This window comes from Rutidosis leptorrhynchoides, chromosome 1 (genome assembly GCF_046630445.1).
Source record: "Rutidosis leptorrhynchoides isolate AG116_Rl617_1_P2 chromosome 1, CSIRO_AGI_Rlap_v1, whole genome shotgun sequence".
Taxonomy (NCBI): Eukaryota; Viridiplantae; Streptophyta; class Magnoliopsida; order Asterales; family Asteraceae; genus Rutidosis; species Rutidosis leptorrhynchoides.
The window spans coordinates 217,451,903-217,523,991 of record NC_092333.1 but is presented as its reverse complement, the minus strand read 5'-3'; the positions used below and the strand labels follow the sequence as shown (position 1 = coordinate 217,523,991).

General features: G+C 33.4%; 2 protein-coding genes and 1 non-coding gene across 3 annotated transcripts; 1 reads left to right on the top strand and 2 right to left on the bottom strand.

Annotated features, from left to right (window-relative positions):
- The first annotated feature begins 26,690 nt into the window (after positions 1–26,690).
- Positions 26,691–26,845, top strand: LOC139887486 (U4 spliceosomal RNA). The gene has a single exon (XR_011773310.1). It is a non-coding gene; the product is annotated as a U4 spliceosomal RNA (small nuclear RNA).
- Positions 26,846–46,831: 19,986 nt separating this feature from the next.
- LOC139868273 (uncharacterized) lies at positions 46,832–51,706 on the bottom strand. The gene is made up of 4 exons (XM_071856602.1): positions 50,947–51,706; positions 50,274–50,490; positions 47,726–49,577; positions 46,832–47,349 (listed from the first exon to the last, which is right to left on the bottom strand). The coding sequence occupies exons 1-3, from the start codon at positions 51,302–51,304 to the stop codon at positions 49,505–49,507; spliced, it is 648 nt and encodes a 215-aa protein (XP_071712703.1). The 5' UTR covers positions 51,305–51,706; the 3' UTR covers positions 46,832–47,349; positions 47,726–49,504.
- Positions 46,888–47,824, bottom strand: LOC139894571 (uncharacterized). Its single transcript, XM_071877929.1, has 2 exons — positions 47,726–47,824; positions 46,888–47,349 (listed from the first exon to the last, which is right to left on the bottom strand). Exons 1-2 carry the CDS (start codon positions 47,822–47,824, stop codon positions 46,888–46,890), a joined length of 561 nt encoding a protein of 186 aa, XP_071734030.1.
- Positions 51,707–72,089: the final 20,383 nt, after the last annotated feature.

Genomic DNA, 72,089 nt, shown 5'->3' with positions numbered 1-72,089 from the left:
GAGACTTAACATTATAGACTTTGCTTATCGTGTCGAATTCATATGAAGATAAGGTTAAAATTTGGTCGAAAATTTCCGGGTCGTCACAGTACCTACCCGTTAAAGAAATTTCGTCCCGAAATTTGATTGGGATGGTCATGGATAACAATAAGAATGTTTTTATGACAAATTTTGGTTGAAAAATAGAATTTTATCATCATTGTGTAATATAGATAGAACAATTTGTTTAATCGAAGAGTACGAGTGAAGCTGTCACAAAAATTTCAAATAAAGAAATAGAGATTCGTCCTAACTTTTGACGTAGACATGGTTGATTTTCGGAATTCAAGGAATTAAAGAAAATCTTTAAAATCTATAAGATCTGATTCTTCGAGATTTAAGGGAATTATGATCTCTATAATTAAATACGGTGATCTGCCTCGATTACTCTGTCTGATATTTCCATTATAAATTAAGCTCTTCCGTTCCATTATTCTCACCATTCCTATACTTTCTTTCTTAGTTCATTCATCCAAAAGATTGTGAAAATGCTTAATCCAGTTCTGATTCTTGTCCTTATTCTTACTATCGCAATAATCATTCTCCTTTTCCAACTCCCACCGGAGGAATCTGTTTTCTTCTACTTAGCCCTTGGGGTTATAATGTTTTTAATTCTTCCGTGTCTTTCTGTTGCGATAAACATTGATATACTTTGGAGTTTCATACTTTTGTTTTTATCTTCCCGACTTTAAGTCAAGCGAATAATGGTCCAGAATTAGTAGATATAGAGTTTCGAATGATTATAATGTTCTAAGCAGGAAGGAACGTGATAGCACGATTTGATTTTCAAATTTATCAACATCACGGAAGATAGAACCATCAAGAATACATTTTCTTGATATGTTCAGAAGTTAAGTAGAATAAAAGAGTTATGTAACATGGCACATGATAATGGTATGATCTACTGTGAACCATCATCACGTTTCATTAGAAACTCAGCATGACTTACTATAATATAATCACGTTGGCCGGGCGTCATTATATTATACTAACCCATGCTTCAATTCCCAATACTTCTGCACAATTCATTCATAATTTATACTTAGATTTTAAAGAAGTTTCCAACATAATGGAATACAGAAAACAAGAAGAGGTAGATAATTTCGAACAAGAATATTTATGAAAATATCCTCAGAAATATCGAAGATATTTATGATGATATTTTTGGAATTTCTAAGATCGAAGGTTGATGAAGAAAAATTTTCCGCAAGATTTTAACATGACCTCGGAGCACGATATTCTCTAAAGATTTTATTGGATCCAGAATTACCTGGATCTTTTGAATATAGGGTTTGGTCCTTGTATTTGTCCTTAGTCTCCTTCATGATTAGCTCAATCTGTTTTTCAGTATCAAATTTTCTATCGAACGTTCCTAACACTCCTTTCTTTATCATCAACTTTTGGCCATTTAGACCATCTACCATTTTTCTGTTTCCTCTGCATTTAATGCTACGATATCTGAATCGTCGGTTATCAATCCGAGGTGGTTTCAGGAGAATTATGTTTTTAGATGATTAAACGCTAATGGTAATATGGTGGAATATGAAAGGTTCTCCGGTAACTAAGGCAAAAAGACAACGTATATATCAAGGTTATAATAAGGCTAGTCCAACTGAAAAGTCGAAGTTGACTTGCTGGAGCTGTGACAAAATTTGCTACTTTGCAAGGGATTACCAAGTTATTTTGGGTAATAATAACACTAAAGGATTTAACACAGCTACATGTTAAACGTTTACTCAGTTTTCGAGAGTTTTTCAGGTGCATAACTATATGCATCAATCTTTTCTTTCGTAGATGAAGTGCGGTTAGTTCATCCTCTCGATTGAGGTGTTTTCAAGAATCATAAAAGGTTTGAACGCAGATTATAATTGTCAAGATACAATGAGATTTAAGATGAAATCAAGTGGCAAACTTGAAGAAATGTTTAGTTTCATATGTTATAATCAATATTTTAATTCATTTTAATTGTCCAATGTTATTAGTCCACAGTCGATAGTCTACAGTTAACAGTCCAATAATTCGTATATAGTTTAATATATAATATTCGGAATAATTAATACGTATCGTGACCCGTGTACATGTCTCAGACTCGATCACAACTCAAAGTATATATATCATTATAGAATCAACCTCAACCCTGTATAGCTAACTCGGTCATTACTGCATATTGAGTGTCTATGGTGATTCCAAATAATATATATAGATGTGTCGATATGATATGTCAAAACCTTGTATACGTGTCCCGATATTTAAAGTGCGTAAAATAAATAACAGAAATTAAATGACAATAAATAAAATTGCGAGAATATAATTTGCGATAATTAAGTTGCGATAAATAAAATGTAATCAGTTAGCTAGGAACAGTTAGCGTGGATTCTTAACAAAATTTCAATTAGTTAATTAGTTTGTTTCTAACAAATTTTATTTGTCCAATGTTTTCTTCATTGTGCCACTTGTTGGATTATGATAAGTCAAAATCCAAATATGAAATTGAATAAAAATGGTTATTCTACGGTGAACGGATTCGTATCTCTGTAGATGTAAGTAGGATAGTAAATGAATGTTGAATCAGATTCGAAGAATGTACAGTATAACTTATTAAAGTGAAATCTAAATATTCCTTGGGTATTACCTACCCGTTAAAATATTTTCACCATTAACAGTTTGTACAAAAGAATTTTTAATTACAATCTTTATGAAAACATATATACATATATATTTTCTTCAGATGTAACCATGGATTTAATGAGTCAATATAATATTAAACTCATTTGCTTTTCGGTTTGAGCTAGAATAAATAATCTCTAAGACTTTAGAGATTACATAATCGCCGCCTAATAGTTCTCCAATGAAGTTATGAATCAATATTTCATCGTTGATTTTTATTAGTACTCCTTGGTATCAATGGTGCGTAAGACGTTGATGCTCGTGGGACAGATTGTGAAGTTGAGGTTTGAGGTGCGGATGTGGTTGTTGATGGTACTGGTGCTGATGCTAGTGGTACTGTTGGTGCCGGTGATGTTGCCGAAGCAGGTAAGTTTTGCACTGTATTCTCCAAATTGATTACTCGAGCGCGAAGTTCGTTGACTTCTTCTATTATTCTGGGATGATTGGCGGTTCGGACGAGCGGATAAATAAGATCTAGAATTTGGTATAGTATATAGTCGTGACGAGATACTTTGGAAATGAGAGAGAAAATGGTGTTTCGGACAAGTTTACCGGTAAGTGCTTCAGGTTCTTCGCCAAGAGGGAAATGTGGTGGATGGAAAGGATCGTCTTCTCCTTGTCTCCAATGATTAAGTAGACTACGAACCCATCAGATGAATTGGGGATGGCTGATTGGTTGATTCATTCTGGTGACACTGCTTTCGGAGCTCGGGTGAAACTCCATATCGGAATCCGAGGGACTTGAACTAGTGGCGAGTTCCATTTCGTACGAGTGAATAAAGGATTTTTCGATATGAAATGATTTCCAGTTATCGGATGGTATTCTAATTACTAGGATATCTATATATATAGCATAAAGATTTCGCAGATTACGGAGAAAATTTCGAAAGCTGTCAGGCAAAGGTAACAGTAACAGATACGCTAAGATATAGATTAGCAGATACGCTAAGATATGAATTTGTCTATACATGCAATCAATGCAGTAAGATGTGTCTAGACTAAGAATGATAAGCAGATAATTTTTGATACGAAATGATAAGCAAAACTTTTGACTTGCAGACACGGTCGAAGTTCAGACTCACTAATGCATCTAATCAACTATCAGTTAGACACACTAATGTAAGACCTGGTTCGCTAAGACCACCGCTCTGATACCAAATTTAATGACCCGTCCTAATCCATCTGGATGAATACATTACATTTGGTTACATCACGAGGTACTTGACCTCTATATGATACATTTTACAAACATTACATTCGTTTTTAAAAGACATACTTTCATTACATCGAAAGTTGACGGCATGCATACCATTTCATAATATATCCAACTATAATTGACTTAATAATAATCTTGATGAACTCAGCGACTCGAATGCAACGTCTTTTGAAATATGTCATGAATGACTCCAAGTAATATCTCTAAATGAGCAAATGCACAGCGAAATATTTCTTTCATACCTGAGAATAAACATGCTTTCAAGTGTCAACCAAAAGATTGGTGAGTTCATTAGTTTATCATAAACAATCATTTCCATTATTTTAATAGACTACAAGATTTTCATTTCACATAAATATACGTCCCATGCATAGAGACAAAAATAATCATTCATATGGTGAACACCTGTAACCGACATTAACAAGATGCATATAAGAATATCCCCTATCATTCCGGGAAATCCTTCGGACATGATAAAAACAACATCGAAGTACTAAAGCATCTGGTACTTTGGATGGGGTTCGTTAGGCCCAATAGATCTATCTTTAGGATTTGCGTCAATTAGTAGATCGGTTTACTAATTCTTAGGTTACCAAGCAAAAGGGGCATATTCAGCTTCGATCATTCACCCATATAATGCAGTTTCAATTACTTGTGTCTATTTCGTAAAACATTTATAAAAATTACGCATGTATTCTCAGCCCAAAAATATAAAGGGTAAAAAGGCAAATGAAACTCACCTAATGTATTTTGTAGTAAAAATACATATGACAATATTGAACAACTGAACAATGCAGGGTTGGCCTCAGATTCACGAACCTATATCATTTATATGTATATTAATACATATAATCGTAATTGAATAAATTTATATATTATATCTTAAATTACATATTTTATATATTTAACTTGCATATATATTTAATATAGTTAATGTTTATATAGTTTTATTTATACATATGATTAATATTATATCAAAAATTAACAATTTGTTATATAGATGTATTGAGGTAGTTGTAAATAATATACTCTTATATAGAAAATATTTATTTGTGACAATAATATTGTTAATATGAAAGTAATAATGATAATATAATAATACTGATACTAATAATAATCTAAATGATAATTTTAATAATAATAAAAATTTTGATAAAAATAGTAATAATAATAATAATGTTAAAAATAATAATTTTAATGTTAAAAGTAATAATGATGATAATAATAATAATAATAATGTTAGTTATACTAATAATAATATTTTTACTAATAATAATACTAAGAATGATAATAATAATAATAATAATAATAATAATAATAATAATAATAATAATAATAATAATAATAATAATAATAATAATAATAATAATAATAATAATAATAATAATAATAATAATAATAATAATAATAATAATAAGTAATATATTAACTACCTCAAAGAAAAAGTTCCAAAAATAATGCTTTTGCCCGGGCTCGAACCCGAGACCTCTCGATAACCCAACACTACAAACCATTCCTCTATGCGCCACTTTCTGTTTCGATTTGTTCCGTAAATACTTTCACCCATTTCCTAATCATTATTACCATATTTATAGATCATCATTCTATCAACTCATCATCATCGATTACTTAATCGTCACCCGCCACCTTTATCATATGTTACCATATATCATCACCATAATCATATTCGTAGTCATCATAATCAATATCGTGATCGAGAAAAAAAAATATAAAACAAACCGTAGCAGCAGAAAGAGTAGCTGAAGCATGCTTTGTTCAAAACAGAAATTAATTGGGCTTTTGTTATGGCCCAACAGAACAGAAAAATTGGAACAGGCCTTGGAGAAATCAGAAGCCCAACCACGTTTTGATTTAAATCGATCCAGTAATTTGTTAGTGGGATTAATTCTGTAAACGCACCACATAATCATCAAATATTTTCCCCATTCGATTACTTTATCATCATCATCATACAGCCCCACTTCATCATGATTATAAATCATCATCGTGAAAAAAAAATTAAAAGAAATCGCTAGTAACTGATTTGTTCCAACCCAAAAAATATCAACATGCAATATATCGGTATGTTTAAAAATTCAAGTGGGGTTCATAAATTTGTAAGCTTCTTTAATAAAAATTTTGGCACGTCCTAAAAGCTAATCCATTATCGGCCATGAATACCCTTTTTGTTCCACTAGTGTATTTTTTGGTGAAACTTTATTTATATATATATCTTATATCCAAGATAATTGTGAACCCATACTATCCTCTACAACCACTCACGTTCCCTCTTTATTCCCTTCATTATTTCACATAACAGGAAAAAAAATGCAGCAAAATATGGGTGACTTTTGGTGGCGGGTTTGGACAGAAATTAGTCGCAGAACTTGCTGTCAGGCCAGGAAATAGAATAGAACGCAATAGCAACAATATGTAGCTGAAACAGAAGGTGTAAGCGTAGCAGGTGCAGTTCTTGGTGATGGTTTCACGAAAACAGTAGTAGGAGTTGTTGTTATTCAAGGTGTTGGTGGGTTGGATTTGTTTAAGTAATTCACAAAGTGGTGATTGAATTTAGGATGGGTTGTGCATGATCATATGTACATGTATATATAAACATTTTAAAAAGAGGTGGTGTATGGTTCATCATGGTGGTGGATTTCGTGGTCAAATGAAGATGGGTTGATGCTAATGTTTGATCGTAAGAAAAGAAACAAGATGGTGAGGTTGATGATATTGTATCTCGTACAGATTAGAATAAAGTAGTAGTGCAAGTGGGTCGATCTTTTATCACAGCCAAGCAGAAGAAAATAAGAATGTAAAAAGATGATGTAGATCTTTAATAAACTAGTACGATTGATTTGAAAGGGGGAAACGTTTGTAAAGATATGAACAAAATTAGATACAGTTATGATAGCTATATGAGATTGATTTGATTCCAAAGGAGATCGTGAGAGTGTTTTTATATAATTAATATTAATAGATATAATTATATTAGTAATAATCTAAATACAAATAATAATAATATAATGTTAATAATAATCATAATAATAAAAGTAATAATAATAATGATGACATAAATAACAATGATAATAATAATAAATATCAATAGTAACCTTAATAATAATTAATAATCTTTATAATATCAATAACATTAATGAAAGTAATAATTTATATAAAAATAACACTACTTATAATAATTTTTATTACTAGTTATAATAATAGTGATATTAACATTGATAATTACAATGTTAATAATAATAATAATAACATAATAAATCAAATATGTCAATATTAATATAACAATTATATTTAACTTGTAATTACATTTGATATTACAATTTATTAATTTTGTAATATCTAATAATTATATCATATATTATATGAATACATCTATGGAATATTTAACATTTATATGTTATATATATATTTTTCAACATAATAATTGCTAATAGAATCATTTATATATTTATTTTATATAGGTTCATAATATTTTATATATATATATATATATATATATATATATATATATATATATATATATTCATTTTAATAATAATCTAATTACTCTGTTCATTATTTTAACATTTTAATTTCAAATTGATTAAGGTACATTTTATTGATTCAAAATATTATATATTTTCTTATATTTATAAATATATATATATATTTACATATTTATTTACACACAATTGTTCGTGAATCGTTGAGGATGGTCAAAAGTTAAATGAATACATGAACATAGTTTCAAAATTTTCGAGACTTAACATTATAGACTTTGCTTATCGTGTCGAATTCATATGAAGATAAGGTTTAAATTTGGTCGAAAATTTCCGGGTCGTCACAACTTTTCCCGTAGGCGCACGAATTTATCTTGGCGACCAAACACGACGAACACTTTCCCAGGAGGTCACCCATCCTGGTAGTGCTCTCGCCTGAGCACACTTAACTGTAGAGTTCTCATGGGATCTGCTGCGCTTGTGGTCCCAAAACGCGTCATGCTAGGAAAGGTCTCCACACCCATATAAGGCATGCTTCGTTCCCTCTCCAACCGATGTGGGACGGATGTAACATGGATGTTACAATCCTCCCCCCTAATGGGACACAACGTCCTCGCTGTGCACGTTTGGTCCGGGTCCTGGTTCTGATACCATCTGTAACATCCCAGGTGACACGTTCCCCGTAGCATGATATTGTCCGCTTTGCCCGTAGGCGCACGGATTTATCTTGGCGACCAAACACGACGAGCACTTTCCCAGGAGGTCACCCATCCTGGTAGTGCTCTCGCCTGAGCACGCTTAATTGCAGAGTTCTCATGGGATCTGCTGCGCTTGTGGTCCCAAAACGCGTCATGCTAGGAAAGGTCTCCACACCCATATAAGGCATGCTTCGTTCCCTCTCCAATCGATGTGGGACGGATGTAACATGGATGTTACAGGAAATATTTTTGCAACACATGAGAGTCGAACCTCTGACCTCCCTTATGAAAAGTCAAGTCACCACCAATGCACTTATCCATTTCTTCTATCGCAAACTTCGTTTCTTTTAACAATTTTACTTGTCAAAAGTCTTTAAATTAGTTGTCCATCTCAAGCTTTCCAGCAAAAGAAATAAGTTTCCTATCTCTACATAATTGTAGAGAAATTAGAGATCATGTTTTTTTTTTAGTTTCTTTTCGGGCTCGCGTTTTCGACTTGCTTTGCAAACCGACTATCTAGAGGTGACAACATGCTTCGCAAGCTGTCCGGAGTCGTGCATGGTGAACCGACTAATCTCGGTACGACAGCGTACATGTTCATTTTTGACTATGGCAATCTGGTGTTGAGAGAACACTTGAACACGTCAAGAAATTTTGAAATTTCGCTAGTAAGAATTGTATGCAAGATTGTAATAACAACTTTAGAATTGTTCTAGGTCTCTAATGCTATGCAGCACGGATATCAAATAAGAAACATATCAATACAATATCTAATTTTGCAGAGTAGATGTCAAATTGATTTATTCCAATATGAACTAGAACTAGAATACGAAGCAAAGTAGAAACATAACAGATTTAGATAAGATATCAGGACTAACTAACTTGTGCTATACAGTAATTAACTAATTATATGTGTGTGACTCTGAGAGAAGACCCTATCAAGAAGTTGCCATAATAATTTGCGGTCTCTTGCAATCCACAAGTGGTTCATGCATCTAATTTGTGGATACAAAAATGATAACATTTCTTCCATCAAGGAGCTTGCAAAAACATAATATGTAATGACCAATTAGCACTATAAACATGTCTAACAAACCAAAGTCTCATTGGCGTAGCGGTATCATAGATTATTTTTATATTTACGGATGTGTGAGGTGCCTTTTAAAAAAAACAATCTAACAAGTAACCATAATATCCACCACTGGTGATGTATGCGGGGTACGTAGGAAAACTCCTATAATCTGAAACTCATCATCCTTATCAGAATCTACTTGAGACGTATCCTCACCTTCTTTAGCACGGGTGACTTATCCAAGATAAGTTTCACAAAATCTAATGCATTCCTCAATGGTTCTCACAACCTTAGTTTCTCTCTTTTGTTAGTTGCAATCTTTGCAATTAGCTTAGGGCGGTGTAATTTGTTTTCTCTATTTCTTTCGTGATGTATTGTGTTGTTAAGGTTGCCTAGTCAACCATGTACTATTCGTGATTGTTTAATATAAGTCCTTCTTGCTTTTCAAAAAAAAAAAAAAAAAATGCTCCAACCAAACGTTTGAATAATCTTCAAGTGTGACAGAGCCAACCTCAATTTCATCATCAGATGAATCCTCATTTTCATCATCATCTGAATTTTCTTCAAGCTGCATGTAACATAGCCATTTCTTGTATGAGTGTAACTAGGCATAATAATAGAAACACGATATACGAATTATATTATGTCACTTACATCTAGCTTAAGTTTCTTCAGGTTTGGGGAGCTTTTAATCAAAAGAAGAAGAAGAGGTAACCTATATCTGTGAACAAAAGATGGACCCTCTATACACAAGTATTTGAGGTGAACTAATGCAGTTGGAAGCTTTTTAGGCATACTGTCCGGACAAAAACACTAGAACCAAAGCCACCACAAAGATCAGTAATAAATAAGAGAAAGTTTTTGCACCGCAAAAGTGAGTAAGTTATTGACAAAGTGAGTAATATTACATGAATGACGTGAAAACCAATATACAAATCTTCAATCATCGGTAAACACTTGAATAGGTCAGTAATAGAGAAATCGTCACTATAGTCCATAGTCGCTACTCTGCAACAACTTATATGGTTCAGATAAACATATTTGAAAGCCTATGAAGTTAATATCATGTTTTAATTAAAAACTTACCGGGTATAATCTCTTGAGTGTTTTCTCAGTTGTCCATACTTCTACCAGAGATAAGCTTGTAAGGTTAACAAATCCGTTGAATGTTGGTTGGTGGTCAAGGGAACAACTTGATGGGAAAATAGGTCACAACGGGCAATCTACAAAGCGGAAACGAACCCGTTTGACAAGCATTTCCCGACCCGTATGAACCCGTGAGAAAACTAACAAACAAACTATATCAAATCCAACCCAAATCAGTCACCAAATCTGTTCCGAATCAGTAGCTAAATAATAATCAAGCACACACTAAATACATGAGACTTTTTACGTGAAAAACCCCTCAAAATCGAGAGTAAACACCACGGGACTCGTAAGCCACTTAAATTTCACTATCATCAACAAAGAGAGCAATACAATAATCCTTCTCTAGATCAACTAGAGGCATAAAACATCATCATACTCTTGAACAACAATAATGAACAAGTATATGAAACAATTAAAGACAAAAGAAGAATTTCATCACCCAAAATTCTGCTACTGTTTGACCTGCTGTAACTCGAGCTACAGACTACTTGAGATGAATTCAACGGTTGAAAATGTTGGCACTGATGTCAGGAAGACACAGCCCAAAAATGAAGAAGATTCAACGGTCGGATCTCCGGGGATCGAAGATTTTCTGGCCTGCTGTCACTGTAGACGGGAATTGGGGTTTCACTCTATTTCTTGATCTATCTCTCTGCACTCTTATGATGAAAAATAGCTGAAAACATGAGATAAAAGATACCCTCAGATGTTGACTAGGTCAAACAACAACGTGGGCCTTAAATTGTTGTGCTTGGGCTTCCTTACATAATTGGAAACCAAAAAATAAAACCAAACAAATCTCCCCCTTTCTAATTATGAGGAAGGAATCGCCATCCTGGCGATCGAGCAACATATCTTGAGCTTCTCACTTGTTAAAGCCTTTGTGAACATGTCGGAACCATTATCATCGGTATGAACTTTCTCAAGTTCAAACAAACCATCTTCAAGACGTTCTCTAATCTAATGATACCGCACATCAATATGTTTTGTCCGCTTATGATACATAGAATTTCTAGCCAAATGAACCGTACTCTCATTATCACAAAGAACCACATATCGTGATTGCTTAAACCCAAGGTCTTGTAGAAACCTTTTCATCCACAATAGTTCTTTGCACGCTTCTGTTGCTGCCATATACTCAGCCTCGGTCGTAGACAATGCAACACACTTTTGTAACCTTGATTTCCATGAAACCGCTCCCCCTGCGAAAGTCATCAAATATCCAGAAGTGGACTTCATGTTATCTTTGTTTCCTGCCATATCTGAGTTTGTATAACCAACAAGCATCGGCTCTCCATTTCCAAACGTGATACCCAATTTTGAAGTACCTCGTAAGTATCTCATAATCCATTTAACTGCTTCCCAATGCTTCTTACCCGAATTTGACATAAACCGACTAACAACACCTATCGCATGAGCTATATCAGGCCTAGTACACACCATAGCATACATCAAGCTACCAACCGCTGAAGCATATGGAACTTTATCCATCTCCTCAACATCCTCCTTTGAAGAAGGGCAATCTCTATCAGTTAGCTTAAAGTTGTTAGTAAGATGGGAACTAACCACTTTAGCATTCTCCATATTGAATCTACTAAGCACCTTTTCAATGTATTGCTATAGTGATATATGTAACGTCTTAGCACCTCTATCGCTAGAAATTCGAATGCCAAGAATCTGTTTTGATGGTCCCAAGTCTTTCATAGCAAAAGACTTGCTCAATTCTCGCTTCAACTGCGCAATTCTTTTAATATTTTTACCAACAATCAACATATCATCAACGTATAACAACAATATGATGAAATCATCATCACCAAACCTCTGAAAGAAAACACAATGATCTGAAGTTGTCTTTCGGTAGCCTTGCTTTCCTATAACCGACTCAAACTTCTTATACCACTGTCTCGGTGCTTGCTTCAACCCATATAGACTTTTCTGAAGTCTACAAACATAATTTTCTTTACCCTTAACCCAAAAACCTTCAGGTTGCATCATGTAGATTTCCTTATCCAAATCACCGTGAAGAAAAGCAGTCTTGACATCCATCTGTTCAACCTCAAGATCAAGACTAGCAGCTAACCCAAGAACCACTCGAATAGATCCCATCTTCACAACCGGAGAGAAAATCTCATCAAAATCAATACCCTTTTTCTGGCTGAATCCTTTAACAACTAACCTAGCTTTGTACCTTGGTTGTGAAGTAAGCTCATCTGTCTTCACTTTGAACACCCATTTGTTTCTCAAAGATCTCTTGCCTTTAGGTAACTTCACTAACTCATAAGTATTGTTCTCATGTAAGGAATTCATCTCATCTTGCATGGCTTCACCCCACTCTTTCTTATGCTCATCTTTCATAGCTTCTACATAACACTCTGGTTCTCCCCCATCAGTGAGTAATACATACTCATTAGCAGAATATCTAACAGAAGGATGACGGTCTCGAGTAGACCGTCTAAGTGGGACAAATGAAGGAATATCTGGTACTGGAATCTCTATCTGCTCCGGAGCATCACCAACATCAGTACCATGTTCATCATTCTGAACATCATCTCCAACATGTTGTGGAGTAGCTGGATCCAAATCAACAAGATCAGTACTAGGTTAAGGAACTGAATCTGTAACGACCCGTCAAAATCGCTATTGACGCGGCACGTTAATCATTGATTCCACAGTGAGGTTTTGACCTCTATATGATACGTTTTGATAAAATATTGCATTCATTAAAATAAGTGACTTTCTAAACATAGAAAGTTATAAACATGTGGGCGAGTGCTTAGGTATAAGCAAAACCCCGAAATACATAAGTCTTTAATTTACAGGTTGACATCACAGTCCAATTATTTATTACACAACGCAGTTTTATTTTGAATGCAATAAACTTTGTACAAAGCATGAGAGACTCCATGCAGGCAACAAGCACATCACAGCGGAAGCATTCTAAGGACCTGAGAATAAAACATGCTAAAAAAAATCAACACGAATGTTGGTGAGTTATAGGTTTAATTGCTCGAGTCATAAACATGTATAAAGATAGACCACAAGATTTCATCAAAAGTTTATCAATAGATTCTACGTAACAGAGCACCCTGGTAACTAAACTTAACACTATAGTGATAATTACCCCATTCGTTTTAATACACGCAAACCAACGTGTCTTAAACTCAAATAACATACGTCCGTTAAAGGGCTAGCGCTCTAGCTCGGACGGGGATGTCAAGCCCTATGGATCCATATACAATTATTCGCGCCCACCAGTCCATATCCTATGTACTGGCAGCTACTAGTTACCAAAGCTAAGGGATTTCCGGTTTAACTCAGTGTAGAATTTAGTATGTACTTGTGTCTTATCGCGTTTAAAATAAATTGCATGCATTCTCAGCCCAAAAATATTTAAAGTATTTAAAAAGGGAGACTATAAACTCACAGTTCAATATTGAGACTCAATATTGTAGGCAAATTGCGTAGACGTAATGACGGTAGATGACTGTATGGTTGGCCTTGGATTCAAGAACAATACCCCAAACAATACCCAATATTTCCTTAGCTTAAAGCGGTTTGAAACCCGAATTAAAACACCCTCGAATATACTTTATTATTATTAACTTAAATTAAAATTATAATTATAATTATAAATTAAAATTTATATTACATAAGAAAATATATTGTGAAGTATTTCATCGAACAAACTGGCCTTTTTATAGTACTTTTCGATTTACTGTAGCTCATGCGATCGCATGAGTTTTCAGTGTTTTTGCCATGCGATCGCATGGCCGCCTTTCCCGTTTTGTTTGCTAGTTCGTCGACATCAAATAGTATTTACTGTAGCAAATAGTGTTTACTGTAGCAAATAGTGTTTACTGTAGCAAATAGTGTTTTACTGTAGCAAATCACTGTAGCAAGTCGTTTTCACTGTAGCACTGTAGCAAAATACGGTTTCACTGTAGCAAATAGTGTTTTACTGTAGCAAATAATGTTTTACTGTAGGAAAGTCGTTTTTACTTGTACATATATATATACATACATATAATTGTTCATGAATCGTCGAGAGTAGTCAAAGGTAATTGTATATATGAAACAGTTCTAAAATTTTTGAGACTCAATCTAACAGACTTTGTTTAACGTGTCAAAATAATAAATCGTATAGAGAATTGGTTTAAATTAGTCGAAATTTTTCGGGTCATCACAGTACCTCCCCGTTAAAGAAAATTTCGTCCCGAAATTTTGAGTAGTACCTGTTTCATGAGCGATATCAGTGAACAAATGTGGATACTTTTGCTTCATTTGATCTTCACGTTCCCAAGTAAACTCGGGTCCTCGTCTTGCGTTCCAACGAACCCTAACTATCGGTATTTTGCTTTGTTTTAATTGTTTGACCTCACGGTCCATGATTTCAACAGGTTCTTCGACAAAATGGAGTTTATCATTGATTCGTATTTCGTCAAGAGGAATTACGACATCCTCTTCAGCTAAACATTTCTTCAAATTTGACACGTGAAATGTGTCGTGAACACTACTAAGTTCTTGCGGTAGCTTTAATCGATAAGCAACTGCTCCAATTCTTTCGGTGATTTCAAAGGGTCCTACGTACCTAGGACTTAGCTTTCCTCGTTTACCGAATCGTACAACGCCTTTCCAGGGTGACACTTTCAACATGACTTTGTCGCCCACTTGAAATTCTAGCGGTTTTCTTCTTACATCAGCATAACTCTTTTGGCGACTCATGGCCATTTTCAATCGCTGTTGTATTTGAATGATCTTTTCGGTGGTTTCGTGAATAATTTCTGGTCCAGTAAGTTGTCTTTCTCCTACTTCACTCCAACATATAGGAGATCTGCACTTTCTACCGTAAAGTGCTTCAAATGGCGTTGCGTTGATGCTCGTATGATAGCTGTTATTGTATGAAAATTCTGCCAACGGTAAGTGTCGATCCCAACTGGTTCCAAAGTCAATCACGCATGCCCGTAACATGTCTTCTAATGTTTGTATTGTTCTTTCACTTTGACCATCTGTCTGTGGGTGATAAGCGGTGCTCATATCTAATCGAGTTCCCAATGCTTTTTGTAATGACTGCCAGAAACGTGATGTGAATCGGGTGTCACGATCAAATATGATAGAGATGGGTACACCATGCCTGGAAACTACTTCCTTCAAATATAGGCGTGCTAATTTCTCCATACTGTCTGTCTCCTTTATTGGTAGAAAGTGAGCTGATTTAGTTAGACGATCAACTATCACCCAAATAGTATCATGACTACTTGCAGTCCTTGGCAATTTCGTAATGAAATCCATAGTTATTCTTTCCCATTTCCACTGCGGAATTTCTGGTTGTTGCAGTAATCCTGACGGCTTTTGGTGCTCAGCTTTGACCTTTGCACACGTCAAACATTTGCTTACATAAGTAGCAATTTCTGTCTTCATATTAGGCCACCAATAAAACTTCTTGAGATCGTGGTACATTTTCCCGTTTCCTGGGTGAATTGAGTACCTCGTTTTGTGTGCTTCATCTAGTACTAGTTGCCTTAGATTACCATGTTTTGGTACCCATATCCTATCAGCAAAATACAGGGTTCCATCGGCTTTTACTTCAAGCTGTTTTTCTAACCCTCTGCTCATTTCGCCTTTTTCATTTTCTTCTTTTAAAGCCTCTAACTGTGTTGCTTGAATTTGCTTTGTGAGATCAGTACAAATTGTAATATTCAAAGCTCGGACCCTAAGAGGTTTTACTCTTTCTTTTCGACTTAGGGCATCAGCTACAACATTAGCCTTTCCGGGGTGGTAATGGATTTCACAATCGTAATCGTTTAACAACTCTACCCAGCGACGTTGCCTCATATTGAGTTGTTTTTGATCAAAAATATGCTGAAGACTTTTATGGTCGGTGTACACTGTACACTTGGTGCCATATAGATAGTGTCTCCATATTTTGAGTGCAAAAACTACTGCTCCAAGTTCCAAATCGTGCGTCGTATAGTTCTTTTCATGAATTTTTAGTTGTCGTGAGGCGTATGCGATGACTTTTGTGCATTGCATTAATACACATCCTAAACCTTGGCGTGAAGCATCACAATAGATCACGAAATCATCATTTCCTTCCGGTAATGACAAAATAGGTGCAGACGTTAACTTCTTCTTTAATAACTGGAATGAGGATTCCTGTTCTGTGGACCAATCATACTTCTTTCCCTTTTGAGTCAATGCAGTTAAGGGTTTGGCGATTCTAGAGAAATCTTGAATGAATCTTCGGTAGTAACCAGCAAGACCTAAGAATTGGCGGATTTGTGTTGGAGTCTTCGGTGTTTCCCATTTACTAATGGCTTCGATCTTGGCGGGGTCAACTTTAATTCCATGTTTACTGACAACATGGCCCAAAAATTGTACTTCTTGTAACCAGAAATCACACTTCGAAAATTTTGCGTACAATTCTTCTTTCTTGAGTATCTCTAGTACCAGTCTTAAGTGTTGCTCATGTTCTTCCTTGTTCTTCGAGTAAATCAATATGTCGTCGATAAAAACAATGACAAATTTGTCTAAATACGGTCTACAGATGCGATTCATTAGATCCATGAATACTGCTGGAGCATTAGTCAATCCAAAAGGCATGACTAAAAATTCATAGTGACCGTAACGGGTTCTGAACGCTGTTTTAGGAACATCTTCTTCCTTCACTCTCAACTGATGATATCCGGAGCGTAGATCAATCTTAGAATAAACACTTGATCCTTGAAATTGATCAAACAAATCATCAATCCTCGGTAATGGGTACCGATTCTTGATCGTTAATTTGTTTAATTCTCGGTAATCTATGCACATTCTCATAGATCCATCCTTCTTCTTGACGAACAGAATAGGAGCACCCCAAGGTGAAAAACTAGGACGAATAAATCCACGGTCCGATAATTCTTGCAACTGGTCTTGTAATTCTTGCATTTCTGAAGGTGCAAGTCTATATGGAGATCGGGCTACAGGTGCAGCTCCTGGTATGAGATCAATCTGGAATTCTACACATCTGAGTGGAGGTAGCCCTGGTAATTCTTTTGGAAATACTCCGGGATATTCTCTTACAACCGGCATGTCATCAATGCTTCTTTCTTCAGTATCGATCTTCTTTACGTGTGCCAGAATAGCATAACAACCTTTTCTTATAAGTTTCTGGGCCTTCATACAGCTGATAAAGTTCAGTTTTGAGTTGTTCTTCTCCCCATAAATCATTAATGATGTTTCATCCTTACGAGGGATGCGGATTGCTTTCTCAGCGCAAACAACTTCCGCTCTTGTTTTGGACATCCAGTCCATGCCAACGATTACATCAAAACTTCCTAATTCTACGGGTATCAAATCAATTTTGAAGGTTTCACCAGCGAGATTCATTTCGCAACCATGGCAAATTTTATCGGCTTTTATCAGTTTACCATTAGCTAATTCAATAGTATATTTATCGTCTAGAGGTAATGATGCACATTTTAGTTTAAAACTAAAGTCTTTACACATATAACTTCTATCAGCACCCGTATCAAACATAATAGAAGCTAGTTGATTATTAACAGTAAACGTACCCGTGACAAGATTAGGATCCTCACGTGCTTTACTGGCACTAACATTAAATGCCCTCCCACGTGCGGGTTCTTTGTTCTTCTCCTTATCAGGGCATTGATTTATAAAGTGACCAGACTTCCCGCATCCATAACATTTCTTGACATCGGTCGATTTTGTCTTTACTTCAGAAATGGTGGCATAACAATCTTTCGCCACATGTCCTTTCTTGTTGCACTTATCACAGACCACTTGGCAATAGCCTGCATGATGTGTGTAACATCTTTTGCAGAACGGATGAGGTCCCTTATAGTTTGGACTTGCAGTTGCCCCATCTTGTTTACCTTTAAAAGTTTCTTGTTTCTTCAGATGAGTACTTTTGCCCTTATAGTCTTCCCATTTCCTCTTTCCTTCAGTTGTCTTGACTTCGGTAATTGGTGCCTTAATCGAACTCTCTGTGATCTGGTCCATGAGTTGGTGTGCCATTGTCATGGCTTCCTGCATCGTATTTGGTTTGGACGATGTAACATTTCCTTTGATATTGATCGATAAACCGTCAATATACATTTCTATCTTTCGTTTCTCGTTTGGCACCAATTCGGGACACAACAAGGCTAGTTCCATGAAACGCTTTTCATAGTTATTGAGATTCGCGCCGATAACCTTCAGATTACGTAACTCAGATTCCATTTTTCTGATCTCGTTTCGAGGACAGTACTCCTCGATTAGCATCTTTTTCAGTTCTTCCCAAGAGATATCATATGCCGTATCTATTCCTTCTGCTTTAGCATAATTGTTCCACCAAGTAAGTGCACCATCTTGCAACGTGCACGAAGCATACTTTGACTTGTCTCCGTTCGCACAATTACTGATTTTGAAAACGGACTCCATCTTTTCAAACCATCGGGTTAGACCGACTGGTCCCTCGGTTCCACTAAACGTCTGTGGTTTGCATCCTTGAAAAGTTTTGTATGAGCATCCGTTTCGTGAGTTTGTGTTTACGGCTGCTGCTTTGGCTGCTGCTTCGGCTGTTGCTTTTGCTGCCTCGGCTGCAGCAATTCTTTCATTCACACGTTTCTCGACTAGTTGCTCAAACTCAGCATCCGACATTTGAGACATGTTTCTTCAATAAACACAACAGATATAATTTAATCATATAGAATATTATAGGTAAAATGAGTTGTCAATAGTTAATCGTAGCATATTAATAATATGAACCGATTATTATAAAAGCCTTTTCTTCTTATTAGCATTTTATAATTATTTCTAGGGTATTACCTACCCGTTAAGTTCATACATAATAGCTAGTACAAGGAATTAACTACTAAAATCCTAATAATATTCCACTATGAAAAATTATAGCGAGTTACTACATTATTATGTAATAATAATAATAAGAAGTAGTAATAATACAAATAATCATTCCATGCATTTATTATTAATAAACCAAAATAATACAATACCATACAATACTGATATTTTACATATGCTTATTTTACATAACAAGATAGAGTAGCACACATAAGCAATAAAATAGCGCATGGAAGATTTATGGTTGCGAGGTCGTTTATTCAGAACTATCAGAAACTTCTTCCCATTTGGTTCTCTCTGCCAATTGTTTGTGTGCACATGGTCCGACAGACATTCTGGCAGTGTATTTTATTTTTAGTTGGGGTTTTGAGGTACCCGTTGCCTCAGTGGGTTTAATACAATAAGGGTGGTTACGGATCGAATGGTCCTGTTCTTTTTTAATAATTAAGGACATTTTATTATTGTGGTTGTTTTTATTATCTATTGCAAGTTGGAATTTCTCCTTAGTGATCTCTTTTATTTCATTAGCGAAATCCTCCTCCTTACTGATCTCGTCTGATGACGAACTGTCTGAGTCATGTGTAGGAGAATATGATGACGAACTGCAAGAATATGTACCGGTGGTCATGAACCGAAATCTGCCAGGCGTAATCGGCACAACCCGCCCGTCGGCGGTATATCTGGACCAATGTCCATATTTGTTTAGAAATGGACGATCCTCGTTTACTCCAGGGATCATGGGTCCATGCCAACGATACTGTGGCTCTGGAAAACTAAAGCTGGGTGGAGCTGGAACCTCCTCTGGGTTTACCGGGAGTTGAGATTCCCCGGCTAACACAATTTCTTCTTTAATAGGTATTGGAATGCCCTTTTCAGTTGTGGATAGAATAGATTCAGTGTCCGATTCCGAGTCGTACAAAATGATAGGATTAGAGGAAGTCATCTATCACATAATTGAAACAACAATTACGTTAGCATATAAATATATCACATATAATGTTTTTGACCAAATAATAAGCAAAAATCAGTAACAACAGATATGGTCATAGTCCAGACTCACTAATGCATCCTAACAATTACCAGTTAAACACACTAATGTAATTTCTGGTTCCCTATGACCTCAAGCTCGGATACCAACTGTAACGACCCGTCAAAATCGCTATTGACGCGGCACGTTAATCATTGATTCCACAGTGAGGTTTTGACCTCTATATGATACGTTTTGATAAAATATTGCATTCATTAAAATAAGTGACTTTCTAAACATAGAAAGTTATAAACATGTGGGCGAGTGCTTAGGTATAAGCAAAACCCCGAAATACATAAGTCTTTAATTTACAGGTTGACATCACAGTCCAATTATTTATTACACAACGCAGTTTTATTTTGAATGCAATAAACTTTGTACAAAGCATGAGAGACTCCATGCAGGCAACAAGCACATCACAGCGGAAGCATTCTAAGGACCTGAGAATAAAACATGCTAAAAAAAATCAACACGAATGTTGGTGAGTTATAGGTTTAATTGCTCGAGTCATAAACATGTATAAAGATAGACCACAAGATTTCATCAAAAGTTTATCAATAGATTCTACGTAACAGAGCACCCTGGTAACTAAACTTAACGCTATAGTGATAATTACCCCATTCGTTTTAATACACGCAAACCAACGTGTCTTAAACTCAAATAACATACGTCCGTTAAAAGGCTAGCGCTCTAGCTCGGACGGGGATGTCAAGCCCTATGGATCCATATACAATTATTCGCGCCCACCAGTCCATATCCTATGTACTGGCAGCTACTAGTTACCAAAGCTAAGGGATTTCCGGTTTAACTCAGTGTAGAATTTAGTATGTACTTGTGTCTTATCGCGTTTAAAATAAATTGCATGCATTCTCAGCCCAAAAATATTTAAAGTATTTAAAAAGGGAGACTATAAACTCACAGTTCAATATTGAGACTCAATATTGTAGGCAAATTGCGTAGACGTAATGATGGTAGATGACTGTATGGTTGGCCTTGGATTCAAGAACAATACCCCAAACAATACCCAATATTTCCTTAGCTTAAAGCGGTTTGAAACCCGAATTAAAACACCCTCGAATATACTTTATTATTATTAACTTAAATTAAAATTATAATTATAATTATAAATTAAAATTTATATTACATAAGAAAATATATTGTGAAGTATTTCGTCGAACAAACTGGCCTTTTTATAGTACTTTTCGATTTACTGTAGCTCATGCGATCGCATGAGTTTTCAGTGTTTTTGCCATGCGATCGCATGGCCGCCTTTCCCGTTTTGTTTGCTAGTTCGTCGACATCAAATAGTATTTACTGTAGCAAATAGTGTTTACTGTAGCAAATAGTGTTTACTGTAGCAAATAGTGTTTACTGTAGCAAATAGTGTTTTACTGTAGCACTGCACTGTAGCAAAGTCGTTTTCACTGTAGCACTGTAGCAAAATACGGTTTCACTGTAGCAAATAGTGTTTTACTGTAGCAAATAGTGTTTTACTGTAGGAAAGTCGTTTTTACTTGTACATATATATATACATACATATAATTGTTCATGAATCGTCGAGAGTAGTCAAAGGTAATTGTATATATGAAACAGTTCTAAAATTTTTGAGACTCAATCTAACAGACTTTGTTTAACGTGTCAAAATAATAAATCGTATAAAGAATTGGTTTAAATTAGTCGAAATTTTTCGGGTCATCACAGAATCTGTCTTCTCAACATCTTTTAACATCTGATCTTCTGTAAAAAACAACATCTCGGCTTCGTACAAGTTTCTTCTGAACTGGATCATATAACCTGTACCCAAAATCATCTTCACCATAGCTGAGGAATACACATGGCTTAGTCTTCATATCAAGCTTTGACCTCTCATCTTTGGGAACATGAACAAAAGCTTTACATCCAAAAACTCGTAAATGACGGTAAGAAACATATTTGCCGCTCCTAACCCTGTTAGGAACATCAAAACGCAAAGGAACACAAGGGGTTAGATTAATAATATGAACTGCCGTATTTAAAGCCTCACCCCAAAAGGAATCGGACAACTCTGCATGTGAAAGCAAACATCTAACTCTCTCAATCAAAGTTCTGTTCATCCTCTCTGCTAAGCCATTCAACTGAGGTGTCTTTGGTGGAGTCTTTTGATGCCGAATACCATTCTCCTTACAATAAGCATCAAATCTGCCAATGTATTCACCTCCATTATCAGTCCGAATACACTTGAGTTTCTTCCCCGTTTGCCTTTCAACTAGTGCATGAAATTTCTTAAACTTCTCATATACTTGATCCTTTGACTTTAAGGTATAAACCCACACCTTCCTGGAATGATCATCGATGAATGTAACAAAGTAGAAACATCCACCAAGTGTCCTAGTCTTCATAGGCCCACAAACATCCGAATGCACTAGATCAAGTATGTTCTCCATTCGAAAAGGAGAATGACTCTTAAACGCAACTCTGGTCTGTTTACCTGCCAAACATTGAGAACACTTACTCAAATTAATATCACTAACACCCGACAACACATTCTTCTTAAACAAGATAGACATCCCCTTTTCACTCATGTGGCCAAGTTTTTTATGCCACAACTCAGTAGAATCAACATTGTCCACTGCGTTAACAATGTTCTGGATGATCTTCGGACGCGTGATGTATAATCTTGAGTCTTTCTTGCCTCTTCCCACTATCATAGAACCAAGAGTTAGTTTCCAAATACCATTACCAAAACCGTTATAATAACTATCATCATCAAGAATGTCTGTTGAAATAACATTAAGTCTCATATCCGGAACATGTTTTACATTATGCAAAACTAACTCCATTCCCGTGTCAAATTTCAAACAAACATCTCCAATACCAACAATCTTTGATAACCCGGCATTACCCATCCTAGCAAATCCATAGTCACCTGGAGTGTAAGATGAGAAGTGATCTCTACAAATTGCAACATGACATGTAGCACCACTATCAACAATCCAACTCGTGTCATCATGAGTAAGATTGATCATATCATAATCAATACAAACAAAGAACTCATCTGTGATAGCGTTAACTTCAACCTTATCATCATCACCACCATCACTTTTCTTTTGTTTATTCTTGTCATATGCCTTTTTCTTCTCATTCTTCAACTTTGGACAATACCACTTTGTGTGCCCCTTTTCATAACAATTATAACACTCAACATTAGCAAATTTACCTTTGCGTGAGCTGCTACGATGATTGCCTCTTTTACCCTGACCTCTACTATGACTTCTCCCCCGCGTTTCTGTGATCAAGATATCTGACTGTGAAGAGGAACCTTGTGACTTTCTTCTCATCTCTTCATTCAAAATACTACCCTTAGCCAATTCCATGGTGATAGTACCATTCGGTGCAGAGTTGGACAAAGATGTCCTAAAAGTCTCCCAAGAGTCCGGTAATGTACCAAGTAACCAGAGACCCTGAATCTCATCCTCAAACTTGATACCCATACCTGCAAGCTGATTTATAATACCCTGATATGCATTTAGGTGATCTGTAATAGGAGTCCCATCATGATACTTCAAAGCCATCATCTGCTTAATTAAGAACAACTTGTTATTCCCAGTATTTCGTTCATATAACTGCTCAAGCTTTTTCCATAAGGTTTTAGCATCAGTCTCCCCAGTAATATGATTCACAACATTATCATCAACCCACTGCCGAATATACCCACATACTTGTCTATGCAAAATTTTCCATTGAGCATCAGATTTTTTCTCAGGTTTATCCTCAGTAAAAACAGGCAAATAATAATCTTTCACATAAAGAAGATCCTCCATCTTGCCTTTCCAAACATGATAATTTGAATCATTTAAACTAATCATTTTACTTGTATTAGCTTCCATCTTTCACACAAGTCAAATCAAATAACCTAGCTCTTGATACCAATTTGATGGGAAAATAGGTCACAACGGGCAATCTACAAAGCGAAAACGAACCTGTTTGACAAGCATTTCCTGACCCGTATGAACCCGTGAGGAAACTAACAAACAAGCTATATCAAATCCAACCCAAATCAGTCACCAAATCTGTTCCGAATCAGTAACTAAACAATAATCAAGCACACACTAAATACACGAGACTTTTTTACGAGGAAAACCCCTCAAAATTGAGAGTAAAAACCACGGGACTCGTAAGCCACTTAAATTCCACTATCATCAACAAAGAGAGCAATACAATAATCCTTCTCTAGATCAACTAGAGACATACAACATCATCATACTCTTGAACAACAATAATCAACAAGTATATGAAACAATTAAAGACAAAAGAAGAATTTCATCACCCAAAATTCTGCTACTGTTTGACCTGCTGTAACTCGAGCTACATACCACTTGAGACGAATTCAACGGTTGAAAATGTTGGCACTGATGTCAGGAAGACACAGCCCAAAAATGAAGAAGATTCAACGGTCGGATCTTCGGGGATCGAAGATTTTCTGGCATGCTGTCACTGTAGACGGGAATTGGGGTTTCACTCTATTTCTTGATCTATCTCTCTGCACTCTTATGATGAAAAATAGCTGGAAACATGAGATAAAAGATGCCCTCAGATGTTGACTAGGTCAAACAACAACTTGGGCCTTAAATTGTTGGGCTTGGGCTTCCTTACATAATTGGAAACCAAAAAATAAAACCCAACACAACTGACGATAGATAGGTCCGTCAACTGACTGAACGAGAAGAGTGATAACGGTAACTTATAATCCCAAAAAATGTCAAGTGATAATTTTTTAATTGTATTTTTCCCGCGACAAATGATGTAGCATATGGTCAATCTCAACACAAGAGGTATTTGCGGTTATGGAAAGGGTGAATTCATGTATTGGACCCTCATGCATTAACAGAACTTGGTGTATAGCATTGAAAATTTTATGCCTCTCGGTTATTACTTTCCTTGAACTTGGTCCGTCGTCTAATATTTGCTCCAGAATATTGGCCGCCTCAACTTCATCAATTACTTGAAACGTGTCTTGTATAAATGCAAGTTTAAGGATTGTGATCCAACGATACCTCCATTCCCTAGAGAGGATACTTGTCCTTGCAGCATCTTGAATCGGTAAAAGACAAAAAATGGTTTCTATTATGCCCAGAGGGAGCTTGTTAATCATATCCATCGCGAAATATAAAATATTGTCAAACGCAGCTTTCGAACATATATGTAAAATATAAAATATTGTCAATTACATCGGCTATATAAAATATTGATATATTAAATATTTAATATCAATAGATTTGCTGGGGATATATATCTCTATATATCTCTAACATATCAAATAACGCCAAAAGGTGGGAGAAGTTGAAATACTTTGAAACCTAAAAACTATAAGCTCGTATAAAATTTTAAACGCTACATACCATAGCGTTTCACCATGGAGCTTATTAGAGCTTTTTCTCTCTCAACAATTCAACTTTAAGTTTGCATAACCAAACAAAGTTTTTATTAAATGACAGTTTTTTCATAAAAAGCTAAAAGTTAAAAGCTCCAAAAAACTAAAAAAAAAAAAAAAAACTCAATCCCAAACATAGCCTTAATACACACGCAAAATAAGCTTGATTTACGACAGTTAAAATTGAAATTATAGTGAGCAAAAATATGTATATGAGTTTTGAAATTGAACATGACAGTCGTCAGTTGTTCAAAACAAGAAACACATACAATTTCCATACGTATAGGACAAACCAAATCAAAACAAGAAAATTACATAGATTTATCACTACAGAACATGACATAGGTAAATTAAACAATCGGATGAGAGATTTTCAATTAAAGTATGAAAGAACACTTCCCATTTTACACAGAGTACGATTTAATTTCTTGAAAGTTGAATGTATAGCCATACTGTTTCAGTGCTACTGATCAATTATCATATGCACTAGCACTCGTAATTACAACCTTACTCGTTGCACCCACCATATCCGGAAATAAAAACCAAGTGAAATCAATTACCTCATGTTAATCAGGCAAATTTAAAAAAATACTGAAAAAAAAATCATATAATGATTGAAACGACATGAAATACACACAAAATGCCAGAGATAAACAATGCACATTGCGCAGTGTTTTTTGATACAGTAATGAATTGACAAAATCACATAGATTTCAAGGGAAATGATTACTCCGTATTAAATTGACACAAATGTGATATGGTTTACGTTTATCGTCAAGTAATCTGATGATGCAAAAGAAGCAATCAATTAATGAATCATCATCAACAACGTCCGGCAACGTCCGGCAACCAGCAGAAGGAGACGGTAGGAGGTGAGTAGGGTTAGGGGTGGCGCGCTTCCAGGATTAACGGTTAATATAAAATAAAATATAATAAATAACTAAATGTGTACGATTAAGATTATTGAAAAGTGAGATCTGGAGGTAAATGTCTGTCCCACATCGGCTAGTTAAGTAAAGAGGTGGAATGAGAGAGTAATATAAAAAGAGGGCAGTAATGAGATGGTAAAAAAACATCTTTGCGCTTGGGGCAATGACGCAGTTAATGAGGTAAAAACCGAGACGCGTCAATTGCTGGTTGAAAACTATTTCCAAACACCCTCCTCGGCTTTGGCTTTGCCTTGGCCGTGGAGAATTTCTGGAAGGGTTCCCTTTTTTAAGGGTAAAGCCCTACATTTTCTAGTTCAAGTTTATAATGTTTATCAACTTATAAAATTGACATGCAAGTTTACTCAACAGATGGTATTGACAATAATACACATTAAGCGAAGAAAGCAGACTTGAAATTGTCAATCACTGGTCAACACTTAAATTGGTATTACCATTAGTAGTTTTAGAGTTTCTACTTTGAAACAATTGAAAGCGGCCGTTGTGGAAACGAGCTTGTAAGGTTACCAAGTCCATATAATAAGGAAAAGTGTGAACACAATTAAAACTACTAAACAAAACACGCTATAATGAAACAACAGTGTTACAATGTCGACCTTCTCCGATGATTAGTCGGTTTGGTGACTGTCCCGGTGGCCCGTCCTTTTCGGCCAAAAAGGTCTAATTTGTAAGTCAATGCTAACACTAAAAAGTCATGTCAAAATCAAGTCAAAAGTCAAAGTCAAGGTTGGTCAAAATTTTAATATTCATTTTTTTGAATTATATATATATATATATATATATATATATATATATATATATATATATATATATATATATATTTTGAACAACAAAACTTTATTGAAACTCAAACCTCCCCTAATCATCCCATCGTACATTATATTTGCTTCTATTGCAAAACCAATTAAAAGAAAAATTACGTATAACAGGTGACAAGGCAAAGCTATTTCCGATCATCCTACACATGTATAAGCATGATGGTTCAATGGCATTGTCACTCCGTAAGCATTATGGTTCTATGCCATATTGCAAAGCTATTTCCGGTAAATGTATAAGCATTATGGTACTGTCACGTGCATTTTGTTTTATCTCGAATGTCGATTGTCAAGAGTCGAACCATGCTATCCATTAGGACCAAGCATTGACTTCCGGCCATTGAATATCCAGTCACACCTTTATTTTACTCCATAAATCCAACGAAACCGAACGCCAAAGAAAATATGGTCCGCTGATTCAATTCAATGACTACACGAAACACAATTTATGTTGAGAAAAGCGACACCGAATTATAGCAAACCGCTAGTAATACTTGAAATAATGACAATAAAGGAACACCGAGATTTAACGTGGAAAACCCCAATAGGATAAAAACCACGGGCAAGGAAAGAAACGTTTCACTAATATGAATAATAGGAATTACACTTCTCTCTAATTATAAGGATAAATACCAAGCTTTATATCTCTTATAATTAGGAGATTTATCATTTACTAACTCTCTATTAGACTACTAGAAACACAAGAATAGGAAAGAATGTGTTGGGATGAATAAGTATGCCTCCATGATGCCTTATTTATAGTAGTAAGGAATGTGGTAGGTGGTAAATAATCACAGACACTTTGGTTGGTGAATATTACCAAGTCAAATTTGGCTACACAAATTGTAGGCACCAAACAAAGTCATATTACCACAATATACATGTGGTATTTGACCAAATGAATCCACCAGCCAACTTTACTTCAACAATCTCCCACTTGAAGATATGATTAACCAAATCAATCTTCACACGATAATCCTTCCTTGCCAATGATGTTGCTTACGTCTCTGCTAGGCCGCATGAGGAACGGCACCAAATAAACTTGTCACGGTTGATTGACTTTGTTAGAAAATCGACTACATTGTCGTCAGTATGAATTTTCTGCACATCCACGGTTCCTTCTTCCACTTTCTCACGAACGAAGTGATACTGAACTCGTATATGCTTTGTCTTTGAATGAAATGCCGGATTCCTTGCAAGTTGCAAGGCACTCTGGTTGTCACATAATACAGTGATATTCTCTTGTTTGTGCCCGAGTTCCTCCAACAACATCTTCAACCATACTGCCTCTTTAGTAGCTTGAGTAGCTGCTACATATTCTGCCTCTGTTGTTGACGTCGCCACAACTGACTGCAGTTTTGAAACCCAGCTTACTATTCCACCACAAAGTGTGAAAACATATGCAGTGGTAGATTTAATTTTATCGATATCACCTGCATAATCTGAATCAACATACCCTTTGACAATAAATTTCGATTTCCCATAACATAATGCAACATCTAAGGTTCCCTTGATGTATTTAAGGATCCTCTTTACCGCATTCCAATGCTCTTTACCAGGATTCGCCATGTACCGACTAACTATTCCCACTGCATGTGCAATGTCTGGTCTTGTACATATCATTGCGAACATTAAACTTCCCACTGCTGATGCATACGGTACTCGAGACATCTCCTTCCTCTCGTATTCACTGCTAGGACAGATAACGGAGGATAACTTGAGATTAGTAGGAAGTGGGGTTGAGATTGGCTTGCTATCTTTGCATATTGAAACGCTCCAAGATTTTCCTCAAATAATTCTTTTGAGAAAGCCAAATCATCCTATTATCTCTGTCTCGGTGAATTTGCATCCCTAGAATCTTGTTTGCGGCACCCAAGTCTTTCATTTCAAACTCCCTAGCCAATTGATCCTTCAGCTTATTAATACGATCTTTGTTGGGGCTTGCAATCAACATGTCATCTACATATAACAGCAAAATGACAAAATCATTGTCCCCAAACCTCTTGAAATACGCACAAGGGACTGCATAAAGTCTGTTATATTCAAGGCTCACTATGAAAGAATCAAATCTCTTGTACCAACATCTCGGCGCCTGTTTGAGACCATACAGAGATTTCTTTAACCTGCAAACTAAGTTCTTTTTTCCTTGTAGTTCATAACCTTCTGATTGAAGCATATAAATTTCTTCTTCAAGATTTCCATGAAGAAATGCAGTTTTCACATCTAGCTGCTCTAGATGCAAATCAAATGTAGCACACATCGCTAGAACTACTCGAATTGTTGTAAGTCGAACCACAGGAGAAAATATTTCATTAAAGTCCGTACCTTCTTTCTGAGCATATACTTTAACCACCAGTCTTGCACGATACCGCTCCACTTGATCATCGCCATTTCGCTTGATCTTATACACCCATTTATTTCCAATAGGTTTTCTACCTTTTGGCAATGGCACAAGTTCCCATGTTTTATTTTTATGAAGAGCTTCAATTTCTTCCTGCATAGCCGTCATCCACTGAGATACATCTGAATGATTCAGTGCCTCGCGAAGAGTTGTTGGCTCTCCTTCTTCTGTTAGAAGACAATATGTAACATTGCTTTCCATAATATAATCTGAGTGCCACCCTGGACGTTTCCTTTCCCGATTAGAAATACGAATCGCTGGAGCTTCATCAATGACTACTTGATTTTCATCGTGCTCTGGTACTGCTTCAGAAGAATTTTTATGAAATTCATTACCCACCTATATCGGTATAGTTTCTTTTGAAGTGCTAACATCTTCAAGATCTTTGTCTTCTGTAAAGACAACATCTCTGCTGATGACTACTTTGTGGGCAGTGGGGTCCCACAAGCGATACCCCTTAACTCCATCAGCATACCCCAAGAACAAACACTTTCTGGACTTCGGATCCAACTTTTTCGTTTCTTGAGAATTGTACATTGCGTACACAGGACTTCCAAATACATGAAGGTCAGAATAATCAACTAGTTTTCCAGTCCACATCTCCATCGGCGATTTCAACTCAATTGCAGTTGATGGTGACCGATTTATCATGTAACAGGCAGTACTTACTGCTTCTGCCCAGAATGATTTCCCCAACCTTGTAGTTGCCAACATCGCCCTTGTTCTATCTAATAAGGTTCTGTTCATCCGCTCTGCCACTCCGTTTTGTTGAGGAGTGTATGCTGTCGTGAACTGCCTTTTGATACCTTCTTGTTTGCAAAACTTATCAAATTCATCACCAGTGTATTCTCCTCCATTATCAGTCCTTAAACACTTGATCTTTTTACCAGATTCAAGTTCAACCCGCGCTTTGTAAACTTTGAAAACTTCAAACACATCCGCCTTTCTCTTGATTGGGTACACCCAACATCTCCTAGTGTAATCATCAATAAATGATACAAAATACTTTGCTCCTCCTAGGGATTGAACTGGTGCTTGCCACACATCAGAGTGAACCAATTCTAGAATCAATTTACTTCTATAATTTGATGTGTTAAACTTCAGGCGATGCTGCTTGCTGATTACACAATGCTCACAGAAAGGTAGCGATACCTTTGTAAGACCAGGAATAAGATTTCTTTCAACAAGAATCTTCATACCTTGCTCAGACATGTGTCCAAGCTTTTGATGCCATGTCATAGCAACTTTATCACTTGAACTATTCGAAGCAACAGATGCTTCCGATTCCTGTACCGTCTCGCCTTTCAGAATGTATAAATTAGCACCCACTTTTTCTCCTTTCATAAGTACAACCGCGCCTTTCTTGATTATCATGATCTTCTCATGTATCACCATCTTACAACCAAGATCATCCAATTGTCCTAAAGACAATAAGTTCTTCTTCAAACCCTCCACGTGTCGTACACCTTGAATAGTACGAACTGTACCATCGTGCATCTTCAGAATGATATCTTTAATTCCAATGATCTTTAGTTCGTGATCATTGCAACTGTATACAGATCCTCCTGAGGTACGTTCATATTGTTTAAACCATTCTCTTCTAGGGGTCATGTGAAAAGTAGCTCCCGAATCAAATAACCAGATATCAACAAATGTCTTTCTGCCTTCATTTGCTACCACTGCCTCACTAACCAAAGCAGTCCCATGAAAGGACCCGTCCTAATCCATCCGGACGAAGTCCATATCGATTATAAACGATTCACAACAGTTGATTACATCGCGAGGTACTTGACCTCTATATGATACATTTTACAAACATTGCATTCGTTTTTGAAAAGACAATCTTTCATTACATCAAAAGTTGACGGCATGCATACCATTTCATAATACATCTAACTATAATTGACTTAATAATAATCTTGATGAACTCAACGACTCGAATGCAACGTCTTTTGAAATATGCCATGAATGACTCCAAGTAATGTCTCTAATATGAGCTAATGCACAGCGGAAGATTTCTTTCATACCTGAGAATAAACATGCTTTCAAGTGTCAACCAAAAGGTTGGTGAGTTCATTAGTTTAACATAAGTAATCATTTCATAATTTTAATAGACCACAAGATTTCATATTTCCATTTCTCATAAACATACGTCCCCTGCATAGAGACAAAAATATCATTCATATGGATTGAACACCTGGTAACCGACATTCACAATATGTATATAAGAATATCCCCATCATTCCGGGATCCTCCTTCGGACATGATATAAATTTCAAAGTACTAAAGCATCCGGTACTTTGGATGGGGTTTGTTAGGCCCAATAGATCTATCTTTAGAGTTCGCGTCAATTAGGGTGTCTGTTCCCTAATTCTTAGATTACCAGACTTAATAAAAAGGGGCATATTCGATTTCGATAATTCAACCATATAATGTAGTTTCAATCACTTGTGTCCATTTCGTAAAACATTTATAAAAAAACAGCGCATGCATTCTCAGTCCCAAAAATATATATTGCAAAAGCATTTAAAAAGGGATTAATGAAACTCACGCATATAAATATTGTAAAACAATTAATAAAGCATTTGCATGTATTCTCAGCCCAAAAACGTAATGAGTAAAAAGGGAACAAATGAACTCACCTAATGTATTTTATAGTAAAGATACATATAACGTCAATGGACAAATGTAGGGTTGGCCTCGGATTCACGAACCTATATCATTTGTATATTTATTAATATACATAATTGTAGTCGAACAATTTATATATAAATTTATTAGTTATATCCTTTTTATATTAATAATATATATATATATATATATATATATATATATATATATATATATTTATCATTTATTTGTTAAAATAGTAATTATAATAATACTAATATAATATTGGTAGTGATAATAATGGTAATACTAGTATTAATAATAATGATAATAGCATTAATGATTCTATTAATAATTTTAATGATAGTTTCATTTATAAATCTTATAATAATGATAATAACAGTTTTTAAATGAAAAGTTTAGTGATAATAATAGCATTAATTATAAATAGATTAATCAATACTAATATTTATAATTGATATAGAAAATAATAATAACATTAATAATCATAATCATAATAATACTTAAATGATAAGATTATTAATAACATTAATAATACTAATAAAAATACTAATGATAATAACGTCTTTATTACTTGTAATATAAATGTGACATTAGTAATAACATTATTAATTATGCAAATCATATTTGTATCTGTAATAATAATAATAAATAAAAAGTGTATCATAATATTTATATTTGTAATAATAGTCTTATCTTAATAATTATAATATTAATAATAATATCAATAGTAATAATAATAATAACCATAATTGCAACTAAAATCAAAATAATAATAATATATACTACTTAAATTAGTGATTATGTTAATTACAATATCAACCACAATAATTAATAATAATAATAGTAATAGTAATAATAATAATAATAATAAATAAATAAATAAATAAATCAATAAATAAATACATGATAATAATATAATAATAATAATTAATAATTTACCTAATAAAAGAGGGGATTTGCATCTGATATCGTCTTAAACAGATCGAGAGAGAAAAAAAATACGCAGGAAGTAAATCACGGTTCAGAGATTCTTCGATTCGTTAATCCAATAATCGATCAAGCAGCAATCATCACTGTTTATTAGATTATCGGTTCATCGCTGTCAATCTTCAATATCATCGTTAATGGTTCTTCTTCACTGATCGATTAAATATTCGATTCAAATATTAATTCAGGTATATAATCGATTCATTGATATTCTTCTTAATTTCTTTAATCCGTCTAAAATTTCTGTATACATATTTGATAAAAACAATAGCAGTAATTAATAATTTTTTTTTTCTGGCGGTTTGATGATGGAAAAAAAATGATAAGGGTTAATGGTGTTCGACTGTTGAGTCAAACGAGAAACAGAGTAGCTGCAATTATCGAGCCCAAGTAGTTACATTAGGTGTTTGTTTTCTATATTGAAACAGAATTGACAATAGTATTTACATAATTGAATGGGTTTGATTAATTGGACAGCAGCATATATCGGCTTTTGATTATTTCTTGATTATGGTGTTTTGTATTGAGTGTTGATCGAACAAGAATCATGAAGTAACAAAAGGAAATCATATTCACAAGGGTAATAGCAGTTACCTGATTAGGTGATGAATGAGTTATTCGAGCAGAAGTGAAAACAGAAGCAATAGTGACTGAACTGCAGCGGTTTGCAGTGTTGATAATAATCGAGTGGCAGCAGCTGTAGCTACTTCTGTTGGTGTGTAAAATAGAAGGAAACGAGCAGTAGGAAAATTAGAGCAGTAGCAATAGGAACAATGGGGTGTTTGTTTTGGTTGGTCTTGGTTAATTAATAGAACAGAAAACAGCTATCAGTAGCAGTAATTCGAGCAGGGTGGTGTCGGTTTGGGGTAGTTTAGTATGGTTGTAAACAGAAAAGGGTGAACACGTTGTTGTGGTTGGGGCTCGTTTGAAACAATAATAAAGTAGACACAGCGGTGATGGGTTCATGATGGTACCTGGGTTTTGTTTGAGCTCGGCATCAAAAGAAGCAGAACAGTATAATAGTTTGGTTGTAACAGTTTCGGATTGGTGATTTAGGTGGTGAAAAATGGCGAGGATTCTCGGTGTCCGATTGTTGGAGATGAAGATGATATGGTTGATCTTGAATGTGTGATTGTATATATGTGAAGAGAGTTTACATTAGATAGATGAGAGAAGAAGAAAGAATTTAATGTGTTGACAATCATAAAAAGAATTCAAAAGCATAAAAACAAAATGAGTTGTCTGGATGTCGATAGAAAAGAAAAAAAAGAATGCAAGTGGGGGTGGTGGGTTTGTTTGTTATAACATGTATATGTATATCTAATGTATCTATAGAAAAGTGATATCATGAAATAAATAAAGATATATATATATAGATTCGGTGGATGATAACATACAAACACACAGAGTGACTCACTAATACTAATTATCAAACACAGTATAAATCTTGATCTCAATCTTTTAACATACAGTGATTGAATAATATTATTAATATTTAAATCCATTGCATCTATGACTGTAAGAAAAGTGTTTGTAACAATTCGTACTCTTTTCATTATTTTTATACTTTTTATAATTATTATTAATAATTAATTAAACAAACTAGTAACATTAACATTGATTAATTATAATTAATAATACTGTTTTGTAATAATAGGAATACAAATTTTATTAATGATATTAATAATAAATTGTATTATTTTCTAATAATAATAACCATAATGATATTAATAATACTAATATTGATTAAGATAATAATAATAATTATTATTCTTTAATAATAACTAAAATTGTAATCTTACTACTAATTTTGATATAAATAATGATAACAATAATACCAATAATAATGGTATAACAAATCAATTGTATTAAATTTCATAACTATGTATTATACATAATAATAATAACACTGATATTAATATTAATATTTAATATTTATTCTAATGATAGTAGTGAGGGTAATAGTGAATATATTAGTAGAGATGACAAATTAAATGCGTTAAATTTTTATATTTATATATTATCTATAATAATATAACTAATACTGCGTTTATTTATTAATATTAGTTATTAATAATAATAATGAAAGTATTAATAATATTACTATAACAACTTTATTCTAATTTGTTAATATATTATTAATTATGTAATATTTGATAATCATATATAATTACTTTTATTAAATATTTATTATTTATAGTTATCATATATACTTACATTTATATATATGTATATATATTTAATTACATATTTATTTATAAATATATTGTTCGTGAATCGTCGAGAATAATTAAGGGTTAAATGATTTCATGAAATAGTTCAAAAATGTTTGAAACTTCGTATACAGACTTTGCTTATCATATTGAAATCATATAAAGATTAAGTTTAAATTTGGTCGGAAATTTTCGGGTCGTCACAGTACCTACCCGTTAAAGAAATTTCGTCCCGAAATTTGAGTGAGGTCGTCATAGCTAACAATAAAAATGTTTTCATGACGAATACGAGTTGAATAATAGAATTTTATCATCATTGAGTAATTCGGATAACATAATTAGATTACTCGAATAGTATATGAATGAAGCTATCACTTAATAGTGAAATGAGGAAAACATGTTTCATCATAACTTTTGACTAGTCATGGTTAAATTCTGGAATTCAAGGGATTCAAAAGAAAATCTTAGAAATCTATAAGATCTGATTCTTCAAGATTTAAGGAAATTAGGATCTCTTTAATTAAATGCGATAATCTGTCCTGATTACTACGTCTGATATTTCTATTATAACTTAAGCTCTTCCGTTCCTTTATTTTCCACCACTCTCATTTTCTATACTTTAATTCATATTTCCAAATTATCAGTCAATATGCTTAATCCAGTTTTAATTCTGGATATAAATCTGACTTTCATATCAATCATTCTCCTTTTTCATCTACCACCGGAGGAATCTATTCACTTCTACTATTACCTTGAGGTTGTAGTATTCCTAATTCTCCCGTGTCTTTATATTGCTATACGCATTGATATACACGGTTTGTAATTTCTGTGTTTGTGATCGGTTTTATATTTTTTTGTTATGTTTCGAAGCTCCATGCTCTTGTCTTCTTTCCGACTTCAATTCAAGCGAATAATGGTCCAGAACTCGTAGATGTAAAGCTTCGAATGATTATAACGTTCTAAGTAGAAAGGAGCGTGATACCACGATTTGATTTGTCAAATTACCAGAATCACTGAGAATAGAACTATCAAGAATATATTTTCTTGATATGTTCAGAAGTTAATTTGAATGAAAGAGTTATGTAACATGGCACGTGATGACGATATGATCTGTGTATCATCACGTTCCATTAGAAACTCAGCATGACTTACTGTAATATAATCACGTTGATCAAGTGTCATTATATTATACTAACTCATGCTTCAATTCCCAACATTACTTCAAAAACATTCATAGTTTAAACTTGAAAGTTTACAGAATATAGAAACTAACAGTTTCTATATGATGTAACACTGATAGCGCGAAGAGATTAATAATTTTAGATAAGAATAGCTATAAAAATATCTTCAGAAATATAGAGGATATTTATAATGAAAGATACGATGATATCTTGGAATTTCTAATATCGAAGGATGGTGAAGAAAATTTGTCCGCAAGAGTTTGGAGTCAGAAGCAAGGTATTCGCTACAGATTTCATCAGAAACAGAATCATCTGGATTCTTTATGTGCAAGTTTAGTCCTTGTAATTTGTTCAGAGTCTCCTTCATGGTTAGCTCAATTTGTTTTTCAGTACCAAATTTTTCCATCGAGCGTTCTTAACACTCCATTCTTTATCATCGAACTTTTTTTTTTTTTTTTCCGTTTAGACCATCTACCATTTTTCTGTTTCCTCTGCATTTAATGCTACGATATCTCAATCATCGGTTATCAATCCGAGGTGGTTTCAAGAGAATTGTGTTATTAGATGATTAGACGCTGATGGTAATATGGTGGAATATAAAAGGTTCCCCGGTAACAATAAAAGAGCAAGCATATATATCAACGTTATAATAAGGTTGTTTCGTACGAAAAGTCGAAGTTGTCTTGCTGGAGCTGTGACAAAATTTGCTACTTTGAAAAGGGATCGCAAAGTTATTTTTGCTAATAAATACCAAAGGATCTGACGCGGCTACGTGTTAAACTTTTACTCAGTTGCCGAGAGTTTCTCAGGTGCATAACTATATACCAAAAATATTTCCTTCCGTAGATGAAGTGCGGTTGATTCATCCTATCGATTTAGGTGTTTCCAAGATTCATGAAAGGTTTGAACGCAGATTGTAATTGTCAAGATACAAATGAGGTTTAAGATGAAATCAAGTGGCAAACTTAAAGAATTGTTTAGTTTCATATGTTATAATCAATATTTTAATTCTTTTTAATTGTCCAATGTTATTAGTCCACAGTTGATAGTCCACAGTTAACAGTCCAGTAATTCATATATAGTTTAATATATTATATTCAAATTATTTAATACGTGTCGTGACCCGTATACGTCTCAGACTCGATCACAACTCAAAGTATATATATTATTATAGAATCAACCTCAACCCTGTATAGAGAACTCGATCATTACTGCATATAGAGTGTCTATGGTGATTCCAAATAATATATATAGATGTGTCGATATGATATGTCAAAACTTGTATACGTGTCTCGATATTTAAAGTGCGTAAAATAAATAACAAAAATTAAATGACGATAAATAAAGTGCGTAAAGTAAATAACAGAAATTAAATGACAATAAATAAAATTGCGAGAATATAAATTGCGATAAAATAAATTGCGATAATTAAATTGCGATAAATAAAATGTAATACGGAATTAACAGTTAGCTAGGAACAGTTAGCTAGGATTTTGTTAGCGTGATTTCTTAATAAATTTAATATTGTTAATTAGTCTGTTTCTAATCAATTTTTATTGTGTCCATTATTTCTTCATTATGCCACTTGTTGGATTCTGATAGGTCAAAATCCAAATATGAAATTGAATTTGAATGAAAATAGTTATTCTTTGGTGAACGTATACGTATCTCGGTGGTGGTAAATAGGATAGTGAATAACTGTTGAATCAGATTCGAAGAATATACAGTGTAACTTATTAATGTGAAATTTAAATATTCCTCGGGTATTACCTACCCGTTAAAATATTTTCACCATTAACAGTTTGTACAAAAGAATTTTTAATTACTACCTTTTTGAAAACATATATACATATATATTTTCTTCAGATGTAATCATGGATTTAATGAGTCAATATGATATTAAACTCATTTGATTTATCGTTAGAACAAGAATATATAATCTCTAACATATTAGAGATCACATAATCACCATGTCGAACGAAGATAAATGATGTAGAACGATTTGTAGAACAATAATTATATTCGAGGTACAAAATGAGATGTCGAGGCATGGATTGTTGATGGTACTGGTGTTGTTACTGATGGTTCTGTTGATGCCGGTGATGTTGCTGAAGCTGGTAAGTTTTGCACCATGTTCTTCAAATTGATTACACGAGCGCGAAGCTCGTTGACTTCTTCGATTACCCCGGAATGATTGTCGGTCGGAACGAGCGGATGAATAAGGTTTAGAATCTGAGTTATGATATAGTCGTGGCGAGATATTTGGGAAATGTGGGTGAAATGGTGTTACGAACAGGTTCGCCGGTAAGTGCTTCAGGTTCTTCGCCAAAAGGTGAATTCAGTTAGTGGATGGGATCGCCTTCTGTGCGTCTCCATTGATTAAGTCGACTATGAATCCATCAGATGAATTGGGGATGGATGCTTGGTTGATTCATTCTAGTGTCGTTGCTTCCGGAGCTTAAATGACTATCCATTCTGAATAACTGTCGGGATAAATATCGGAATAGCTGTCGAAATACGAGGGACTCGATCTAGTTGAGGGATTCATCTCGTACGATCAAATGAAGGTTTTTCGATAAGAAATAGATTATAGGATGTAGATTAGTATCCTGTAATACATAATTTACATATGCATATGTAATACTAAAATCTCATAAGTTACGGAAGAATCTACGGAAGCTGTCAGGTAAAGATAACAATAACAGATATGCTAAGATACGAATTAGCAGATGCGCTAAGATATGAATTAGTAGATACGCTAAGATATGAATTTTGTCTATACACTATTCATGCAGTCAATGCAATATGATGTGTCTAGACTAAGAATAATAAGCAGGTAATTTACTAAGGATGATAAACAAATGATTTCTGACAAAAATGATAAGCAAAACTTTTGACATGCAGTCACGGTCGAAGTCCAGACTCACTAATGCATCCTAACAACTTATTAGTTAGACACACTAATGCAGACCCGGTTCACTAAGACCACCGCTCTGATACCAACTGAAAGGACCCGTCCTAATCCATCCGGACGAAGTCCATATCGATTATAAACGATTCACAACAGTTGATTACATCGCGAGGTACTTGACCTCTATATGATACATTTTACAAACATTGCATTCGTTTTTGAAAAGACAATCTTTCATTACATCAAAAGTTGACGGCATGCATACCATTTCATAATACATCTAACTATAATTGACTTAATAATAATCTTGATGAACTCAACGACTCGAATGCAACGTCTTTTGAAATATGCCATGAATGACTCCAAGTAATGTCTCTAATATGAGCTAATGCACAGCGGAAGATTTCTTTCATACCTGAGAATAAACATGCTTTCAAGTGTCAACCAAAAGGTTGGTGAGTTCATTAGTTTAACATAAGTAATCATTTCATAATTTTAATAGACCACAAGATTTCATATTTCCATTTCTCATAAACATACGTCCCCTGCATAGAGACAAAAATATCATTCATATGGATTGAACACCTGGTAACCGACATTCACAATATGTATATAAGAATATCCCCATCATTCCGGGATCCTCCTTCGGACATGATATAAATTTCGAAGTACTAAAGCATCCGGTACTTTGGATGGGGTTTGTTAGGCCCAATAGATCTATCTTTAGAGTTCGCGTCAATTAGGGTGTCTGTTCCCTAATTCTTAGATTATCAGACTTAATAAAAAGGGGCATATTCGATTTCGATAATGCAACCATATAATGTAGTTTCAATCACTTGTGTCCATTTCGTAAAACATTTATAAAAAAACAGCGCATGCATTCTCAGTCCCAAAAATATATATTGCAAAAGCATTTAAAAAGGGATTAATGAAACTCACGCATATAAATATTGTAAAACAATTAATAAAGCATTTGCATGTATTCTCAGCCCAAAAACGTAATGAGTAAAAAGGGAACAAATGAACTCACCTAATGTATTTTGTAGTAAATATACATATAACGTCAATGGACAAATGTAGGGTTGGCCTCGGATTCACGAACCTATATCATTTGTATATTTATTTATATACATAATTGTAGTCGAACAATTTATATATAAATTTATTAGTTATATCCTTTTTATATTAATAATATATATATATATATATATCATTTATTTGTTAAAATAGTAATTATAATAATACTAATATAATATTGGTAGTGATAATAATGGTAATACTAGTATTAATAATAATGATAATAGTATTAATGATTCTATTAATAATTTTAATGATAGTTTTATTTATAAATCTTATAATAATGATAATAACAGTTTTTAAATGAAAAGTTCAGTGATAATAATGGCATTAATTATAAATAGATTAATCAATACTAATATTTATAATTGATATAGAAAATAATAATAACATTAATAATCATAATCATAATAATACTTAAATGATAAGATTATTAATAACATTAATAATACTAATAAAAATACTAATGATAATAACGTCTTTATTACTTGTAATATAAATGTGACATTAGTAATAACATTATTAATTATGCAAATCATATTTGTATCTGTAATAATAATAATAAATAAAAAGTGTATCATAATATTTATATTTGTAATAATAGTCTTAATAATTATAATATTAATAATAATATCAATAGTAATAATAATAATAACCATAATTGCAACTAAAATCAAAATAATAATAATATATACTACTTAAATTAGTGATTATGTTAATTACAATATCAACCACAATAATTAATAATAATAATAGTAATAGTAATAATAATAATAATAAATAAATAAATCAATAAATAAATACATGATAATAATATAATAATAATAATTAATAATTTACCTAATAAAAGAGGGGATTTGCATCTGATATCGTCTTAAACAGATCGAGAGAGAAAAACAAAATACGCAGGAAGTAAATCACGGTTCAGAGATTCTTCGATTCGTTAATCCAATAATCGATCAAGCAGCAATCATCACTGTTTATTAGATTATCGATTCATCGCTGTCAATCTTCAATATCATCGTTAATGGTTCTTCTTCACTGATCGATTAAATATTCGATTCAAATATTAATTCAGGTATATAATCGATTCATTGATATTCTTCTTAATTTCTTTAATCCGTCTAAAATTTCTGTATACATATTTGATAAAAACAATAGCAGTAATTAATAATTTTTTTTTTCTGGCGGTTTGATGATGGAAAAAAAATGATAAGGGTTAATGGTGTTCGACTGTTGAGTCAAACCGGAAACAGAGTAGCTGCAATTATCGAGCCCAAGTAGTTACAGTAGGTGTTTGTTTTCTATATTGAAACAGAATTGACAATAGTATTTACATAATTGAATGGGTTTGATTAATTGGACAGCAGCATATATCGGCTTTTGATTATTTCTTGATTATGGTGTTTTGTATTGAGTGTTGATCGAACAAGAATCATGAAGTAACAAAAGGAAATCATATTCACAAGGGTAATAGCAGTTACCTGATTAGGTGATGAATGAGTTATTCGAGCAGAAGTGAAAACAAAAGCAATAGTGACTGAACTGCAGCGGTTTGCAGTGTTGATAATAATCGAGTGGCAGCAGCTGTAGCTACTTCTGTTGGTGTGTAAAATAGAAGGAAACGAGCAGTAGGAAAATTAGAGCAGTAGCAATAGGAACAATGGGGTGTTTGTTTTGGTTGGTCTTGGTTAATTAATAGAACAGAAAACAGCTATCAGTAGCAGTAATTCGAGCAGGGTGGTGTCGGTTTGGGGTAGTTTAGTATGGTTGTAAACAGAAAAGGGTGAACACGTTGTTGTGGTTGGGGCTCGTTTGAAACAATAATAAAGTAGACACGGCGGTGATGGGTTCATGATGGTACCTGGGTTTTGTTTGAGCTCGGCATCAAAAGAAGCAGAACAGTATAATAGTTTGGTTGTAACAGTTTCGGATTGGTGATTTAGGTGGTGAAAAATGGCGAGGATTCTCGGTGTCCGATTGTTGGAGATGAAGATGATATGGTTGATCTTGAATGTGTGATTGTATATATGTGAAGAGAGTTTACATTAGATAGATGAGAGAAGAAGAAAGAATTTAATGTGTTGACAATCATAAAAAGAATTCAAAAGCATAAAAACAAAATGAGTTGTCTGGATGTCGATAGAAAAGAAAAAAAAGAATGCAAGTGGGGGTGGTGGGTTTGTTTGTTATAACATGTATATGTATATCTAATGTATATATAGAAAAGTGATATCATGAAATAAATAAAGATATATATATATAGATTCGGTGGATGATAACATACAAACACACAGAGTGACTCACTAATACTAATTATCAAACACAGTATAAATCTTGATCTCAATCTTTTAACATACAGTGATTGAATAATATTATTAATATTTAAATCCATTGCATCTATGACTGTAAGAAAAGTGTTTGTAACAATTCGTACTCTTTTCATTATTTTTATACTTTTTATAATTATTATTAATAATTAATTAAACAAACTAGTAACATTAACATTGATTAATTATAATTAATAATACTGTTTTGTAATAATAGGAATACAAATTTTATTAATGATATTAATAATAAATTGTATTATTTTCTAATAATAATAACCATAATGATATTAATAATACTAATATTGATTAAGATAATAATAATTATTATTATTCTTTAATAATAACTAAAATTGTAATCTTACTACTAATTTTGATATAAATAATGATAACAATAATACCAATAATAATGGTATAACAAATCAATTGTATTAAATTTCATAACTATGTATTATACATAATAATAATAACACTGATATTAATATTAATATTTAATATTTATTCTAATGATAGTAGTGAGGGTAATAGTGAATATATTAGTAGAGATGACAAATTAAATGCGTTAAATTTTTATATTTATATATTATCTATAATAATATAACTAATACTGCGTTTATTTATTAATATTAGTTATTAATAATAATAATGAAAGTATTAATAATATTACTATAACAACTTTATTCTAATTTGTTAATATATTATTAATTATGTAATATTTGATAATCATATATAATTAAATTTATTAAATATTTATTATTTATAGTTATCATATATACTTACATTTATAAATATGTATATATATTTAATTACATATTTATTTATAAATATATTGTTCGTGAATCGTCGAGAATAATTAAGGGTTAAATGATTTCATGAAATAGTTCAAAAATGTTTGAAACTTCGTATACAGACTTTGCTTATCATATTGAAATCATATAAAGATTAAGTTTAAATTTGGTCGGAAATTTTCGGGTCGTCACATCCCATCATCTGAAGTGCTTGCAATATTTCCTTAAGGATTTGAGTTATTTAAACTCCGACAATCCTTCTTCAGGTGACCTTTCTTGCCACAATTGTAGCATGTATAGGTCTTCTTCTTTTTAGACTTCGGTTTACCATGATTGTGACTCCCACTTGGGCCACGTTCCGTTGATCTCCCTCATGACACCAATAAGGCCTCCACTTGTCGTGAACCGGCCTGTTTCTCCTCCTTGTTATTGCGCCGATTTTCTTCTTCTAGAATAGCAGCCGCAACTTCATCATAGACTAGATACTCCGAGAGAACATTATTGGTTAAGTTAATAATGAGTTGATCATACGAATCAGGTAGACTCTGAAGCAAAAGTTCAGCACGTTCTTTTGGCTCTATATTGCAACTTAATGAAGCGAGTTGAGAAAATAGAGTATACAAAGAATTAATGTGCTCATTAACTGAAGTAGATTCATTCATGCGTAGCGCATAAAGTTTCCTCTTAAGGAATATCTTGTTGTGGAGTGATTTGGTCTCGTACAATTTTACGAGGTGATCCCAAATCTCTTTCGCCGTCTTCTTTTCTTCAATGCTAGACAAAACGCCATCTGCTAGTGCCAGATGAAGATTTGCGATAGCCTGGCCGTCCATTTCTTCCCATTTTTCATCTGTGACTTCAGCGGAACGTCCACTGATGGCCGCCAAACACTTATCCTTTCTCAGGATAGCTTTCATCTTTAGTTTCCATAACGAGAAGTTACTCCCGTTGAACTTTACAATTTCAAATTTCGTAGACATTGCTATAATTACAATCTTCTTTTCGACAATATTATTTTTCTTGAAATAACACCCAAGGACTTTTACCGAGTGAAAATAATCTTACTTATTTTCTGATGTGGACGATCCACTCTCGTGGCAACCACAGAGCATACGATAAGTAGATTAATACACACAAGATATTAGACCTTAGCTCTTGATACCACTTGTTGAGAAAAGCGACACCGAATTATAGCAAACCGCTAGTAATACTTGAAATAATGACAATAAAGGAACACCGAGATTTAACGTGGAAAACCCCAATAGGGTAAAAACCACGGGCAAGGAAAGAAACGTTTCACTAATATGAATAATAGGAATTACACTTCTCTCTAATTATAAGGATAAATACCAAGCTTTATATCTCTTATATTTAAGAGATTTATCATTTACTAACTCTCTCTATTAGACTACTAGAAACACAAGAATAAGAAAGAATGTGTTGGGATGAATAAGTATGCTTCCATGATGCCTTATTTATAGTAGTAAGGAATGTGGTAGGTGGTAAATAATCACAGACACTTTGGACTTTGGTTGGTGAATATTACCAAGTCAAATTTGGCTACACAAATTGTAGGCACCAAACAAAGTCATATTACCACAATATACATGTGGTATTTGACCAAATGAATCCACCAGCCAACTTTACTTCAACAATTTATGCTCTCGATTTCCATACCCCTCTTCGAAAAGTTTAGTCTAGTTGGAAGTCTATTTAACAAAATTCTCCAAAGAAGGATATTTACCTTTCGCGGGATGAAACTTGACCATCTAGTCATCTCTCCAGTCGAAGACAATGAAACATCATCTATGAATTGTCGTGTATTACTAACCGAGAATGACCCGTCACCCGATATCTCCCAAAACCATGAATCCTCATCAGTGGTAACCTAAATAGTACCAATATCCACCTCCAAGGATCTTACCAAATCATTGTTCTCTCACCGATGTCGTCTCTATTCCAGGACCAATTCCATCCATTGTTACTGATTCGATCCGCAAGCATACATATTGTATCGAACTAATTACACCAATTTATGTTTTAAAGTCCCGTCACCTCTCCAATTATCCTTCCAAAACCTTATCGACGAACCGTTTCCCACTTTCATCTGCAACACATTTACCGAAATAGTACCATCTCTTCTTAGTCTCCCAAATAATTTAACAATAGTACACCAGTTGCTTGACCCCCTAAGAATCGAACCATCTGTTGCGGCATTGCATGTATCGAACTAATTACGCCAACCTATGTTTGATGTATTTGTGTAATATATACTAAAAGTAGTCAACTCCCAATTCTGACACGACCGACTAGTCGTTACAAAGTTCCGACCGACTTGTCTCTGTCTCACGAATTTTCCAACCTTGTGAAACAGTAGATAACACTCAATATACGTATAAATATTTTATCATCCTACACATGTATAACACGGAACCATCATGCTTACAGAGTGACAATGCCATATATTACACACAACCATTGGTTATAGAAACATAACACCAATAAACAATAACCTCTAACTCTGTCTCTGTCTATTCAGGTGACAAAAAAGGGTAAAACCGACCCTCTGGCAGCCCGCGGCCCCACACCGACCGGTCCCATGACCTCCGATACATTTTGATATATGTTGCATGTCCCCCAACCACTAGGCTACCATCGTGGGGACTTCAGGTGACATAATGGGTTGGTCAGGTAAGGTTAGGTAATGGGTCAATTTTAATTTCGCGTCACAATGGATTCATGTCAAGATGGGCTATTTGAAAATCAGATCAAAACGAGTTTAGATAGCTGCAAGCAACAAAACTCATATATTACTATGATCCAACTATATGTGTTTAATAAGAAATATCATGAGCATTTATGCACTATTTATAAACAATTGAGTTGATTCATAATTAAATTCAAAATATCATTTTTCTCAAATTTCAATCTCATATCAAAACTTAATTATTAGTTTTCAGAAACAATCGACAAGCCGTCCTATGTTTCGACTATTTAATTTCCAACTGTCCAAAATACTTGCCTGAAATAGTCACCAAGATATTGAGCATTATAACTTCATCGTCAAGGATCATTTTTTGAGCCCGTAAAGACGCACATTTTCTCAACAAGCCCCGCATTGATGCACTAGCATCGGCATTTAAAGGTGTATCAATGGCTGCACAAAGAGCAAACAGCCACGCACAGTCAGCTCGAGATAGACAGCTCTTGGCTTCCATGGATGTTATACGTTTCCTCAGCATAGTGACTCGAGCTATAGGTTCGTTTTCCAAAATGGTCTGCAAACTAGGCCAGTCACAGATGGTCGTTACGTCTTCTGTTTGGTTGAAATCGAGATTATCTTGAATAGCAGTGGTGCCATCGTCCAACTGACAAAGCTTGAGATTTTCACGAATCGTACTCTCAATAATGCCAGAGAAAGAAGAAGCAGAAGTCTCGTCATGCAATAAGGCCTGAAGTTATTAAAGACGTGAAAAATAAACATATAAATCGAAGTTGCTCAAAGAAACAGTGACTAGATGTGGCAAAATGGGCGAGTTGGATAACGTGGTATAAATAGGCAAATTTTTGTTAGCTTCTGAATTTTTTAGAAATCCTTTACGAGCTGAATATATTATTAAAATTCAGAATTAAATTTTTCAAGAATAAATCAATTTAGAGAATCGTATGTTTTAAATTTAAGTTCGTATGAGCCTCGAGTTTTTTCCATTTTAGCCAAGTGTCTTACATTGACTAGTTTGAATAAAACACAACCCAAATCCTGTCATAACTAAGATCATTACAGTTTCCATTTTATATGCCTTAATTATAGGGAAAGAACGAACTTACGAGCCTTAGCTTTGAAAAGTCAGCAAGAAAAACATGTTCCCATTCTTTTGACGGCATCAAATGCTCAGGACATGCTGCGATATCCGGGATGTCGGGCATATAAACAGTTTGTTCTTTGTTTAAAACATTCTGTTAGAATGTAGGAATGCATTTATTATTGTTAGAAAGTAGTTGTTAGATAGTAGTTAATGCTAGGTGTTCTCGTGTATCTATATAATGAGCCTTGTAGTACATTACAAGATAAGCAAGTAATTCAAAATGTAGTCTTTTGAGTGTTTCGTATTTTATTTAGATATGTTCTTTTCTTCTTTATGTTTAATCTTCGATTTAGTTCATCTTAGTTAACATGGTATCAGAGCGTCCTGTGTGAGTACTTGAGAGCACCCTGTGAGTGCCTGAGAACAAGGGTTTGAGGATTGGTTCCCTGTGAGTACAATCCCTCATTACCACCGCTGCTGTCAGTTTAAATTCACCCCGGAGAGTGATTTTTGAATCTCACCACCTGCACCAATCGTCTTAGAAGGCCTTGAATTGCAGAATCTGAGATTTAATTGAATTTCCGACTACCGAAGCCACCCCAAGCGCCGTCGAGCTCCGCTACCAGCCGCCTACGCGGCGGCGCGTGGAGGTGCGTTACACCACCGTTGCCGTCGTTTATTTTTCGGTACACTCGTCTTGATTTTCTGACTAAACCCCGGTGAGTTTTGGTCCAGTTCGATACTTTCGACTTGTGTTTCTCAGATCTGAAATATTTGCTCTGCTACTGCTATAGTTTATTGTGTTTTATTTCTTTTGCTGCTGTAAGCTCATCATATTGAATACATATTGAACACATCAGAATATAAGAATACTTCAGTGTGTCTTTGGTTTATTTCTATGGGTTTCGGGCTTTTTTGGTTGCTGTTGGATTTGCTGAGTAGGTTCAATTGTGATGGAAGTTTGATAGTGTTTAGTTGCTGATCTACTATTTCTGGTTTGCTAAGGAACTTTGGTGTTGGCTATGAGATCAGAGGGTTAGTTATGTTAAAAAAAAAAAGGTTTACTTTCTGATTTTTCTCGGGTATGCTGAAACTACTTATGGAAGATGTTGACCCCTTTGTGTCGAGATTGCCCCTGGTGAGGCAAGGAAAGTTTGGCTATTTGATTGTCCCTAGTGTGACAAGTTAGATGCCCCTTGTGAGGCAAGTTCGGTTATTTGGATGCCCTTTGCGAGGTACGTTCAGTTATTTGGAAGCCTCTTGTGAGGCTAATTCCGTTGTTGAGTAGTCCCTGGTGAGACTAGTTTGGTTAGTTTGATAGCCCATTGTGAGGCTAATTTGTTTTTTGATCGTCCCCGGTGAGACGAGTTCGGAAGCCCCTAGTGAGGCAAATTTGGTTATTTGTTCATCCCTGGCGAGATGAGTTTTGTTGCTCCTGGTGAAGCAAGATTCGTTTTTTGGTCGTCCCTGGAGAGGCGAGTTTGGATGCTCCTGGTGAAGCAAGTTGAGTTCTTTCTTCGTCCCCGTTGAGACGAATTTGGCTGCTCATGACTTTCGGTTTGTGACAAGTTGGATCATTATCTATGCTCCAACTTGAGGGGGAATGTTAGAATGTAGGAATGCATTTATTATTGTTAGAAAGTAGTTGTTAGATAGTAGTTAATGCTAGGTGTTCTCTTGTATCTATATATTGTGCCTTGTAGTACATTACAAGATAAGGAAGTAATTCAAAATGTAGTCTTTTGAGTGTTTCGTATTTTATTTAGATATGTTCTTTTCTTCTTTATGTTTAATCTTCGATTTAGTTCATCTTAGTTAACACATTCTTTTCCACCTTTGCAACCTTAACCTTTGGTATATGCTCAGCCTCCCATCTATGCACACAAAAAAGGGAATATTAGTATGCGAGAATAACCTCTTATTTATTTTTTCACTAGAACGTTCTTACTTCATGGTATTCACATGCAGGTCAGCCCCTTATCCTAATCAAGATTGTAAAAGTCGCTAGTCAGTAGACTAGTCGATCGGGACCTTGTAGGGATTAATCGGCCAAGTCCAAAACTAGTTCAATGTTGACCAACTTTGACTTTAACTGTATTTGACCAACTTTCACAGACCTTGATCGTATAAATCCGACCTCGGCCGACTAAATTGGACTTTTGACAACTTTGACCGAATAAATCGACCAAGTCGGAGACTAGTCGGACTAATTCAATATCCCTGACTAGTCAGGGAAACTTATACACCATGATCCTAATGCAAAATTAAACAAATTGAATCATCTCTAGAGTCAAAATGAGTTCAGTCAAAGACGGAAGTTCTGTCCATAAACACTTTCTATCCACAATATTGAGATAATAATCTATATTTTATAATAATAAAACAATGGAGGTTGTATGCGTTGAATATACATATTAATGCGACTTTTGACAAGTTTAATATGTTGCATTATTAGTTAGAACTATCATTTGTCCCGTTTGAGATAAGACGTAGCCCAATCAACCCATTAGAGATGTAAAAAAGGCCACATGTTGAAAAAGTACAAATCAAAGAGGGATGAGGAACATTACCTGACTCGCCTAAGATATTCTAGTCCATCTTGTGGTGGGCCCGAGTCAAAATCAGGTTCTCCGGTGACATAAAACGCAGGTCTTTTTATGCTAACATAATCTGAATCGCTGTCGTCATCTTCATAATAATCATCCTCCACGTCCAAATTATTGCCAGATACCAGATCCATCTCGTTCACATTTTGCATTTCACTACCAAAGATGCCGGGCTCGTTACCTGAAACATATCAGCCTATTAGTTGAAAGAAGATTATACTAACTTCCAAATGGCATTTGCACTCCCAAAAGAACATACTCACAAAAAAAATAAACCTTTTCTTTAATAATACAAGTCCTATGTGGTTAGACCATCTCTGCATATTTTCAAACTCGAATTGGCTTAACAAAGAAGATAACAAATCTTTAATGTGTTCTATGGCCAACGATCATTTTACCTTTAAAAAACTTAGCTCAACGGGTAATCATATAGCAAGTGTACGTGTATATCAGCTATTATAAATAAACTGAATGACAATGAATTAGGCTTAATCATCAACAATGTAATCTGTTGATATTTTTAGATTTAAAATCAACACATATCAAAGAAACATACATCATTAACTGCATTTCAAGGCTATTTTGTTAGTATCTACCAGTAACAAACTAAAAGTTCATGAATATACGGTACACATACAATCATCAGCTGCACCCTTTTTGCTGGTGAATCGAGTCCGTGGATCAAAACTCACAATATTTCGATCCTCATCATGTTTAGTACCCACTAAATTATCATACTCCTTAGCCACACCAGATCCCAGCCCACAATAAACCTCATTCCATTTCATTTTTTGTTCTTCCACCCCAGCATACCTTAATCCCTCCAATTCTTCCTTAACATACATCACTCTTAGCCTATTACCTCTTTTATCACAATCACACACACTTTGTCTTTCAAAATCATTAATCACATTCTTTTTCAGCCTTTTCCCCCTTTTTCTAGGTCTTCTTGCCTTCTTTAAACCCCCATTTTGTTCATGCTTTCCCTCATCCATCACTTCAGTTTTTGATGAACTAAAGTCATTTTTGACATGGGTTTCATCAAATTGTGTTAAATTGCTAAAATTTGTGGCATGGGTACCTTGAATCTGTGATAAATTACTGATCTTTGAGACATGGGCGGCATCAATTTATGATAAATTACTAAAACATGTGACATGAGTATCATCATTTTGTGATAAATTATTGAAATTTGTGACCTGGGTGTCATTATTTTGATATACAGAATTTAGTAAATTGATCTCGTGAAGTTCTTGATTACCTTGTCTGACTTTGGGAATCAAACCCACCTGGGAATCGATGGTTTCTTGAATACTTTTGATGATGAAATTATCGGATGAAGTAAAAGCACCTTCTGCCATCTTACGCACTGGGTTTAAGGTTTTAGGTAACTTCAATATAAAACTACACTTCGGGGCTTACTTTAAAAAAATAAATAAATAAATCAAGTAATGCTCCGTAACTAATACAGTAATTATTGTCTCCATAACTTTTTTGAAGTGAGTAACTTTACACACTTACGCTTTTGTCTCATAAATTTACAGTTATATTTTTAGATAGTTGAATTTATATTATTATTTTAAATATAATTAACGGTAATATAGATAATTAGGTGTCCATGGATAAAAAAAATGATGTGTTAGAATCACCTCCTTTTTTTGAATGGAAAGAAAAAAAACAGACAGATTAACTAATAATAGTGATTCTCGAGTATTTATTTTAAGAGGAAAGGAAATGATAGTACATAATGTTTTTCTGCCCATATTTAAACGGTTGCGAAAGATAGTAAAACACTCTCATCTCCTTTCTTTTTCATTCCTTTCAGCTTGAAAAAAAAAAAACTCTATAATACAACGTTAGAGTAATAATTTCTTTCCAAGATCCTAATACATACGGAGTATTTATATTTGTAATATGTGCATAACTGCGTAATACTTTCAATTGTTATCTTATCTTATTTGTTTTTTACATTGATTAAAACTCTTTTGAAATATTGTTATTATAAATTAAAAAGTGTTCAAAAGATATAGCGAAACTATATATTGTTCTAAAACGTTTCCTCGCAACAATACACGCATTTTTCACTGCTACTAAACTATGTTTAAGTTACCAAGCGAATTACTACCCGCAGCAACACGCATGGACATTAGTTTACTCGTTAATAATAACGGACTTAACATGAGTGTAGGTCTATGTTACTTCTTTGGCTACAAATTTTTTTTTGTAAAATGAACATATTTAGCTCATAAAAAAACATAAAAAACTACAGCGAATTAGGAGGAATCATATTTTTTTAATTTCAATTTCACAAAAAAATTGCTATAGACACAAAATTTGATGAACCCGTTAACGTTAAATTTTTTGATACACACATAGCTACAATTGTTCATTTAAGTTATGATGATGACATTTTACTTGAGTAATGATATTCATGATCAAGTAAAAACGAGACCAAATGACACTTTGACCAGTTTATAAAATTTGACTCGTGCAACTTTTATGACTGACAAATGATCAGTTTCTTTCATTTATTCGTCCTTTCGTCATTGTCTATAACAGGTTTTCGGTACCAATAATATTGCCTTTACATACTATTTTTTAGAGCTGTCGTGCAAGGCACAGACTTTTAAAACTAGTTTTGTATAAACCTCATCATATACTAAGATTTATATAACAAATTACTTTAAGGGATTAAATGCATTGAAAATTATATATATATATATATATATATATATATATATATATATATATATATATATATATATATATATATATATATATATATATATATATATATATATATATAGTGGTAGGATCAAGAGGGAAGTAACCATTCGGGGGAAGCGGGGGAAGCAAAAATTTTTTTTTTTTTCGTTTTTTTGAAAAAACTTTGTTCACGAACATTATAGATGAGATGAAAATATGAACATTTAGTAGAGACACTTTGTGATAAATGTTTTTATTTTGGCGGAAAAACGCTCGAAGAAGTAATATATAACAATTATCGTGTTTTTCGAGCGTATTTTGAGGTTTTAGCTATTGGGGTTTAGATATTAGGGTTTAGATATTAGGGTTTATAGGGTTTAGATATTAGGGTTTAGAAATTTAGGGTTTAGGGTTTAGATTTAGGGTTTAGATTTAGGATTTAGATTGAGTTTTTAACAAGAACGGTTTAGAGTTTAGGGTTTAGGGTTTGGTGTTTTGGGTTTATGGAATAAACCCAAAACACCAAACCCTAAACCCTAAACCCTAAACTCTAAATCGGGCTAAATTTTACTTCACAAAACATGAAGAAAAAAACTTTCATATTCTTCACGAACAATATTATCTTGAATGTTATTTTTGTCGATCGTTTTCCAGCATTCATCACGAACAATAATAACATTCATCACGAAGTGTCTCTTCTAAATGTTCATATTTTCGTGTGATCTTGATGCCGGAAAAAAAAAATTCAAAAAAAATGAAAAAAAAAAATTTGCTTCCCCCCGATTGGTTACTTCCCCATTGATCCTGCCCATATATATATATATATATATATATATATATATATATATATATATATATATATATGTAACTTTTCACCATATGTTTAAAAGTTACTTTTATAAGTTTATTCTTACAGTATATCTTTTTCTTTTCTAAAACTTACTTTTCTAGGAAACTTTTTATATAGCAAAAAATTATGTATTATAAAATAAAGATAAAATTGTGCGAATGGCCCATTAACTTTGTAATAAAAAGCATAGTAAACCCTCATCTTTATTTTCGACCTAGATAACCCTGAACTATCAACATATAGCACTGATGGCCCAACCCCTAACCTCTGTTATCTTTTATTCCGTTAGGTTATGGTTTGTGCATCTCACGTGAGGGTAAAGTAGTCCACACACATTTTCCTTATTATTTACCTATAAAAAAATGTAACCCTATTGGCAGTTTGAAATTGTCTGTTATCCCCAAATTGCTAAACCCTAATTTTACACGAATCCTACAAATCGATTAAGGAGAAAATGAAATCTGATATGGTTCGTTATATAACAGATTCGTACTGCTGTGTTTACGTGTTCTTGGACAAGAAAAAATCTTGGGTTTAGGTTTTATGGATGTCCAATTGAGGTATTGTATTCTCCTAACGTCGTTATTTTTTCTTGTTTTATCAAGTAATTGTCATCACTGTATGAATGTTTGATGTTTCAGGGATCTCGTTGTAGGTTTGTTGGTCGGTATGATCCACTAATGTGTGAGCGTGCTACCATCATTATACCAGGACTGCTAGACGCAGAAAATTGGAGTGATGCAATTGTCAAATCTGCTCAAAATCAAGCTACCGTGTTGAAGATTTTATTGTTTCTTAGTTGGTTAGGGCTTACTTAGTATGTTGCTTATGTTTTGTAGATTAGAATGTTTAATCAATTTTAACTGTTTTATGTACTCGGTATTATGAATGAAGTTTAATTATAATCACTTTCTTATTAATGTTTGAATCAAATTTTTGTATCATTGATTTTGTGTATTATGTTTGTTAAGTTTTTTCAAGTTTAGATTTTAATGCAGTTTGTGTAATTTGTTTGGAGATTACATATTATGTTTGCAGTTTGGTTTTACAGCAAATGTTACTTGTCCAAAGTTTTGTGTCACAAGCTTTATGACTAGAAGTTATTTTACAGCAAATGTTTCGTGTATTTTTAGCTTTATTACCATATGTTTTACCATGGTGAACAATGATTTGAGCAAATGACCAAATAACATCTTTTTAAGCCATGTTACTTATAAAAAGCCATGTTTCGACCAAACGATATACTTTTAGAAAACAAGTCAAAACTGGTCAAAATTGGGTATTTGTCTTTTTGTGTATAATTTGTGTATCAGTTGACATTTTATCAAAACAAGTCAAAACTAGTCAACTGAGGTGTCAATATGGGTCTGTGTCTAAATGGAAAATTGGGTCCTTATTATAATGGGACTGTGTCATCATGAGTCATTTTGTGTATCAGTATGTGTATCATGCACTAAATTGGTCACTTGAAAAGATCATAATTAAATTTGACATTTTTTGTCAAAACAAGCTAATTTGATTCAAGTAGTACTAAATTGTGGTACATTTTGTCAAGTCACTTTAAATGTGTGTCAAAGCAAGTGGTACTAAATTGTGTGTCAAAGCAAATTGTGTGTCAAAGTATATCAGTTTATGTCCATATCAGTTTATTACCATACCAATAGTCAACAAAAGTCAACAAATCACCATAATTCACCATAGTCAAACATAGAACATGTTTGGTAATTAGGTAACTAGGTCAAAACAGCTGAAACATGGGTCATTAGGTCAAAACAGCCGGAACATGGGTCATGACTGTTTTGACACTTAGAAAAGCTCGAACATGGGTCATGACTGTTTTGACACTTAAAAATGCTGGAACATGGGTCATGACTGTTTTGACACTTAAAAAATCTGGAACATGGGTACTGTTTTGACCCAAAAGATCAAATGGGCACTGTTTTGACCCAAATGATAAAATGGGCACAATTTTGACCTAAATGACAAAGTTTAAGTGTTTTGACTTATTTTGACCTAGTTTGCAGGTCATGCCTGTTTTAGATGTTTCAACCCTTTTTTTTTCTTGAGAACACTGTTATGACATGGTAGTACTTTCACACATCACCAAATGACCTGTTTGACCTGGGTTTTTTTTTATAGAACACTGTCATGACCTGTTATGACCTGCAACACTGTCAAGCAAAGTCAACATAATACAAAATAACTTGTATTAAGCAGAATGCAAAATAACTTGTATACATTTTTTTTTTATTTATTTTTTTTTATAAAACACTGTTATGACCTGGTAGTACTTTCAATTTATACATTGTGACCTAATGACAAATTTTGACACTTAATCAATTGACTATAGTTTACACCAAAATGACTATTTTTGATCAAAATGACTAGGTTTTACATCAAAATGTAATGGCATTGATCAAAATGACTAGTTTTTACTAAATCATCTAGTTAACTCAATTTATATACCAAACGATCAAAGGACCAACAGAATACACTTTTGACCTTTAAATGTTGACCAGTTGACTTTTCCTGACTTTTTACACAATAATAGCTGTTGACCTATAAAATGTTGACCAGATGACATTTTTTGATTTTTACACAACAATAGGTGTAGACCTATAAAATGTAGACCAGCTGACTATTTTTGACTTTTTATATAATAATACCTGTTGACCTTTTTTTAAGTTGAACAATTGTCCTTTAAAATGCATGTTATGAACTGTTTTGACCTAGTATGACTAGATGATCAAATGGGCACTGCTTTGACCCAAATGATAAAATGAGTACAATTTTGACCCAAATGACAAAGTTTAAGTGTTTTGACCTCAATTAGTGGTACTGAATCGAAATACAAAATAACTTGTATTAAGCAGAAGATCAAGCAAAATCAACATAATAACCAAAATCCATAAATGCATTAAACATAACTTGATCAAAACATAGTCTTAACTGTTAAACTGAAACAAAATACATGTTCAAAAGACAACTTCCACAAAATAAAAAGGCAAGTTCAACAATAGTTGCTGAAATTAATACATGTTCAAAAGACAACACATGTGAAAAAACATAGTCTTAACTGTTCAGAAGACAACACATGAAACAAAATAAATAAACAAAATAAATAAACATAACATACCATACAATTCAATCAATTTATCGATCCCACAATCGTTTCTGATCGAATAGAATGAATCAATCGGCATCTTAGTTGTGTTTAACCGTAATTTTTTTTTTGGTTTTTTTGTTACAGTCGATTGTAGAGGCATGTAGGGTTTACATATGAGACTATCTATCCACGTAAAAGATTTATTGAAATATACACATAAACATGGACAGCAATACTGTGTGGACTTAATTACCCTCAGATGCTGAGCACGTGACAAAATCTTAACGCCAGATATTTAACGGGAGTTAGGGATAAGGTCGTCTGTGCCATTGTTCGATAGTTGAGGGTCATCTACGTCAGAAAAAAAGATAAAGGTTTATCATGCTTTTTGTTACAAAGTTCACGGGCCATCCACGCAATTTTGTCTAAAATAAATATATTTTAACACTTTAATAATCACATTTGACAAATACATTGCTATTCCCGGGATTGCTAACAAATGGAAGGAGATAGTTCAGAAGTTGATTCCGATGGCAAAGAGGAGAGTTGCTCGTGTGATCGTTCTAAATATTCTTTTTGCATCGGTTTACTACATTTGACAAGAGCGTAGTGCAACTATTTAAAAGGGAAGCTAGAGATCCTCATTAGGTTTTTAAAGTCATTTATGGCACCGTGAGATTAAAGCTGATGTTAGTAAAGTTCAAATAGTTTCAACATGTGCGCATTTTGAAGATGGCTTGGCATATTTAATGTTTGCATGTTGCAGTTTGTTTTATTTTGGTCGCTTGCTGCTACTTTTGTAACTGTTGGTTGTTGCGTGTCTTTGAGTTTATTAGCTTATTGAAATTTTTGTAATTGTGATATTTAATAATATTTACTTGTTGAATACCTTTTACTCAAAAAATAATCACATTTGACAAACACATCCTTCACATCTTGTTCAATTGATTAAACAATAAATAAAAAAGCGGTAAGTAACTTTAAAAATCATCAAATTATATAACTGTTCACCCATAACCACTGATTGCTTTTTCAGGGATTGTTGCAAGTAGTGGATAGACTCTACCCATGTGCCGAACATAGATATTGTGTAAAGCATCTACATGGTAACATGAAATCTAAATGGAGTGGAGATGCATACAAGAATCACCTTGGGAAATGTGCTACATGCACCACTGTGCCTGAATTTGAAAAAAAAAAATGTTAGCATTGAAGGGTTTTAATGAAGCATGCTGGGTTTGGTTGAGTAAGATTCCACCTCAACATTGGTCAAAAAGCCACTTTACGGGTATGATTAATCTTTACTTTAATAATTTTTTTTATTAAGTAAACACTTGTAATCACATATTGTTCATTATGGGGTCCATTAACTTCCCATTTAGTGAATAAAGTGTGTGCTTGTCGAAGATGGGAGCTCATGTGTATTCCTTGTAAACATGTAGTGATTGTACTTTGGAATATGTCTAGGTTGAATGATGAGAATGTTGGTACGCTTGAGTCTTGGGTGCATCCAATACACTAGTTGGCTACTTGGAAGAAGACTTACAACTACAAAATTAATCCTGTCAATAGAAGAGATTTGTGGCCTAAAAGCGATGTACTAACCAAGTTGTTACCACCAATAAAAACAACTAGAGCTGGAAGACCTAAGAAGAATCGAAAGAAAGAGGCGTTGTACTAATGCTGGAGTCAACACTGGTCAAAGTCAACGAGGGTCAAGATTGCTACTTTGGGTCAACAATTTGTACTTAGGGAGAAGGATGCTATTTTGGGTCATGAATGCTATGTTAATGTTAATTTTCATGTTTTATTTTTAATACTATGGGTCAACTTTGCAACTTTGGTCAGGAAGTTTTTTGATGTTTTATGGGTGTACTTGAATACTTATGTGATTTCATGGTACTTTGGATATGTTATTTTGATATTTTATGAATGTTTTGTAGGGTGTACTTGCAACTGCACTAAAATAGTGATGTTATGCGAGGTGTATACGAAATAGTTATATTTTTATTGCGAAATATTATTAAATACGATACAATTTTACACAAGTTATTTATTTATTTATAGAGTGGATATACCTAAACCTTGCTACAACACTATAGGCAGTGTACCTAATCGTACAGTAGTGTAGTTTTTAGTAAGTCCGGTTCGTTCTGCAGGGAGCTAGCCAAGTTTAACGCTATATTTTTAAACTATATATATATATATATATATATATATATATATATATATATATATATATATATATATATATATATATATATATATATATATATATATATACATATATATATATATAAAAGTAGTATTATTATTATTATAAAAAGGGGTTTTACCGTTTAATGACCGGTTTGTCGATTTTATGTCTTAAGTTGCAATTAAAACCTAATGTAAAATATTAAATATATATACAACTTAATTTAAAGCGTAAAGTAAATGACGATAAATAAAAATGCCATAATTAAAAGTGCAATAAATAAAATGATAGTAAATAAAATTACGATAATTTAAAAGTACGATAATTAAAGGTGCGATGAGATATAAAATAAAGGAATTATGCTTATTTAAACTTCCGTAATCATGATGTTTGACATGTTGATTTTAGTTTATTACCATGGGTTAATTGTCCTTTGTCCTGGATTATTCAATATGTCCATCTGGTTTTTGTCCATAACAGTCCATCAGTCATAAATATAAAGTGTGAGTGTCCTCGTCAAATTATCCTTATATCCGAAGTCAAATATTCCAACTAATTGGGGACTTACACTATAATAAGGTTTAATACATTGTTAATGATTACATCAGGTTATCGACTGTGTGCAATCCAAGGTTTTAATACTTTATTATCAATTACACCAAGTGTCCTTGTATGTAATCCACCCCTGTTTTAATGAGTCCATTGAATATTAATCCATCCCCATGTCCGGTTAAATGAACGATTATTAGTATTTATAAATATCCCGCCCATCGTGTCCGATCGAGTGTATATGGTTATTTATAGGTACGTCCAATTGTAAATCTTTATATTAAATTAACGAACTATCATTCAATTAAACAAATATAAAGCCCATTAATAGCCCATAGTCTAATTTCCACAAGTGTCAGTCTTTTGTCCAAACCCCAATTATGGTACAAAGTCCAATAAACCCGTCTTTAATATTTAGCCCAACATCACGATTACTTCGATTTAAATAAGCATAATAATAACTTAGCTACGAGACATTAATTTAAAAAGGTTGAACATAACTTACAATGACTATTAATAGCGTAGTGTTACACGGACAGAATTTCGACTTACAAACTTAAAACATTCGCCACTATAACCTTATTATTATTAACTTAATATTAAAATTATAATTATAAAATAAATATAAATATATATAATGAGAGAGTGATGATAATTGATGGATATCTGTGTACATCATTCGTCCGAAAAACGCTTCAATTTATAGATGTGGTCACACTGTTACAGCCATGCGATCGCATGGAAATTGCTCTTCCAGGCCATGCGATCACATGGCTAGCTGGATCAGACCACATTCATTTGTTTACTAGTTTGCCGACGGTTTTTAATATATAATATAATATATATATATAATTTTAAGAATTATTTATATATTATATTATATTCATGTGCATAGTTGACTTGTCATTTTAGCTCCGTTGCGTTGAGCGTTGATAGTTGGTTCATGTTCCGGTTCCGGATTTTCGAACGTCCTTTCGTACGATTTAATATCTTGTACTTTGCATTTTGCGGCTTGTACTCTTGTAATTTTGAGACGTTTCTTATCAATAAATTGAACCACTTGGATTGTATTTTGTACTTTTGAGCTTTTTGGTCATTTGCGTCTTCAAATCGTTGAATCTATCTTTTGTCTTCACCTTTTATTATTTAAAGGAATATCACTTGTAAATAGAACAATTGCAACTAAAAGCTTGTCTTTCTTGAGGGATAATGCTATGAAATATATGTTTGTTTTTAGCATTATCAAATATTCCCACACTTGAGCGTTGCTTGTCCTCAAGCAATATAGAACTTGAAATAAAAACATATTTGAATCACTTCTTTATTCTTCACACTTTGTACATCAGTGATTTCTATATGGCGGTATGAACAATGATAGTAACGTTGTGGTTTACAGTCCCACATGATTATGAAAATTTAGATCCTTTAGGAAATTGGATCTTTATGAAAACATTTGATCCTTTGAAAATTCAATCTAGCTTTTACCCTAGATAAGTTTTCCGGAATAACCCTTCACCGATGTTTGCAAATTGTTTTTGTGGGTTTTGTGGGTTTCAGATTTGAAAATTTTAGCTCAAAACTTGCGGTTTTGTATCACCCACTTTCTAACCTTGTATTAGAAAAGCAACACGTCCAGTATACTTGCTCTGTATATTACCTTTCGATAAACTACCGTCCGGTTGTAAAGGAAAGCGTTGAACAAGCAACTGTTAAATGACATGCTTTTGATTATGGTCTATATCGTGTCGGATGCAATTACTATCCTTTATAGGAGCAATAGTAAAGATCACCCTATAGTTTTTTGGTCTGGCACAAGGTCCTGTCTTCGACCATGCTATGCAACCACCGTTCTTACGGTTGACACCCGATTTGGTTCAGGTGACCTAATGAATTCCAGGTGAATTCCTAGGATTTTACGTTCAATGGTAATGAACGCATTGAAAATGGGTTTTCATAAAATAAATCGGTTTGTAATTTGATCAAAATATTTTCTCGTTCAAGCTCGAGTTTAGATATCATTGAATTACATGAGTTTGAATTCTCAATCTTTAAGGTCAATCTCAAGGATTGAGTAATATCAGGCTTAAAAGCTGATTTTTGATCTTTAAGGAGATTATCCTTTCTGGGGATCTGATTCATTAGTCTTATAAGCTAATTTGCACGGTGCCCCCCCATTATACGAGACAGATCCTCTCATGGTTAGGATAAGTCTGACCATTTGGCGACCCTGTTTGATGCTGAGGTCCGTGGATTTCCAGCTGATTTTCGAGAAAACTTTTCAAGGTTTTTCGTAGACTCTACAACTGGTCTGGACGACAACTTCCTGACCTAAATCAAGAAGCGCGTGTCTTTTTCTCGAAAGACTGTACTTCCTTATAAATTCTATTTATATTACAATAAACTGGATAAAACTGATTAATATTGTCCAAAAACAAAAGTATCTTTAATTATTTGTACAAAAATATGTTATATATGTTCTAAATAACTTGGTAAATTTTTCCCACACTTGGCTTTTATTTTCCTTTCTTTGCCTTTTTATTCTCCTCTATTCCATTTTAAATGAATTCAAGCGTTTTGGGTTGTTTCTCAAATTATGTCCTTTCCGAGGTAACAATAATTTCGGTGTTAACACCTAGTTTTATCGTTCATTGTCACACCCCCAAATTAGGGCCTAGGGTATTTGTGACTAATTATATCAAATCACAGTTGTATAAACAAGAACGACTCTATATGAGACGTTTTGAATAAAACATTTATTAATAAAACAGCGGAAGCATTAAAAGTTTTACATCAAATTTAAACTGAAATAATAATAATAGTCTTAATGCAAAGTAAATGTAATGAAATGAAGACTCCATGTAGCAGCATTCAATTCATCAGGTAGCAATCATGGCAATCATCTTATTCGTCACCTGAGACAAAACATGCTTAAAGTGTCAACCAAAAAGGTTGGTGAGTTCATTAGTTTATCAAAATCAATCATTTCTGTTATAATAATAGGCCACAAGATTTCAGTTTCATAAATATCCGTACACTAGCAAGTGTATAAAAGCATTCTATAAGTTGTAGGCACCCGGTAACAAGCCTTAACGTTCATGTTTTACCCTCTGAAGTACACCAGATCAGGTGTATTTAAAATAACCTCGAAGTACTAAAGCATCCCATAGTCAGGATGGGGTTTGTCAGGCCCAATAGATCTATCTTTAGGATTCGCGCCTACCGTACATAGACAAGTAGTTTAATGTTACCAAGCTAAGGGTATATTTCTGGTTTAAACCCACGTAGAATTAGTTTTAGTACTTGTGCCTATTTTGTAAAACATTTATAAAAACAGCGCATGTATTCTCAGTCCCAAAAATATATATAAAAGGGAGCAAATGAAACTCACCTTAAATAGCAGTTGAAGTATTCCACGCAAGAAAGGAAAGTAAAGCAAGTAAGTGACCGAGATATCAACTAGAAGTAGTTCTTTAAGAGAGAAATGAGAGATTAAGGTGTAAGTTTGAAATGAGAAATGTATGTGGTATTTATAGTTGAAAATGTTAGGTAAAAAAAAAATTAAAATAAAATAAGTAAATCTTAAAAGTTAAAATAAGAAAAATTATTTTGTATTTTTATTAAAAGTAAATCTTAAAAGTTAAATTAAGAAAAAGTAGTTTGTATTTTTATTAAAAGTAAATCTTAAAAGTTAAAATAAGAAAAAGTAGTTTGTATTTTTATTAAAAGTAAATCTTAAAAGTTAAAATAAGAAAAAGTAGTTTGTATTTTTATTAAAAGTAAATCTTAAAAGTTAAAATAAGAAAAAGTAGTTTGTATTTTTATTAAAAGTAAATCTTAAAAGAAAAGTAGTTTGTATTTTTGTATTTATTTATTAAAAGTAGATATAGTTTTGATTTTTTTTTTGTATAAAATTCTAAAAAAAAAATTTGTTTAATATATTTCTAAGAACATTTAACATTTTATTTCTATATTTGTTTAATTATTAAATACGAATTTTATATAAAAATTATTATTATATTTAGTTTTTATAAAAATTAAAATTTATGATTATTAATTTATAGTTTTTATTAGTTTTATAAATGTTATAATATTATGTATTATTTAGTTAATTATATATTCTATTAACTAAATAACAAAAGTAATATAAATATTATATATATATTCATTGATGTAATTATGTTATATTATATATCATAATCTTATTTATAATATTTATAATTATATTATTTATTTTAAGCGTACGTTTATTCGGTCAACGTTAAATTTATTCGTATATAACAACTCTAGGTATTTTAGTAAAATCGGAAGTCGAAAAGTGAGGGTTGTTATAGTACCTACCCGTTAAAAGAAATTTCGTCCCGAAATTTAGTTTTTGCCATCAATCGGCGTTGTTCGTACCTAGACGAGGATATTTACGTTTTATCTGGTCTTCACGTTCCCAGGTAGGTTCGGGGCCTTTCGTGAATTCCAACGGATAGAATATTGTTCTGTTTCATGCATTTAAATAATACGAACCCTAATTTCTTACAGGTTCTTCTATAAAGTGCATTTTATCATTAATGCGGAGGTTATCTAAAGGATTAATAAGAGTGTCATTTGACTAGGTTATCCTCAAAAGGGATGATGGTGTTATACGAGCATTTTAGTAAACTGAACACATGAAATGTGTTATGAATAGTATTGAGCTTATTTAAAACTTTGAGTGTTTATGTCACAATATTAGGGTAGACAAAACAGAGAGTAGTTCATGAAAATTATAGTCATGAAGTTTGATAGAGATCATCATTGTTTACAACAAGAATATTGTAATGATGAATATAAGTTGAAAAAATAAAGTTTTATCACTACTGAATAATATGGATAAAACGATTTGATTATAGGAAGCGTATAAACGAAGCTATTGTAAAAGAGTGAATGAGAAATTAAATGTCCGCCTTAACTTTTGACGTAGTCACGATTGATTTTCGGAATTCAAGGGATTAAAGGAAATCTTCATAATCCATAAGATTTGATTCTCCGGTAATTAAGAAATTTGAAATTTTCTTTGATTAAATGAGGTGAATTACTTCAATTGCTGTGTTTGGAATTTTACTATAAATTAGCTTCTTCCGTTTCATTATCTTCACCACTTCCATACTTTCTTCCTCAATTCATACTTCCAAAGATTGTGAGAATGCTCCATCCAGTTCTTATCCTGGATATTTTTCTGACTATCATTTCAGTCATTCTTCTTTTTCATTTACCACTAGAGGAATTTGTTTTCTTCTACTATTACCTTGGGTTATAGTGTATTTAATTCTCCCATGTCTTTATGTTGCAATACGTATTGATATACATGGTTTGTAATTTCGGTATCGTTATCGGGCTACATATTTTCCCTTATATGTCGGAGCTCTTTGCCTTTTTATTCTCCTCTCGACTCTAAGTAAAGCGAGTAATGGTCCATAATTTGTAGGTATGAAGTTTCGAATGGACCTACTGTTCTAAGAGTAATATCACGATTTGATTTGGTAAATTACCAGAATTACTGAGGATAGAACTATCAAGAATATATTTTCTTGATATGTTCAGAGATTAAGTAGAATGTAAGAGTCGTGTAACATGGAAAATGATGATTATAAAGTCTATGAATCATCATCTTCCATTAAAAATTTAGCATGACTTACTGTAATATAATTACGTTGGCCTGACGTCATTATATTATACTAACTCATGCTTCAATTCTCAACACTACTTCAAATCATTCAAAATTTGAATTTAAATTTTACGGAATATAGAAACTTAAACAGTTTTCCTTTATGATGTAATAAAGATATTGCAAAGAGATAATTAATTGCGGACAAGAATCGTTATGAAGATATCTTTAGAAATATCGAGGATATTTATAACGAAAGATACGATGATATTTTAGAATTTCTAAAATCGATGGATAATGAAGAAATTCTTCTGTAAGGATTTAGAATGCGTAAAAAGATCTTCTGTGATTTCCTTCAGAAATCGAATCATCTAGATTCTTTGGTTATAGGTTTAGTCCTTGGGATTTGTCCTTGGTCTCCTTCATGTTTTGCTCAATCCGTCTTTCAATACCATATATTCTTTTGAGCTTTTCCAACACACAATTCTTTATTATCAAGCTTCTGGTCATTAAGGCCATCTACAGCTTTTGCTGCTTCATCAGCATTCTCAAGGTTAACTGATCTGAATCATTGATTATCAATCCGATATGTTTTCAAGGATTTTGAAGAATGTACAATGTAATATATTAATGTGAATGTTAGATATTTCTTGGGTATTACCTACCCGTTAAAATATTTTCACAATCAGCAGTTTGTACAAAAGAATTTTTAAATACAATCTTTATGAAAATATACATACATATATATTTTCTTCAGATGTAATTATGGATTTAATAAGTTAATATAATATTAAACTCATTTGATTTACGGTTGAAACGAGAATAAATAATCTCCAAAACTTTAGAGATTACATAATCGTCGCGGAATATTTCTTTAATGAAGTTATGAATCAATACTTCATCGTTCATTGTTATTAATATACCTCAGTAAATGATGTTGATGCTCGTGGATTTCTTGTGAAATTCATAAGGCACAAATGATGTTTTCGAGAAATTTTCGAGTACATCGAAAAATAGGAGTGTAAAATCACACATGCATTTGAATAATACACTTAGTTTATTATGAAATGGAGTTTATTGTACTGAAGCAGTGATTAATGATTGTTAAGTCATTAACGAAGGATGTACATCATAGCGTATTAGTGATATGAATTAACCAAGTAGTACATACTAGTTAAGATTCACACGTAATAGTTTAGTACGAAAAGATTTATTATTGTTCCAAACCATATATATATAAAGTATACATATATAATTCTTCAGGAAGAATGAGTCAATACATCTTAACTCATTATTACTAATATTCCTTAGTATCTATGGGCATATGATGTCGATGTTTGAGGTACCGATTATGATGTTGAGACGTGGGATGCTGATGTTGTTGTTGGTGAAGCTGATGCTGTTGGTGGTGATGCTGATAGTACTGGTGGTGCTGGTGCTGCTGCTGGTGCTGCTGTTGGTGCTGCTTGTGGTACTTGGTTAGTAAGTGTGAGCCTAGCTACCAAATCGCGCACTATTTCCTCCAGGGGTTCTACTTTACGCTCGAGTCTATGGATTTGTTCTACCCATTCCTCTGTAAGGTTTGTCAATTCTTGATATTTAGTTCGAAGTCTTCTAACTTCTTCTAATAACCCTTTCTGGTTAGAATTCAGGAGTAGAGGACGAATATTGTCGTTGGTTACATCGAGTCGACCTTCGAGGCGGAATATCCTTGCGAAAAGAGTGAAAACGGTATTGCGAACAGGTTCGCCGGTAAGCGGATCGAGTACTCTGACGTTTGGTGGTAAGTTTGGCTCGTGATAAGGAGTACCTTCTTCATTTCTCCATAGGGTGAGTATTTCGCGAACCCATCCCCATTTTCTAAAGAAATCACGGTAATTGATCGGTGGGTGTGCTCCTGTCACGCTATCTTTGGAGCTAGAAGAACTTGAGGAATTAGGTGAGAAATCCATATTATGTGTTTGGAATAGGGTTTGATATGAAATGGGTGTTGAATATTGAATGATATATTCGTCTCCTTGAATACGTATATATAGCGGAAAGATTTCCGTAATTTATGGAGGAAATTTAGGAAAAGTGTTAGACAAGGTCTATTGGGAATAGATATGCTAAGATATGATTTGTCTATACTCCAATAATGGCAGTATGATGTGTCGAGATTATAAAATGATAAGTATGTAATCTAATAATCTTTCGATTAAAGACTTTCAATTCGTATACTGTGATAACCCAATGACATTTCCCGATTCGCAAACCGATGCATAAAGGCATAAGGCATATAGGTTCGTGATATAACAGGGAGTTATATACGTTTGAGTATGAATTATAGGAGTTTCAAAAATCTTGGATAATATTTCATGTAATACATATGTAATACACAAAACCAGGATAGATGACTAAGTGAGTTGTTCTTAATAAGTTCACCACTTATTAAGTGCGTAAGTGACTAGTGTTGTATGATCACTATAGTCAGGTTTGATATTGTGCACCATACCCAAACATCTATGCCACCGCCGAGTCACTTGAATGATCAATTGTTACCGGTTGGCCCAGGAATTCTCGACCAAAATCTAAGTTTGGCATTCGAAATCTACAAGCGTCCCATAGTGGTACCAAGGATCACCCTAGGCCTTAAGTAGCGTTGACGTTCGAGTAATTTCACATTATCGTGTATGTTATAATCTTAAGATTTAAGTATAGTTTCTAAGGTATAGTGTAGCAATTAAAGGCAACAATTAAAGGCACTATGGTCAAGGAAAGTTGTAGTCCTACATTGCAAAGGTACCTAATTGTATAAGGCACACATAAAATGCAATCCTGGTTCTCTACAACCACCTGCTCTGATACCAATCTGTCACACCCCCAAATTAGGGCCTAGGGTATTTGTGACTAATTATATCAAATCACAGTTGTATAAACGAGAACGACTCTATATGAGACGTTTTGAATAAAACATTTATTAATAAAACAGCGGAAGCATTAAAAGTTTTACATCAAATTTAAACTGAAATAATAATAATAGTCTTAATGCAAAGTAAATGTAATGAAATGAAGACTCCATGTAGCAGCATTCAATTCATCAGGTAGCAATCATGGCAATCATCTTATTCGTCACTTGAGACAAAACATGCTTAAAGTGTCAACCAAAAAGGTTGGTGAGTTCATTAGTTTATCAAAATCAATCATTTCTGTTATAATAATAGGCCACAAGATTTCAGGTTCATAAATATCCGTACACTAGCAAGTGTATAAAAGCATTCTATAAGTTGTAGGCACCCGGTAACAAGCCTTAATGTTCATGTTTTACCCTCTGAAGTACACCAGATCAGGTGTGTTTAAAATAACCTCGAAGTACTAAAGCATCCCATAGTCAGGATGGGGTTTGTCAGGCCCAATAGATCTATCTTTAGGATTCGCGCCTACCGTACATAGACAAGTAGTTTAATGTTACCAAGCTAAGGGTATATTTCTGGTTTAAACCCATGTAGAATTAGTTTTAGTACTTGTGCCTATTTTGTAAAACATTTATAAAAACAGCGCATGTATTCTCAGTCCCAAAAATATATATAAAAGGGAGCAAATGAAACTCACCTTAAATAGCAGTTGAAGTATTCCACGCAAGAAAGGAAAGTAAAGCAAGTAAGTGACCGAGATATCAACTAGAAGTAGTTCTTTAAGAGAGAAATGAGAGATTAAGGTGTAAGTTTGAAATGAGAAATGTATGTGGTATTTATAGTTGAAAATGTTAGGTAAAAAAAAATTAAAATAAAATAAGTAAATCTTAAAAGTTAAAATAAGAAAAATTATTTTGTATTTTTATTAAAAGTAAATCTTAAAAGTTAAAATAAGAAAAAGTAGTTTGTATTTTTATTAAAAGTAAATCTTAAAAGTTAAAATAAGAAAAAGTAGTTTGTATTTTTATTAAAAGTAAATCTTAAAAGTTAAAATAAGAAAAAGTAGTTTGTATTTTTATTAAAAGTAAATCTTAAAAGTTAAAATAAGAAAAAGTAGTTTGTATTTTTATTAAAAGTAAATCTTAAAAGTTAAAATAAGAAAAAGTAGTTTGTATTTTTATTAAAAGTAAATCTTAAAAGAAAAGTAGTTTGTATTTTTGTATTTATTTATTAAAAGTAGATATAGTTTTGATTTTTTTTTATAAAATTCTAAAAAAAAAATTTGTTTAATATATTTCTAAGAACATTTAACATTTTATTTCTATATTTGTTTAATTATTAAATACAAATTTTATATAAAAATTATTATTATATTTAGTTTTTATAAAAATTAAAATTTATGATTATTAATTTATAGTTTTTATTAGTTTTATAAATGTTATAATATTATGTATTATTTAGTTAATTATATATTCTATTAACTAAATAACAAAAGTAATATAAATATTATATATATATTCATTGATGTAATTATGTTATATTATATATCATAATCTTATTTATAATATTTATAATTATATTATTTATTTTAAGCGTACGTTTATTCGGTCAACGTTAAATTTATTCGTATATAACAACTCTAGGTATTTTAGTAAAATCGAAAGTCGAAAAGTGAGGGTTGTTATATTCATAAATATGTATAAACATGATTTTGAGTTCATTTATTTGAAAATTTTGAAAATTTTTACTAGAATTGGGTAGTCAGTATATAAGACTATGGCTGTTCTTTATTATCAGAGAGCACTAGATTCTAATACAACTACTGCGTTACTAGTAGTTTTAATGGTAACCAAGTGTTTAAATTAAAATTTTAAAAATCTGGAAGAATTTAACCCCTTCCCACACTTAAGATCTTGCAATGCCCTCATTTGCAAGAAATCAGTAGCAATTTAAATTATTGAGGATGATTAGTGTAGAAAAAAGATTAAATTTTACCAAAGTTTCCAAATATATTGTTGTTTGTGTTGAATGATAAATGGTGCACATCATTTGTTCATTCCGTCTGTTGTTACATCACACTTGTTTTTCGTTTTGTCGTCAAAATTAATAGCTTTTGCTGAACTTAATGTCAGTCTTTGAAAATGCGCTGTTTTACCCTGTTGTGTACATGAGATAAAATACATACAATAAAAATATAAACATGCATGGTAATTTGAAATGGGACTTGATATCCCACTTTCAAATTATAAAAATGAAATATAAGTACAAAATAATAAACATATTAAACATTACATTAAAGTATCAAAATGTTAAAATAGATAAAAATAATAAAAGAGAAGACATCACCAATGGAACACTATTGATTTGGATAAGGGTTCCAATTCATATCATCGTTCGGGTTCCATGGTTGGTGATAGGTATTTTGGTATGCTTGATTGGGGTCGTACAGGTCATAGGGTGGTCGCATGTCGGGCTGATGCGGTGGATAGTAAGCAGGCCGAGTCGGGATGTAGTTATTTAGTACCTGATATGATAGCTGGCTCATGATTTGGTGCTGATGAACTTGCCAGCTATCGTGTTGGCGTCGCCTGGAAGTCTCATACTCATTCGCGGCTTGTCACTGCTCATACCGACGATGCCTATCCTCGTTAGTCATTTCTACCTCATCTATACGCTGGAAAACGTCAGTATCACTATCCCTAATGACATCCCTAATGTCATCCGCTTCCTCCATCTCCTCATCCGAACCACTCTCTACCTGTGGATGGCGGCCCTGATATTGTACTGCCTGATTGCGTCTCCTAGTCAATACCTTTGCACCTTGATAGACTTGCAAACCTAAAGTCTCGTCCTGTTCCCTACATACCATCATCGGACCCCCTTGATCCCTATCTACACCTAAATACTCTCCAATGAGAGTAACAAAAATACCTCCTCCTATTATTCCCCCTTCCTGTATACCTTCCACCATTTTGGACAGATAAAAACCAACACAGTAGGGGATATTAACAAAGCTTCTAGTGTTTTGAATACACTTAAGGTAAAATAAATCGTGTAAGGTCATTTTCTCCTTGTTGTTACCTCTTTGTGTAATCGAGTTTGCTAAGAATCTATGTATTATACGAAGCTCGGCTTTATTAATATCTAAATAGGAGTGTCTTCCTCCCCGTGTAAACACATTAAAATTTGACATACGCCTCCAGATGGCGTTAGCGCCAAAATTTCTATCTACCCGCTCACCATGATAAATCAAATTTGTACAATCAGGTGATAGTAATTCAGCGGGAGTGTAAATCTGTAAAGCCCTGGCCATGTCCAGCATGGACATCCTGTACATCCTACGGCCAAGTAAAAATCTAAGAAAACTCTTATCGTCTAACCTATCTACATCTTTATTAAAAGCTATAGTACTCATTAGCTCAACACACCACTCTTTATATACAGGCCTACGAGTGGTAAATAAACGTTCCCAATCAGTAAAAGAAGAGCTGCCATACCTTTGGATTAGATGCTGCCTAACTGGGTTAGCTAGGTGGACCCTTTCTAAAGGCTCCCAATCTATTACCCTTAGTACTTCTACATTTTTGATCCAAAGCTTAAATTTGTTACTTTGTTACGTCGGGTAATCTCTCCAACTTCTATCGATCCTTAAATTGGGATGCAACTGTTCTTCATGAATTGTTGGGTGTTCAATTATATGGTGAACGGGAAATACTACGTAGGCAATAAAAAATTGTGGCTTGAAACAACCCCAATCCGTTTAACCAAAAACGGAGTACATTTTTTTTTTTATAAGTTAGGTCCCATTAATACAATACATTTTCAATTCTGTTTTAATCGAAA

What these genes read in the sequence shown, in the direction of transcription:
- LOC139868273 (XM_071856602.1), bottom strand. Translation starts at nt 51,304, where the DNA reads ATGGATGAGGGAAAGCATGAACAAAATGGGGGTTTAAAGAAGGCAAGA. An exon ending in AAAGGGTGCAGCTGATGATT is followed by an intron (nt 50,491 to 50,946) that starts GTATGTGTACCG and finishes GATATGTTTCAG; the next exon opens with GTAACGAGCCCGGCATCTTT. An exon ending in GAATATCTTAGGCGAGTCAG is followed by an intron (nt 49,578 to 50,273) that starts GTAATGTTCCTC and finishes TTGTGTGCATAG; the next exon opens with ATGGGAGGCTGAGCATATAC.
- LOC139894571 (XM_071877929.1), bottom strand. Translation starts at nt 47,824, where the DNA reads ATGCCCGACATCCCGGATATCGCAGCATGTCCTGAGCATTTGATGCCG. An exon ending in ACTTTTCAAAGCTAAGGCTC is followed by an intron (nt 47,350 to 47,725) that starts GTAAGTTCGTTC and finishes TAATAACTTCAG; the next exon opens with GCCTTATTGCATGACGAGAC.